Genomic DNA, 72,089 nt, shown 5'->3' on the forward strand with positions numbered 1-72,089 from the left:
AAATCAAAGAAGAAAGTGCTCATTTTCATTTAAATACTTGTCTATCACAGGCTAGGATGAAGCATTACACCTCAGTTAAACCCCCATTTACATTTTACTAGATCCCACAAGAAACCACTCTAACTGGACAATAACCCAAATGTCTGTCTTAGTTCAACAAGATCTTTCAACAAAAATGTTGTTAAAATGTTGTTTCATCACCAAGAAAACCATTCTTATCAATTGGAAAGCTAAAAAGGACCTGCATATTACTCATTACAAAAATGTATTACTCGATCACATCTGTCTAGATAGAGAGAATGTTTGCTTCCTCTAAAGAGGAAGAGGGTGGATGGCAATCGCGGGGCTGGGCTGGTGGCATCTTGGAACTACTACCGATCCTTGCTGGTCCAGTCATTTGCCACCGCCGTGGAGGGTGTGTTAGTTTGGATGTATGTGTGTCTTTGTCCTTGTCTCTTTTTGTACAGGTAGATGAATGAGTATGTGTTGGGGGGAATATATGGATATGTGTGTATATATTGGGGTGTGGGCACATTTGGGGGTGGGCCCATGTGCGCAGGAGTGTATATGGGTGTGGTCGGATGTGTGGAGGAATTTATGTTGGGATGAGTGTGCATGTGCGTGTAGGTGTATATGTGTGAGGGTCTACATGTGAGGGTGAGTTTGGGGGCGCGTGTGTGTATGGGGATGGGTGTGGGTGTGTGCATGGTAGGGGTGTATATAAGGGGTTGTGTTAGTGTATAGGGGTAAATGCATATATGAGTTTGAGTGTATGAGTGAGGATGGTTGGTTCTGGGTCGGGGGCTGGTAGGGCCCGGTCCGCTCCCGGCTGCTCCCCTGTGGTTACTGCTCCGCTCCAGAGGGGGGGCCCGGCCTGGTGCTCCGGCGTGGGGGCGGTTGGCCCGCTCCCCTAGGTGGTTGTGGTCCGGGGCGGCTCGGGGCTCCTTGGCGAGAGGGGGGCCCTGCCGGGTGGTGGGTGGTTTTCCGGGGCGCCTGGTGCTGGGGCTTTGCTACCAGCCCATGGCAGGGGGGGGGGGGCGGCATCCTGGGTCTTTCTCTGCCTACCTCTGGCCTCTGGGGGAATGTTGTCGCAGCTTTCTACCCTTGCTGGTAAGTACATTCCGTACATTTATCCTATGTTGCACTACTAGGTTACACATAAACACACACTCACACATACATCACGTCATTTGTGCTAAATGTCTTGGGTACACTTTCTGCTTTACTTTGCTGTGGTCATTCGAGCTGGTTGTGTTTTTTTATTTATTTATATATTTAATTTTTTTTTCCCTGCCCTTCTGTCTTTTCCCTTTTTATTCTTTCTCTCCCCCTCTTTTCTTGGTCCACCTAACCCCAATAATTATCACTTTGCATATTGTTATAATTGTAATTTGAACTGTACATAAAAACAAAGTTGTCCTCCAAAAATGGGGAGGTGGGCCATTTAATTTAAAAAAAAAAATGTCGTTAGATTTGTTCCAGCCCACAGACTAACACCAACGTGCTAACTCCACACCTTTCTCCATGCCTGATGTACTTCCTCTCTTCCATCAAAGGCATTTAACCCTGCATGTGACCTTGTTTTCCTTGTTTCCTTGTTTTTCTTCATTTGGTTAACCTTAGTTACTGTTCAAGAACTGCCCAGTAGTGAACTTGTTGCCCAGATGTGTCTCTACAGCGTCTCCCAGCCATCTCATGGATTATGCTATGAGCGGGATGGACAACTTGACTCATGGAATTGATCACCTCCCAGTGGATGCTACAGGGAACATGGACTGCATGGATAACCTTTTTGTGCTCTTCAGGACTGTGACATCAGCCCCAGTCTGAAGACCAAGGGGGGAATGTAGGTACCATGCTAAACCAGCAGGTGGCAGTACCACTGGCAAGACATGGAACAAGCTTGCTTTGACGGAAGTAAGGGTGTGTCTACAGTTCAGGTGTTTAAATACCCTGAACAGCCATTGTGGCTGCCGTCAGTGGCAGTCATGCAGTTTGTTATTTTCATGATTGAAGTGACAATAAATAAGTTAAGGTAAGGTAAAATCATTTGTTTATTAAATCTGATTGTAATATGTATTGTTTAAAATGCACGTTTAAAGGTTCTACAAATGTTTCCAGGGTGTAATTAATGTTTAATTAGTTGTTTGGGATAGAGCTATATTTTGGTCGCGCGCCGCTCTCTACACGACGGCGTTGATTTAAACAGTAACGGAAATAACCGTCCGGCAGATGTTTAAAGAAGATGTGGTTTTGTTTCAAGTTAACCCTTTCAAGTTAATGCGGCCAATGAGGTATGTAATTTGTATTTTAATATGTGTATGGGAAATAAGATGTTTATCTCTGAAGTATTGTTAAGTTTCAGTTAGTTATTTAGTCTCAAGGACTATTCCGAATTTACTGATGTTGTTTGTAAGCCAATCTACTGATTTGTGAATATTTGTGTTTTTGAATCATATTCTTATTGTCTATTCTCTATGAGAATCCCTTACTGTATGAAAATCTATTATTGTATGTTTGTACAGTTCTCACGGCATCGTTGGTTACACCTGTGTCCGAATTAAATGCCAGTAAATCAGGAACGCCTTGTGTCCGTTATTTCAACTTGGAGGGAGTTACAGCCATTCATCTCTCTCTCTCTGGTTTGACTGACACCGAGGTTAGACCTATTAAAGAGAGGCTCCGCCATTTCTCTCTCTCCGTTTTCTTTATTGAGAGCACGCAAACTTTGATACGACTAACAGCAAACAGCTGAGAGTCGTATTACTTAATTAACGAGCCCGAGTTATGGTGCAATCTAACCAGCAACTGATAAACATTACTGCAAAAACAGATTCACCAAACTACTTCAATCAAGCTTGATGACGCGGCCACACGGACTGAAACAAATGCGATCAATTCCCTGTTAAACCGTGAACGAGGCTCTCATTCCTGGACTTCATATCCAGAAGGACGATTCCCAGCACACTTGTAGTTTTCCCCATTCTCAGACACACCACATTAATTTTTAGTTATTAAGCCAGCGCCATTACCATTTGTTGTGACCACGTTGGAATAAACCAGCTGAGCTCATTAACATACAGTCGCGCTGCTCGCACACACACATTTACTCTCCTCCCCTTTTTACACACACACACACACACACACACACTAGATACCCAGTCCTCACTGTAAATATACTGATCCTTGTTGATGCTGTTTGTTTTAGAATACTTGATTTTAAATAAATGTATCATTTATTTTCACCAAATTGTCTGTGTTGATGTCATTCAAAAGTGGTTGTTGCCAAAACCTCCAAAGAATTCATAGTTAAATCCTTCAGATACCAAACCATTAATTACCTTTAGTTGATAACTAAATGTTATGGTTCTGGTATAATTAGAATATGAGACTGATTCTAAATTAATGAGACTGATTAATAATTAAGGTAAAACAAATGATATCTACTTTAAAGGATTAGTAGGTGAAACCCCTACACAGCCCTGGTCCTCGCCGTGCCATACACACAACACATAAGCACGGCGGAACTCTTCACACAAACACCACACAGACAAAAACTTATCACGAGACATGACCACGAACGAAGGAGAAAGTAAAGGAGACAGGCGGCTTCCGAAAGTGGCTGGTTATTCTGTGACGGGCAGAGTGATCGAAACAAAAGGAAGCGATCATGCCAAGTCTCGGGGAAAATGGAAGGTTTAATAGAAAAAATGCGCAAATCAAAACCCTTAACTTTGATCCAAATGAAGGATATAATAACCAGCGGTCAACTGGTACAAAGACAAGACATATATAGACTAACAAACGACCCTCAGGTGAGACGGATCGCGGGCTCCGCCCACCTGAGGGATGAACACAACACATCAAAAACAACGACAACTGCCGCTGTAGATGGAGGTGACCGGTAGGGGGCCGCCGTACCGTGACAACTGCATTCTTGCATCTAAATAAAAACAAATATAAAAACTTTTTCATTACACTTTCAATATTTCACTAAGGGGTTGTGTGGCAAAAACTGAGGCCCAATTTCAAACCTGGTTCTTTGGTAAACATGCTCTGACAATGGTCTTCCAGAAAACGTTTACCATCTAGAAGAACCAGGGTTGCGTGTGACTGGGCGTGGTTACTGCCCTCAGACATTTAAGTGTTTAGTGAAGTTCTTGCTATAAAATGGTTTCTTGTGAGTGTGATATGTGCACATCTGTTCTGGATCCATTGTGTGTATGACCATGCTTGTGTGTGTGTGTGTGTGTGTGTGTGAGAGAGAGAGAGAGAGAGAGAGAGAGAGAGAGAGAGAGGGAACAGTCCTTATAGCTCAAAAACTATATAATTAGGTCATTTTTGCCATAGTCAACAATTTTTCATTTAATCTTGTGTCTATTTTATTATCTGTAGGTCAGATAATGGTTTTAATGTGGGTTTTTGTTGTTTTGGTCTTTGGACACTACTGAAGATATTGCACCAGTCAGCTGCACTGCATGTGGTTGTATAGTTAGCTTCACATTTGTAAATACAATCGTACATTCTAATCTATTCTACATTCTCCTCTGTTTATACTGATTTCTTATTCCCATTTGTAGTCAATCACCATTGTCACGTTACGGATGCCCCCTGCTGGTTGACTTTGTCAAAACGTCCTGTTGTTGTGATACTTGTCCCTCAGGTGGGCATGACCCATTAGGGAACCCAACACCCGAGGGTCTTTTGTCTGGCTATAAATGTCTTGTCTTTGTCCTAGTTGTCTGATGGTTATTGTGTCTTTTATTTGGATTGTGTCACGGGTTTTGTGTTGGTGCACTTTATTCAATAAATCCTCCATTTTCCCTGAGACTGGCGTGATCTCTTCCTTCTTTGTTTGCACTTCCTTGTCACACACATTAGCTCCCCGTTATAGTTTACAATGCCTAGACAGAGTCCTAACAACTGATAAAAAATTGTGCAGTTAATAAAGATGGATTAAATTTTTGATACATTTAAAAAACACAGTGTGTGTTTTGAACCGTTTTGCAGCTCATAAAAGTGTTTTGTAGACACTTCACTGCTCAGTTGTTCAAAAAAGTTCAGAAAGATCAGATAATTTCATTGCAAACATCACACACACACACACACAAATTTATGCTCTATACTCTAGAAATGCGACACTTTTAACAGAACAGCCAAGCACATACACACACACACACACACGCACGCACACACACACACACACACACACACACACACACACACACACACACACACACACACACACACACACACATTTGTGCCTTCTCCTGAAATACAGACTTCATTTGTTATTTGTTTCAAGTTAACCCTTTCAAGTTAATGCGGCCAATGAGGTATGTAATTTGTATTTTAATATGTGTATGGGAAATAAGATGTTTATCTCTGAAGTATTGTTAAGTTCCAGTTAGTTATTTAGTCTCAAGGACTATTCCGAATTTACTGATGTTGTTTGTAAGCCAATCTACTGATTTGTGAATATTTATGTTTTTGAATCATATTCTTATTGTCTATTCTCTATGAGAATCCCTTACTGTATGAAAATCTATTATTGTATGTTTGTACAGTTCTCACGGCATCGTTGGTTACACCTGTGTCCGAATTAAATGCCAGTAAATCAGGAACGCCTTGTGTCCGTTATTTCAACTTGGAGGGAGTTACAGTGAGAACTCAGAGCTTGTTCGACGCGAGGTGATGAGCCTGCATCTGCTGTCATAAGAACTGCAAGCAACTTTACCGGAGTTTCATCGAACTCTAGCGTCAAACAGATAAGACTGTGCATACACCAGCAACTAGAGCAGTAGCAAGCGGAGTCCAAGAGCATCGCTTGGTTAAGCCAACGACAAGCAAAGCAAGACGTTTAAGCAAGTTAAATGTTAAGGTTTGGAGTAGCCTCGTGATCTGCATTAAGGGGACTCTATAAGTGCACAAGCAGTAAAGTGTTTGGTTGTTATGTACATATACTTAGCTCAAATAATCTGGATAACATAGTTTAAATGATGTTTACTTGGATTAACTTAATATAACCATTAATAACGCAATTTGTTATGTTCTAAAGAGAGGTGGTTTTTTAAAATTGTTGCAAGTTCACCTGTATTGTCAAAGGCAGTTAATCACATATGACACACATTGTTTAAACATAGCCAGTTTAAACTAAAGGTAGTTTTGGCTACAATAGCACTTCAGTTGCAAATCATATATTACACTCATTAAGGTCAGTGCATTTAACTAAAATAGTTATCAAAGCAATACCAAGAATGGCTGAGTATGAAGCTAAACAGGACCCAGACAGTAACAATGAAACTGCAGAGTTACAGCAGCAGTTTAAAGACAGTGATGACAAACTTTCAGACATTAACCCATTATGGGAGACTGAGATAGATAAGAAGACTCATGCTGCTGAAGAAGGACTAAGAAGAAGCCAGAGATCCAGAAGGCTGACAGAAAAGGGTCAAGAGCTCCAAGAGGTTAAGTCTAGAAGGCTTCAGCATCGCTTCACAGTTTCTTATACCAAATGGAAGGCTCTTGCTAAAGAAATTAAGAAATCATTCAAAAGACCTCTCTCCAACGAGATCTTACAAGATCTTATGAATGAGACTCGCTGCGCATCAACACATGTAAAACAAGCTTATGAAGACTTACGTCAGTACATTAGCCCTGATGGAGAAATCCGCCGCAGAGTAGACACTTGTGATGCTGTCTCAAGTCACATCTTGGAATATGGGTGGAATCGTTTGGAAGAGAATGAAAGGTGTGAAGATAAGGAACAAGCACACTGGATTGAGACTGAGTCAGTGTTCTCATCAGCTTCATCTAGGATGTCTTGTTTAAGCTCTAAAGGTCCAAGGTCTGAAACCAGATCAAGTATAAAGTCAAGACATTCCAGCCTGTCATCTCTAAAGAAGCAAGAAGCTGTAGCAGAGCTAGCTGCATCCATGGCCACTCTTAAGTTTTTACAAGAGATGGAGCATGAAAGAGAAGAGCTTGAGAATCTGGAAGCTGAGAACAGAGAGAGACTTGCACTACAAGAAGCGGAAAATGCTGCAAGACAAAATGCATTGGAAGAGAAGCGCAGGCAAATAGAGCGCTTAGAAACAGTTAAGAAGATAAATGCTGCAAAGGCACGTCTTCAAGCCTATGAACAAGATGTGAGCTCAGATGAAGAGGTATCAGAAATGCTCCACAATTGTGAGTTTAGGCGAGAGACACCTGTACCTAAACCAAGAAAACACCTAGTGCAACGCACGGCACCATCGCAGTATGTCACACATGTGCAGTCTGCTACTATGCCACAAGTAACTACAAGTGTGCAACCTGTTACTGGTAATCAGCAAGATGATAGCATTAAAGAACTTGCTAAAGAAATAGCAGAGTCCATCAGTGCAAGCCGTGTCCCAATACCAGAGCCTTGTGTATTCAGTGGAGACCCTCTAAGGTTTAAAGACTGGAAAATGTCCTTTCAGACTTTAATAGATAGGAAGAATATTCCAGTAAATGAGAAGGTCTACTATCTCCGCAAATATGTTGGTGGACCTGCAAAGAAAGCTATTGAGAGTTATTTCTTGTTAGGCACAGATGCAGCCTATCATGCAGCATGGGACATCCTGGATGAAAGATATGGAAGTTCCTTCGTGATTGCTAAGGCCTTCAGGGATAAGCTCATCTCATGGCCCAAAATTGGACCTAAAGAAAGTATAGAATTGAGAGAGTTCACAGATTTCCTTCGAGGTTGTCAATCAGCAATGTCTCAGATTACTGGTCTTGAAGTCTTGAATGACTGTAGTGAAAATCAAAGGATACTCACCAAGCTTCCTGATTGGCTAACAGCCCAATGGAACAGAAAGGTGGTTGATATCGAAGAAGCAACAGGTGCATTTCCTAGTTTCAGTCAGTTTGTTGAGTTTGTCACAAGGGAAGCTAAACTAGCTTGTAATCCGGTGACTTCTCTTCATGCTCTAAAGTCTGGTGATGATGAAAGAAGTAAGACACCAAAGACTCGAAGTGTTGGTGCTAAGACATTGGCAAGCATCACCGAAGAAAAGCCACATTCTAAAGGGTGCATTTATTGCGAGAAGTCAAATCATGACATTCACACATGTAGAAAGTTCATGGACAAATCGATTGCAGAAAGAGTCAAGTTTGTGCAAACCAACAAATTGTGTTTCGGTTGTTTGAAACCAGGACATCATTCGAAGAACTGTGATGGAAGGAGTGCCTGTAATTTATGTAAGGGAAGGCATCCAACATGTTTACATGAAGATCGCCCCAAAGAAGGCAAAAGGAAAGAACTATCAAATGAACAAACAGAGTCTCAACCAATTATTGAAGTGACATCTAACAGAGTGGTGCAAGACATAAGCAGTACCTATACATCTACAGTTGTTCCAGTATGGTTGTCCACAACAAGGCATCCAGAGAATGAAATTCTCACGTATGCACTCATTGACAGCCAAAGTGATACCACATTCATCATACAAGAAAAGGCAGAAACTCTGGATACTCAGAAGGAAGCTGTGCAGTTAAAGCTCTCCACATTGTCATCCAGAGGCACAATCATTCCAAGTCTGAAGTTAACTGGGCTGCAGGTCAGAGGGTTTTATTCATCTATGAAAATTGCTCTCCCAGTAACGTATTCAAGAGAATTTATTCCTGCCAATTTAAGTCACATTCCTACACCCAAGACAGCAAGGGCATGGCCTCACCTAGAGCACATTGCTGAAGAGATTGCTCCATTAATTGAATGTGATGTTGGGTTGCTCATAGGTTATAACTGTTCTCAAGCCCTGCTACCCAGAGAGGTTGTGGCAGGTAAAGATAATGAGCCATTCGCACAAAGAACAGATCTTGGCTGGAGTGTAGTTGGCTGCGTCAATTCCGGCGTTGACTATGGTGATGCTATTGGAAGCAGTCATAGGATTGTGGTGAGGCAAGTGTCACCAGATGTACAGGTGAGCACTGATCTAACAAGTGAAGTTCGATACATATGTCGAACACAAGTCAAGGAGTTAGTCACCTCATTAGATGTGCTAAAGGTGCTTGAATCGGACTTCAGCGAGAGAACAGTAGAGGATATTAACCTCTCTCAGGAAGATCTGCGTTTCATAGCGATAATGGAGGATGGAATTAGGATCAATGCTGACGGCCATTGTGAAATGCCTTTGCCATTTAAGGAAGACAGGCCATGTCCGCCAGACAATAGGAGATGTGTGAATCACCGACTTGAGTGCTTAAGAAAGAGATTTGAAAGGGACAGACATTATCGTAAGGATTACACCGCCTTCATGAATGAAACGATAATTCGCAGAGATGCTGAGAAGATGCAGTTAGAAGACATTGACAAGAGCCCTGCCTGGTATATCCCTCACCATGGGGTTTATCACCCACAGAACCCAGGTAAAATACGAGTCGTGTTCGACTGCTCAGCAAAATTTCAAGGAGTGTCATTGAATGACCATCTGCTTACAGGACCAGAGCTGACAAACACCTTGGTGGGCGTTCTCTGCAGATTTCGCAAGGAGCCAATAGCAATAATGTGTGATATTGAATGCATGTTCCATCAATTCCATGTAAGAGCAGAAGATCAAACCTATTTAAGATTCTTATGGTGGGAGAATGGTGACATTGAATCCCAACCATCAGTCTATCGAATGAGGGTGCACTTGTTTGGGGCAGCTTCATCACCTGGCTGTGCGAACTACGGCCTCAAATACATTGCTGCTCAAGGACGAGGACTCTTCAATGATGCGACAATCCACTTCATTGAAAGAAACTTTTATGTGGATGATGGCCTGACTAGTGTATCAACGGAAGATAAGGCCATACAGTTAATCAGTGAGGCAAGGCAGCTCTGCAGCACTGGCAAGCTGCACATTCACAAGTTTGTTTCTAACAGCCAAAATGTACTTGCATCAATTCCTAAAGAGGAATGCGCTGAAACAGTAAGAAGCCAAGACTTAGCCCTGGGTGAACCACAAATGGAGAGAGCACTAGGGGTTAAATGGTGTGTTGCTTCAGATCAGTTCGGGTTCAAGGTAGTAGTCAGTGAACACCCGTTCTCCAGGAGAGGAGTTTTATCAACGGTAGCCTCTATCTATGACCCACTCGGGTTCGTAGCACCTTACATTCTAGCTGGGAAACAGATACTTCAGCAAATGTGCAGAGAAAGGTTGGCATGGGATGATCCACTATCGGATGATCTTCGGTCACAATGGGAGTCCTGGCTCTTGGACTTACGGAGCTTAGCTGGGGTAAAGATTCAGCGATGTTATCTTCCATCGAACTGTGAAGAAGTACAAGGATACGAACTCCATCATTTTTCAGATGCAAGTGTCACAGGATATGGAGCATGTACATACCTGAGAGTGATCAGTACATCAAGACAAGTACACTGTTCTTTCGTGATGGGGAAGGCCAGAGTGGCCCCCACGAAAATCACCACAGTACCAAGACTTGAGTTGTCAGCAGCGGTTATTGCTGTCCGTACAAGTGACTTTCTAAGAAAGGAATTGGAACTAGATGCCCAGGAATTCTTTTGGACAGACTCAAAGGTAGTCCTGGGATATGTCAACAATGATGCCAGACGTTTTCATGTGTTTGTGGCAAACCGCATTCAACGCATCAAGGAAAGTAGCAAGTCTAGTCAATGGAAATACGTGACATCGGAAGAAAATCCTGCCGACCACGCGTCAAGGGGTCTCAAGGTGAAGCTTATTGCTTCCAACTGGTTTACTGGTCCAGACTTTCTCTGGCATGATGAGCCTCTCAGCGGAGATATCAATGTGGAAGACACTGTAGTTGAAGACTCAGAAGTTCGCAAGGCCTTTGCATTCAAGACCTTGACAACAGAAGGCTCACTTCTCAACCGCTTCCAAAGGTTTTCCAGTTGGTCAAAGTTAGTTAAAGCAATTGGCAGACTCAGACGACGGATCAAGGAGGTTAAGGGTTTTGCATCAAGAACCAATGAAGCTACTTGCCTCGAAGAGAGAAAGGATGCAGAACTGGCTATCATACGTATTGTTCAAAGGGCAGCTTTCTCTGAGGAAATTCAAGGTCTTCAATGTAAGAAGGAGATAGCAATCAAAGATAAGGCCAGCAGGCTACACAGATTAAATCCTTTCTTAGATGAGCAAGGCATCCTCAGAGTTGGAGGTCGACTGGAGCATGCTTTTTTGCATCCGCACATAAAGCATCCAACAATCTTGCCAAAGATCAGCCACATTTCGCAGCTACTGATCAAACATTATCATCAGCAAATACAACATCAAGGGCGTGGCATGACAATGAATGAGCTACGATCAAACGGCATCTGGATCCTCGGAAGCAGTCAGGCTGTGTCTTCTTACATCTACAGATGTTTGAAATGCAGAAAGTACAGAAGGTATACAGAAGAACAAAAAATGGCAGACTTACCCAGAGAACGCATGGAACCAACTCCTCCTTTCACATATTGTGGGATGGACTGTTTTGGTCCATTCTACATCAAGGAGGGGAGGAGAGAGCTGAAGCGCTATGGTCTGCTATTTACATGCTTGTGTTCTCGTGCTGTGCACATTGAACTGCTTGAAGATATGACAACCGATGCCTTTATTAATGCCCTTCGTGCTTTCATTGCCCTTCGTGGAAACGTTCGACAACTTCGGTCAGATCAGGGCACTAACTTTATAGGTGCGAGACGTGAATTTCTGGAAGCTGTCAAGGAAATGGATCAAGAAAGTTTAAAGCAACTAGGCTGCGAATTTGTTATGAACACTCCATCTGCCAGCCATATGGGTGGAGCCTGGGAAAGGCAAATCAGAACGATAAGGAGTGTACTGACATCCATTTTGGATCAGTCTTCCCGGAGACTTGATGGTTCATCCTTACGAACCTACCTTTATGAAGTCATGGCGATCATAAACAGCAGACCTTTAACTGCACACTTGCTCAATGATCCAGCTGGGCCACAGCCACTTACACCGAATCACATTTTGACGATGAAATCTTCAGTAATCTTGCCACCTCCTGGAGAGTTTGTAAGAGAAGACCTTTATCTTCGCAAAAGATGGCGTAAAGTACAACATTTAGCCAATGAATTCTGGTGTAGGTGGAAGAAGGAATACTTGTTAAATCTGCAACAAAGACAAAAATGGCATAAGACACGCAGAAATGCGCAGATCAACGACATAGTGATTATAAAAGACGACACTGCACCAAGGAATCAATGGAAACTGGCCAAGGTCACCAAGGTGTTCCCTGGTGAAGATGGTTGTGTGAGAAAGATTCAACTGTTGATCAGTGACTCTGCATTAGATGACCAAGGAAAGCGCCTCACCAAGCCAACATATCTAGAGAGGCCTATACACAAAACAGTTACCCTACTTGAAGCAGAGTAATGTAGACTTGCTGTCTCTCTGCCTTACTAGCAAAGGTTTGTTACTCTTGTATGAATCCTATACTTCAGGTTTAGTTAGAAATCACCAGTGATTTGGTGGGAGTGTGGCTGCCGTCAGTGGCAGTCATGCAGTTTGTTATTTTCATGATTGAAGTGACAATAAATAAGTTAAGGTAAGGTAAAATCATTTGTTTATTAAATCTGATTGTAATATGTATTGTTTAAAATGCACGTTTAAAGGTTCTACAAATGTTTCCAGGGTGTAATTAATGTTTAATTAGTTGTTTGGGATAGAGCTATATTTTGGTCGCGCGCCGCTCTCTACACGACGGCGTTGATTTAAACAGTAACGGAAATAACCGTCCGGCAGATGTTTAAAGAAGATGTGGTTTTGTTTCAAGTTAACCCTTTCAAGTTAATGCGGCCAATGAGGTATGTAATTTGTATTTTAATATGTGTATGGGAAATAAGATGTTTATCTCTGAAGTATTGTTAAGTTTCAGTTAGTTATTTAGTCTCAAGGACTATTCCGAATTTACTGATGTTGTTTGTAAGCCAATCTACTGATTTGTGAATATTTATGTTTTTGAATCATATTCTTATTGTCTATTCTCTATGAGAATCCCTTACTGTATGAAAATCTATTATTGTATGTTTGTACAGTTCTCACGGCATCGTTGGTTACACCTGTGTCCGAATTAAATGCCAGTAAATCAGGAACGCCTTGTGTCCGTTATTTCAACTTGGAGGGAGTTACAGCCATTCATCTCTCTCTCTCTGGTTTGACTGACACCGAGGTTAGACCTATTAAAGAGAGGCTCCGCCATTTCTCTCTCTCCGTTTTCTTTATTGAGAGCACGCAAACTTTGATACGACTAACAGCAAACAGCTGAGAGTCGTATTACTTAATTAACGAGCCCGAGTTATGGTGCAATCTAACCAGCAACTGATAAACATTACTGCAAAAACAGATTCACCAAACTACTTCAATCAAGCTTGATGACGCGGCCACACGGACTGAAACAAATGCGATCAATTCCCTGTTAAACCGTGAACGAGGCTCTCATTCCTGGACTTCATATCCAGAAGGACGATTCCCAGCACACTTGTAGTTTTCCCCATTCTCAGACACACCACATTAATTTTTAGTTATTAAGCCAGCGCCATTACCATTTGTTGTGACCACGTTGGAATAAACCAGCTGAGCTCATTAACATACAGTCGCGCTGCTCGCACACACACATTTACTCTCCTCCCCTTTTTACACACACACACACACACACACTAGATACCCAGTCCTCACTGTAAATATACTGATCCTTGTTGATGCTGTTTGTTTTAGAATACTTGATTTTAAATAAATGTATCATTTATTTTCACCAAATTGTCTGTGTTGATGTCATTCAAAAGTGGTTGTTGCCAAAACCTCCAAAGAATTCATAGTTAAATCCTTCAGATACCAAACCATTAATTACCTTTAGTTGATAACTAAATGTTATGGTTCTGGTATAATTAGAATATGAGACTGATTCTAAATTAATGAGACTGATTAATAATTAAGGTAAAACAAATGATATCTACTTTAAAGGATTAGTAGGTGAAACCCCTACACAGCCCTGGTCCTCGCCGTGCCATACACACAACACATAAGCACGGCGGAACTCTTCACACAAACACCACACAGACAAAAACTTATCACGAGACATGACCACGAACGAAGGAGAAAGTAAAGGAGACAGGCGGCTTCCGAAAGTGGCTAGTTATTCTGTGACGGGCAGAGTGATCGAAACAAAAGGAAGCGATCATGCCAAGTCTCGGGGAAAATGGAAGGTTTAATAGAAAAAATGCGCAAATCAAAACCCTTAACTTTGATCCAAATGAAGGATATAATAACCAGCGGTCAACTGGTACAAAGACAAGACATATATAGACTAACAAACGACCCTCAGGTGAGACGGATCGCGGGCTCCGCCCACCTGAGGGATGAACACAACACATCAAAAACAACGACAACTGCCGCTGTAGATGGAGGTGACCGGTAGGGGGCCGCCGTACCGTGACAACTGCATTCTTGCATCTAAATAAAAACAAATATAAAAACTTTTTCATTACACTTTCAATATTTCACTAAGGGGTTGTGTGGCAAAAACTGAGGCCCAATTTCAAACCTGGTTCTTTGGTAAACATGCTCTGACAATGGTCTTCCAGAAAACGTTTACCATCTAGAAGAACCAGGGTTGCGTGTGACTGGGCGTGGTTACTGCCCTCAGACATTTAAGTGTTTAGTGAAGTTCTTGCTATAAAATGGTTTCTTGTGAGTGTGATATGTGCACATCTGTTCTGGATCCATTGTGTGTATGACCATGCTTGTGTGTGTGTGTGTGTGTGTGTGAGAGAGAGAGAGAGAGAGAGAGAGAGGGAACAGTCCTTATAGCTCAAAAACTATATAATTAGGTCATTTTTGCCATATTTTTTGCCATAGTCAACAATTTTTCATTTAATCTTGTGTCTATTTTATTATCTGTAGGTCAGATAATGGTTTTAATGTGGGTTTTTGTTGTTTTGGTCTTTGGACACTACTGAAGATATTGCACCAGTCAGCTGCACTGCATGTGGTTGTATAGTTAGCTTCACATTTGTAAATACAATTGTACATTCTAATCTACTCTACATTCTCCTCTGTTTATACTGATTTCTTATTCCCATTTGTAGTCAATCACCATTGTCACGTTACGGAGGCCCCCTGCTGGTTGACTTTGTCAAAACGTCCTGTTGTTGTGATACTTGTCCCTCAGGTGGGCATGACCCATTAGGGAACCCAACACCCGATGGTCTTTTTGGCTATAAATGTCTTGTCTTTGTCCTAGTTGTCTGATGGTTATTGTGTCTTTTATTTGGATTGTGTCACGGGTTTTGTGTTGGTGCACTTTATTCAATAAATCCTCCATTTTCCCTGAGACTGGCGTGATCTCTTCCTTCTTTGTTTGCACTTCCTTGTCACACACATTAGCTCCCCGTTATAGTTTACAATGCCTAGACAGAGTCCTAACAACTGATAAAAAATTGTGCAGTTAATAAAGATGGATTAAATTTTTGATACATTTAAAAAACACAGTGTGTGTTTTGAACCGTTTTGCAGCTCATAAAAGTGTTTTGTAGACACTTCATTGCTCAGTTGTTCAAAAAAGTTCAGAAAGATCAGATAATTTCATTGCAAACATCACACACACACACACACACACACACACACACACACACACACACACACACACACACACACACACACAAATTTATGCTCTATACTCTAGAAATGCGACACTTTTAACAGAACAGCCAAGCACATACACACACACACACACACGCACGCACACACACACACACACACACACACACACACACACACACACACACACACACACACACACACACACACATTTGTGCCTTCTCCTGAAATACAGACTTCATTTGTTATTTACCCTCTACCTTGACTGGAATATAAATCACTGAGTAACTTTTATTATCTTTTAATAATATTAGATATTATTTATCTAATAATTGCATACTGCAAGTTCTGTTGGATGTGAAGGAGCACTGTTCTATGTTTTTATGAAATGAAGGACTTATTGGAGAAATATTTAACATCTCCTGATTTAAAGGTTCAGTCATTTGCACATTTGCATAATTAATTAAGGTCAGAAAACAGCATCCATGTATGAATGTCAATATTGTGTAGCACTCTTAGGGGGACACCTGAGATATTTGTTGATAATTTGTATGCTAGACATGTGTCCTCAGAAAGATCAGAAAACATTTTCCTATTCCACAACATATAATACTCCTATTTTCCTATTCCACAACCAGTATTAATTTAGTTGACGAATAATTTTCATCATAGTTTTCGTCAACGAACCTTTTTTCATGACAAAAATGAGACAATAACTAAATAAAAACTATACGAAGGGATAAAACGATGACGAAATTAATGGACATTTTCGTCAATGAATAAAAACAAGACAAAAATATTGGCCAGTGACAACATTCAATCAGACCTGATTTAGTTTAGTGAAAGGTAGGGATAAGTTAGGAAGAGATCCAACCGTAACTACTTTAGCGTACACGGAGAGGCGGGACAAACCGGGTAACCTTCCAATCAGAACTAACGTCTTCACATTGCACAGAACCCGGGAAGACCAGCCTGTGAACTGTGGTCACTCATGAAATTCAACTCGAAGTTAACTCAACAATGTCAGCAGGGAGAAAGATAAGAGGCGATATATGGACACATTTCTCCTTTGACTTGGAGAAAAAGCAGACGGTGTGTAAACCATGTGGGACAATGATGTCGGGAAAAATACGACAAATGAAACGACATCTGCAGGCTACGGCATTGCTGTTTTTACGGCACCTAGTTTTATATAGAATATAATATGTATTGTTCATAAATAACTCCATATGTTTTTAGGTAGAGCGGGCCTACTGGTCATCAATGTTTTGTTATTGTTATGCTCAATAACTATAAGTTCAGGTCAATATATTTTGTATATATTGCACATATACAACAATAATATTCTGTAACTGGTTAATAAATGTTTCATTTTGTGCAAGTGTATATAATGATTATTACACCATTTATATTTTAGTCAACTAAATTCTTTTGATAATTAGTCGACTAAATTCTAATGATAGTCGACTAAAACTAGACTAAGACTAAAAACAAATCAATGACTAAATTATGACTAAAACTAAATGACATTTTAGTCAAAAGACTAAGACTAAAACTAAATCAAAAATTGCTGTCAAAATTAACACTGTCCACAACGTGTAATACATGAATTACCATTACTCGTGACATATTGTATATGTGATGTACCGTCTGCACACACTTCATTACATGCAATATTCATCATAAATATCTTGATGCCTGTGTAGAATTTCTACTGACTCTCCCCAATGACTCGGCAGTGGTTGATTTATGAATACAGAAGCACTTTAGTACCATGTCAATACCATGTTAGTGTCTCTGTTGGGCTGAATAATGTCCAACACCTTAAATACAGTCTGGTCAGCAGTCCATCAGCTGTTGACTATCTATGTTGCAATCAAAAGGAGTGGGCGTGGCAAAAGATGGACAGGGCCAAGTTCAAGGTTTCTAATAAAGTGGGTGGAGCCTGTATAGACAGTACATGTTAAGGCTGAAACTATTCTCTATAATGTACAGTAATGTAATTATCTATTGATTCATTAATAATTAAGTTCTTTCATTAATTAAGAGTTAATTAAGTTCTTTGAATGTTGCCAGTGTGATACACCCAGAGATTTGTGAAGGATAAGAGTTGCACTTCTGAGTTTTAAAAAATGTGAACTGCTGTAACAAAATAAGGAAGCGGAGAGGGATCCTTGTGCAGCGCAGGTGTATAAGTACGCTGGGAAACTGGGCGTGGTAGGGAGAACAGGTGATGCTCGTTGGATGTCAGGTGGTATTCCTGACAACTGCTATTTGACTGAAGCTGTTTTACACATGCTATTGTTTTTTATTTTAAGTGACTATTAAGGTTCCTACTACCACAGAAGATTGATTTTTCTACAAATGAATAGATGAGTAATTACTTCAAGGTTTTATTGAACTTATCAGGATAAGTCAGTTAAAGTGATGTACAGTATGAACACAATGAGAGCAGCAGTAAAGCCATTTTAACCCTAACCTAAACCCTAGGAAAAATTTATAAAATAACAAAACATGTCTTCATGAGTATTATTCATGGGATTTAGCTTCCATAACTGAGAGAGAAGACTGCAACAAAACCCAGAACTCAAAACTAAGTTTAGAAAATGTGTCTAGAAAAGGTTTCTAGAACAACTTAATGTCTCTGCAGGTTTACACAGTTTTCAGCCTAAAGTTAGAAGTTTCGTTGTCATGCTTTGCATGAAAAAGTCCAACATAAAGTATAACTGTCCCCTCCACCCGTCTCATTACTATGGGAAACAGAGCTTTCAGCAGCTCTGCTCCCCAACTCTGGAATTCTCCGTCACCCGACATAAGGAGTATGAACTCACTCTCACAATTCAAGCCTACACTCAAAACCCACATTATAAGGTTGCATTGTATATATTTGTAAGGTGTCCTTGAGGGAGGCATCTATGAAATAAAATGTATTATTATTATTATTATTATTATTATTATGAACAGATACAAATAAAAAATTCAAACAATACACTGCACAATCACTAATGAACTGGTGTCTTAATGGTTTCAGAGAAATCTCACAAACGTGTACACTTCAGAAGCTATTTTGCATGTCTTTCCTCCATAACTAAATAAGCAAACTGCGAATGGATAATGGAAAGTTATTCAGTGTAAGCATTGTCTTCCACATAGTCATTGGCAAAGGTAATGATATTTGTTAAAGCCATCAGAAGCAAAACATCCATGTTTGTGTTGTTGGTAATCTGCTCATGGTAGTTCTGCACAGGGAAGATGTGGTTCAGTGGGACCCCCACTCTGTAACTGCACTCTTGCATCTAAGAAAAACAACAGAACATTATACAAATTTCACTATGATTTCACTATCAAACTTATTTCACGTCATGGTTCAGGAGGGGTCAGGTGGAGTATTGATGGATGTCAGAGTGAGTACAGCTGCTACAGCTCAAATGATGCCACAGCTCAAGAAGATTCAGTGATGTTCATGTTCACCTGTTAGTGGATATTATGAGCTACTGTGAGCTACGAGTAATAACACAAGAAATGGATGTTGGAAGCTGACATACTGTGGGAAGAGTATTTCTGTTCTACTCACCTTCTCTTTGATTTTCTTGCTGTGGTAAAGCTTGCTGAGGTCCCCTTGAACTATGGTACATGCTTTATCCACCATCGACATGACGATAACTTGTGGAATTCCTGTCGTACAGTATGGCATGCAAAGCTTTAGTGTGTCTTACACAGAGCTCCGTTCGCATCGTTAAAATATGAGAATATTCCCCGTTCTATAAATAAAACCCAAAGGGTAATAAGTCATAGAAGTCAAAACACTCAGTCAGCAACTAGTTGCTGCTTATACATAATTAAATGAAGACTCAATACTCATACTAACATATTTAGTATGAATACTTACATGTATTAACAGTAACAGTTAACGTGATCAATCAGCAGGTAGCTACAGTATATGTAGATTTGAGTGACTCACCCAAGTCCCGTGCTTTCTCACGAACAGTTTTCAGCTTCTTGATGATGTCTTCAGGGATGCGGGAGATGCTGTCTGCTGGGAGAACACTCACCAGACAGTGAACTTTGTCATTCAAGCTGGGGCTGATGTTGTAATATTCCTTATCCTTCTCTTTAGTGATTGGGCTAACAGGATTGAACTGAAAGCATGGGTAAAAAAACAAAAATTCAAAATATAGCTGGAAGTGGCGATTGCGGGTTCACACACGCATATGCATTTTGGCCTCAATAGGCAACAAGAGGCCCAAAAGGTCCTTTAGACCTACAAGTGAAATGAAGCTATTTCATTTTATGTTTCAAGTAAGCAATACATTTCGGTTAGGTCCAGTATTTAGCCAGTAGATAGAGCTAAATTACTACCATACTTATATAACAATAATGAAATAAAGACATTTTAGTGAATTAAATGTACCATAATAAATTTGTTAAGAAAGTTATTTATCTCATAGATCTGAATCATACTGTGATGCTGAAAACATGATGCAACACAGACACTTGCAGACTTCGAAAAAAGAAAGGGGCTGTGTTCGAAATAGCCTATTACATACTACTGGTGTACTGATCGATGTAACGTTGGAGCGGGAGTGGCGTGACGCAAACGCAAGTTTTAATGAAAGAAGACACGGACTAAACATGCAACAACACCAAAGCACACCAGAACACACGTAGCGGCAAACATGCAAACGACCAGAAGGCAAACAGAACTACCAAGGAACAGAACTAAACACGAGCTAAGAAGACTACACAACACTAAACTGAAACCAAGAATGCCTACAGGATGAACAAGACACAGAAAAGACAGAGATAAAGAGCAGGGAAACCACGGAGGGACTCACGTACAAACAATGACCGACACAGGGGTGAAACACCACAGGGATTATATACACAGAAACAAGACGGTGAGACGTTGTTCAGTGTGCACTAACAACGAGGGCGTGACAGACAAGGGGAGGAACAAATGGGAACGGGGAAGCTAGGCGGGACCAGGGAGGAGGGAGGGGCTGGACGTGACATAACCCCCCCACAAGGCGTGCAACCCTGGGGCACGCCAAACAGGGAGGGCCGGACAGACGCCAGAGACAGAGACACCACGACACAGAGGGAGACGAGCGGGCGAGGCCGGGGCAGGGACAACCGACACGGGGCAGGACGGACTCAACAAACCAGACACCAGACGTATGGGAGGACCGGGACAAGGAACGGGCGGGGACGTGGGAACGGGACCAGACGGGACTGGACAGGGAGCCGGCACAGGAGGCGGAACCAAGGGGGCAGGACAAGACGAGGCCAAGGGCACCGGACTGGACACCCGGGAAGACTGGGATGCAGATTTTTTTTCGGCGTGAGATATCGGAAGTGTGGCGTGTAAGCGTGTGAAGACAGTCAAATGCGTGTGTCTCAATGCGTGAGAGTTGGCAACCCTGTAAGTGGGCGGAGTTGAACAGAAAGACTGTCTTATTTATTTATTTAAAAAACATGCCTATTTCAAGAAAAAGTTTACAAATGCCAGTGTCATTTTCGATGTTCCGGTTAAAATACATGTCAATAAAGTGAGTATTGGCAGAACTGGTAGTCATTTTCATGTTATAGGGGCGGGGGATCAGCCTCTGCTGAAAGTAACTAAAAGTAATCTAACTTAGTTACTTTTAAAAGCAAGTAGTCAGTAACTTAACTGAGTTACTTTTTAAAGAAGTAGTCAGTAGTCAGTAGTCGGATTACTGTTTCAAAGTAACTATGGCAACACTGCCTGTTAGTGATGTGTCGTTCGCGAACGATCCGGCTCTATGAGCCGGCTCTTTGAAGTGAACGATTGGAACCGGCTCCACAACGGGAGCCTCTTCTTCGGTGCCTCGCTGTCTCTCCCTCTCCTTGAGCGTATTGCTCTGCTTCTGCCAGTGGTAGAGACCGGAGAGTTTATTTCCTCAGTCGGTGCCTAAGCTAAGTTTACTTGGCGCGTCGCGATCAGCGCGAGGGTCCGTGCGCCGAAAATGATGCAATCGCGGTGGCTCCGCCCCTGCGTGAGGACTGCCGTGCGAAGCGAGGTCGTGCACATCTTCAGCGCAATGAACAAAGTTATGTATATGCTGGGTTCATACACCTTTACAAGGTGGAATTCAAGCACTTGTACGTCACTTTTCAATATTGAAAAAGGCCATTTTCAATATTTCCCATCACCTTAAACTTAAACATATACTCAAAATTATTCAAAATAATTCGCTTTTTTATCACATCGATTCAGTCAGACAGCTATTTGTTGTGAAACAAAATACAGTTACATTTTCAAGTACTTTAGCCTACTTTAGCACTTTCAAACCTGGAACACAATGCAACATTAATTTTCGTCAGGTAAATGTTCATTCCCCTGTTTATGAGGGGTGTTTCTTTATACTACCACATATTGTTTCAGACAACACTGCAAAGAATGTCTCCACTGCCCGCATGTCAAGCGTGTGCTCCACACATCTGACCAATCACACGCAGCTTTCAGTTAATAATGTGGTGGGAAAACACTGAAAAAAAAGTTATCTCCACTTTTTTTGTGGAAACGGCAGGCAATTGGCCAAGCTGTATTGCATTCTATTTTGGTGCTATTTTGTGATAATTTAATAATTGGTTATTAAAAGTTTTATTTATAAAGCATTGTTATGCAGCATTTTTACTCATCACAAGTGCTTAACAATGTCAATAATTAAACAAAATGTTATAAAATTAGGTTTAAGCTATTAATTAATTAATAATGTAAAAAAAATATATGGGGAGCCATTTGGTGGCCGAAAAGAGCCGGCTCTCCACAGTAAGAAGAGTCATTAGAGCCACATCTCAAAATAGAGCTGAAAATCCCATCACTAGTCCCTGTACATGAGTCTGGTCCTTGGACCATACTGCACCTTTTTGATAAGTTTGGTGTATCTAGGCATTACGGCAGGGGCCACCAACGCTTAGCAGCAACCCCCCCCTCGCTCAACAACTATCGATCAACCCCATCCCCCCCCACAACTTTCGATCGATTGATGTGTATCAATCTGGTAGCCCTCCGCAACATCCTTGGTATCCAAGAAGTAGCTCCCAGTTTCAAAAAGGTTGGTGACCTCTGCATTGCGGTGTAGGCTGTCCAATGCGTTTCATATAAAAATTCCTAATAATTACAATAGGGTTCCCAACCCTAATTAGCTTGTAGATTTGATTAATAGCAACCAGGTTCTTTATAAAATTGTAACGCGAGGACGAATCAGAATGCTGAGGTGAGAGCGTGGTTTTACTTTTGTTTTTAATGAAAGGAACTAACATCAAACACTGATACGTATCGCCAGCAACAAAGATGTGAGACAAGCCGCACACTTAAATGCACGAATACAAACTAGACACAAGTGTAGTGCATCATATTAACAAGACAAGAAACAACAAGAAACAACAAAGACAAGTCTTTAATCTCTGCAGAGATATCTCCATGCACTAACCCTTTCTGGTTATCTCATTTCTCTTTTGGTAAATTTTTATTCAACAGTTAAGTCCTGTCCTTAGCTATGCATGTCAAGCTTGTCATTCTGTAATGTTCTAATACAGAGCTGGTTATTTTCATGATGATTTTGGTCATTTTTAACAGACTATTTTTGCATTGCATAAGTAAGCTGTGTAGCAGAAAATCTCCTTCTTCCACAAAGTACCAGTACTCTGTTTTCCATCCAGTATTAATAATGTACTTACAGTGTAGCCTTCCTTAATGTGACCCTGCAGTATACTGGTTATATCATCACTGTGGACTCCTTGTAAATTCTCTGCCTCCACGCCCATGATGTCATTGAAGACAAATGAATAGAAGGATCCTGGTAGATTTTTCTTAAACCTGTGTGTTTTGTACTGGAAACATTACGCAGAAGCATGTATCAATATTAAAGGCTCTAAATTCATAATATAATAATATTAATTATTATTATTATTAACAACAAAAACAACAACAACAACAACAATAATAATAGTAATATAAAATACTGGCACGTAGGGCTACGCCCCCTCTCCTAGCTGTCACTCCAGTTTCCCTTGTTCCCTCATGTCTGTGTTGTTCTTGCCCGTTGATCCCGCCCTGCTTGTCTGTTTCTATGGTTTCCCATTGTCTTCCATGCCCATGTCATCATTGTTATCACCTGGTCCTAGTTAAGTTCTGTGTATTTATAGTCCTTGTGTTCCCCTAGTCAGTGTCGGTTATTTTGTGCTTTCATGTTCGTTGTTTCCCCATGATCTCTGTGTGTTCCTGCCTGGTCCATGAGTCCTCCTAGTTGTGTTTAGTCATGTCTGTTCGTATTTCATGTCTGGATTGCCTGCCCAATATGACCCATACCTGTTGTCACGACTCTGATTATGGAATTCCATTTAATAAATCTCGCTCTCCTCAGCGTTTGTGTCCGCCTCCCTGTTCTGCCTCGCGCAGAACGTTACAAATACAAATACAGTCAGCCCAGACATTTTGGTGTCTTTTTTTAGTTTTGCATTTACTTCCTCCCTTACATCTCCCCTACCTAGCTGAACTGATGCTGTGAAGGTGCTCACACCAAATATTGTTTTTCTTTTCTTAAATGAGATAGTACTGATATGGTGAGTTAAGATATGCTGTGTGCTTCTTAAAGGGTCTCATGAGGTACTGATATGGTGATTTGTTTCCCTATCTAGGACTTTGTAATTACCCGTGCTAATATAGAGCATTATGAAAAAGAATACTTATAGGCTTTGACTAAATGAGAGTATTTGTGTAAACTGTGTATAGTTGTATATAACTGGTTTGTTTTGTATTCTCATGTTGGAGCTGTAGGGGAGGGTTGCTGTTTTTGTATATTGTTTATGTTGGTAGAGAGGTAGGAAGTATATTGTATTTTCTTTTACTTTCTTTGTGTAGGGAATTCAGTTGAAACACAAACTTCACACACTTCAACAAGTGATCCATAACCTCTTGTCTGGTTAATAGCTAATAGTCTGAGAATACGAATGTTCAGGAGACTGGTTATTACCTTGAGAGTAAAACTTGAATCACTTAGTGAACTTGCCAGGGCAGCAGCTGTGTTACAGCCTCGTAGGGCATTACTAATAGAGGTGATGAAGCTGGACTTCCCTGCTCCAACTGGGCCATGGACCAGAATCCTCAACTGAGTAACGTTGGCAGTTCTAAGCTGGAATTTCTGCAGTCTATCCAACATCTGGTCTTTGTTCCTTTCATTGCTATGTAGAAAGTACATCCAGGCATTAGTTACACTTTCTTTGCATGAATTATTTAATTATTGCAAATACTAGGCAGTGTTTTTGTAGTCACTGATCATACTTCCAAGTCACTGGCCTCCAAGGTTGATCAAATACTGTAAATGGTGCAAGAAAAGTATGAAAATCAAACATTGATCAATGAACGATGAAACTGAATTCAGAATATACTTCTGTGCTGCTTAGAATTTCTAAATATATTACAAAAGGCTGTCTAAAATGACCGTTATGTTGGTGTTATGTTCACATTATTCAACTAATTTCAAAGTCTTACCTGCTTATCTCAGGTACACTCTCATTTAAGTGTATTATGTACAGCCTCAGGTGTATGTTCTAGGTGCAGTTTATAAGTGGATCATATTTTTAAGAATTGAAATGTCAGATTTATTGAGAAACTGACCTAGAGGTGGAGGTGGTGGAGTTTGTTTAAAAAATAATTCCCACATGTCCATTACCTGCAGTACAAGGTACAGTTCAAATGATTAACGTGAAATGAAACATTTAAATACTCACATTTAAATTTAACTGTTGGGCTCGTATGTAACATTATCACCATGCTTATATTCTGTAATCTATCTATTATTGTGCAACAATATACAAAAATGTCAATATATAATACATTGTCATGGTATGGCCCCTGACTCCACCCCTCTGATGTCTCCTTTGTCACGGTACGGCGGGCCCCCTGCTGGTCGACTCCGTCCACAGCGGCAGTTGTCCTGTTGTTACGCTGTGTTCGTCCCTCAAGTGGGTGGGGCCGTTGATCCGCCTCACCTGAGGGTCGTTTGTTTGTCTATATATGTCTTGTCTTTGTACCAGTTGACCGCTGGTTATTATATCCTTGATTTGGATCTATGTCACGGGTTTTTGGTTTCCGCACTTTCTACATTAAAACCTCCTTTTTCCCTGAGACTTGGCGTGATCGCTTCCATTTTATTTCGCACTCCCTGTCCGTCACATCCCTGTTTGAATTTGTTCTTGTATGTTTTTTTTTTCCATGCGTGCTTTGTAGTGTGTGTGTGTTTCTGCAGTACCTCTCTCTAGTCTTATAGTGATGTGTAACACTTGTTGCTTGTTGTGATCTGTTTATGTGTGTCTTGTCTTTGTTCCTTGTCTGTTGTTATTTTGTCTCAGTGCAGTTACTTGTCTTTGTGTTTTTTAGCTCTATAATGCTATATGCCGGGAGTGGCCAACCTGTGGCTCGCGAGCCGCATGCGGCTCTTCGCCTGGTTTCATGCGGCTCCCCAGCCGGTCCGCGCTCTCACCTGCACAAACGGTCTGTGCTCTGCACCGGTTACCTCATCAACTCTGAGGGCGACACACTGTTACATCTTCATGGTGCGCGGTTTGTTTACAAGCTTAGCGAGCCGCTAATACTATTAAAACCAGCATAGTGGAAAGCACGCATCTTCACACGCTCACACGAGTTACTAATTCGCCAACTACTGGCGATCGATTGATCGCGATACAATACTTATTTTTTGTCCATTATACCCCCACCCCCTGTCAACAATCTATGCTCGCCAACCCCCCACCCCCGCGATCGATCGATCGATTGCGATATAATACTTATTTTTTGTCCATTACACCCCCCCCCCCCCCATTGCAACATTAAAATTCAAGAATTTTCAAGGATTTCAAGTACCCGTATGAACCCTGAAATTAGGACTGTCTGCTCCAAACTCTAAACTTTATCCTTTTTATCCTCAACCTGTCACGTTGAGGACCCCGGCCCCTCCCTTTTGGGCGTGTGTAAACGTTGTCCACGTGCTCTGTCTGCGTTTTCGGAACTCCGTGGTGATAGCTTTGTTGTGTGAATAATGTGTCTCACCTGTGAATCGTCTCGTAATCACATGGGGCTAATGTGGTCTGTCTATTTAATGTGCACTCGCGCAGTGTCCTGTGCTCGTCGTTGTCTACAGTCTACACGTTGCTGTGTTAGTGTATCTGTTCTCCGTGCGCTATTGCGCAATATCTGTTTATTAAAGTGACGTCTGTTGCTACAAAGAAGGATTCAGTGTCTCATCCTTCACGCCGCACCCACCGTCACAGAACGACGAGCCGACCAGAGACACCCGAACATGCCAGGCTACAAGCCAAACAGTGGTGGACAGTAACTAAGTAAATGTAATTCGTTACTGTACTTAAGTAACATTTCCATGTATCTGTACTTTACTCAAGTACTTTTATTTGGTAAGACTTTATACTTTTACTTCACTACATTTCAAAGCGAAAATTTTTCACTTCGCTACATTTACAGAAACATCTCGTTCCTTTTTCATTTTAAAATCAACGCTTAATAAAATACCGACAGGTCAAAGTGTACCGTGTCACAGACTATAACCAATCAGCGCTCAGTAAGAGATTAAGATTTGTACGCTAATTGGCTGTGGATCTGACATGGCTGCAACAGATGTCTTCCCCCAACACCCCTGGCCTTATTTAGCCCAATTGTTTGAATTCCTCGAAAAGAAAAATGATTCATATTCCTCCTCTGCATTCCGAAGAACACATCGCAGTCATCATTTATATACTCGCCATCAAACTTGAAAAAAACACATCGAGGTAAGTTCGCCATTAGATGAGTACTACCAACAGGGTGGTTTATATACCCCGGTTAATTATATCACATCGAAATACACTACATTAACAGATGCTTTTATCCAAAGCAGTGTGCTAGTACCCAAATTGCAATCTGTGGAGATGCTAAACGCCAGTTTAACACAGGAGACTCCCACATCAAACGTTAAAGCCGGGGACACATACACGCGAATTTGGTCAAGCGAAGCGAACTTCGAGGGAGGCGAAGGCAAGTAAATGTGAGCGAAGTGAAGCAAAATTATTAAAATTATTATTATCAGTGTTGGGGGGGGGGGCGGCATGTTTGTAAAATGTTGGCGCGGGGGGGGTTGGCGGCGGCGAGTGTAAATTGTTGCACACAAATTAAGTGTTATATCGCGATCGATCGATCGCCGGTGCATAGTATGGCGCCAGAGCGAACTAGTAACTCATTGAATCATAGATATGGATCAGAGGTAAATAAAATATATTTTTTTTCAGTGTGAGAAATCTGATGTATGGAGTGTGAAGAGAGTCTCTGGTGAAGACAGTCAGTGCGTGTGTCTCACGCTCATTGCGTGAGAGTTGGCAACCCTGATTATTTATTAATTATTATTAATTATTCGGCCAAGTTTAATATTATGAGTTCAGTTGGTAGGGCTGCACACAGTTCTAGTTGTAGGTCAGCAGGGGTTCAGTCCCTCAGTGGCATCTGGCAGCAGGAAGTGGCAGGTCCGCCGACCAGAAATGGCATGTACTGGCACCTGCCACTTAGCGAATGGCACCTGCCACTGTTTAGTGGCGCCTGCCACACAGCTACAGCGCATGCCGATCAAAACAGGTACATAGCAACACCTCCGATGACTCCAGCAGTCACTCCTAGAAGCGGCTACTCTGCTAAGCTAACTGCCTGCACGTAGCTCCACCATCAGTCTTCGTAACACTGTTTTCATTGCTTGTTTTGTTGGGAGAACGACTATGTTATGCTACGGTTTCCGAAATACTTGTTTGAATGAACGAAAACATGAACTACAGATGTATTTCAAGTCGTCATATCTATTGAATTAATTGTGATGTGTTATTCATGCTAAAACTAAACACTGTAAAGACCATTAGGCGTGTGTTCTTGTAACTTTTATTAATACTTTTCATTAGTGTGATGCCTCATCAGCGTATGCAATGGCACGTAGCTAAACGCCAGTGGCACGTGCCAATCGCCAGTGGCACCTGCCGCTCACACAACTCATTGTTGGCTCATAGTACATCAATAACAGCACGTAGCTTTTGTATGTAAACAATAGACTATGGTTACTGGCAAGTAAATATATAATGCAGTTTATTGATGTTTCTTTGTTATTAATACAGTAATACCAACAAAAACAACAACCTCACGATGCAGAAGGGAGGACACCCGTAGCGTGGCGACAATGAAACAATTAAACGTTTATTTAATAGCGCCGTGACTGGCGAGATATTTGATCAGAATAAGGACGTCAAGGCAATTCAACATTTAAACACGGATTTAAACACAACATTTAAACACAAAATTGAAGTGTATGCCCCATACGTTTCAATATCTTTTATGTGGGAAACAAATGGCTTGAGAACTGGGGTGCGGGTTCAGTGTGAGAACTCGGAGCGTTCGATTTCTGCATGGTCCTAGTACTTGATTCGGAACATTTGAAGCAGGAAGGTATGACACACAGGTCAAAATGAAACAACATTTGTACCTGGATTGAAGGATTCAAAGATTTATTGTCATATGCACAGTAAGGAGCAAGCTTCCCTGTACAATGAAATTCCTACTTTGCTGTCCGACCTGGATGTAATAATGTAAATAAATAAGAAATAAAAGGAATAAAAGAATTATGGAAATATATATATTTTTTTAAACCTGGTACTTTTCTCACTTTTTTCTCCTGAAGAGTATATACAAATGCTTTTCATAAACTAAAAAAAATCTGTTACATTTATGGTAAAATAGGCCTACTGGCAGCTGTGGTTGCCAGAACTTCACCGTAAAAAAATGCTGACAATATAAAAAACAATACGGTATCTTTTTGACAACCGTTTAGAACTGTTCTTTTTACGGAAAATGACTTTTTACAGTTTACAATAACACGCTGTAAAATTAACAACTTTTTAAATAAACCTATTTACGGTGAATCATTTGAAGAACAACTTTTACTGTAAACAATTACATCCCATCTCTATGATAAACGCATTACAATCATGATTATTGTACAGCATTTTATTGCAAAGTCCAATTTTATAATAAACTGCTGGCAGGCCGCCATCACCCGGGCCGCCCAGTTGTCGCATTTTAAGACAACAATACACTTTCATTTAAATTGCCTTTTAGCAACGTAATCACGCATGAATCCGTGATCTCGCAAAACAGACTCAATGCATTAAACATGGGGGCATGTCATTAGCACAGTAACGTTACACAAACACGGTAGGTAGACTCAGACAATGTACAACTACATAAACTAATACAGGGTGACAAACTAACAAAACACGTAATCAAACACATAATCAACAACAGCATGTCATAACACTTACACATAACGCGTATCAATAACGGAGCCGCTGGGGCTCATGGGAAGTAGCGCCGTCCCCCAGTGGGGGGTAAGCTTTCCAGACGCACCTAAAAGCCTTAAACTCTTCAGATTTCAACTTCCATTGTATAATTTGTATTTAACACAGTATCATACCTGAAAATGAGATAATAAATGAGAACACACAAACACGTTGTTTTCTCAGTGCTGTATTGCTAGTTGAATATGCCATGGCAATCGATTCAAGATAATAAGAGATCACATTAATCCTGTGTGGCAGGCGTCAGTGGCAAGTGCCATTAAAAGCTATGTGCTGTTATTGATGTACTATGAGCCAACAATGAGTTGTGTGAGCGGCAGGTGCCACTGGCGATTGGCACGTGCCACTGGCGTTTAGCTACGTGCCACTGGCGATTGGCACGTGCCACTCGCGTTTAGCTACGTGCCATTGCATACGCTGATGAGGCATCACACTAATGAAAAGATTAATAAAAGTTACAAGAACACACGCCTAATGGTCTTTACAGTGTTTAGTTTTAGCATGAATAACACATCACAATTAATTCAATAGATATGACGACTCGAATTACATCTGTAATTCATGTTTTCGTTCATTCAAACAATTTCGGAAACCGTAGCATAACATTCGGCTAGTCGTTCTCCCAACAAAACAAGCAATGAAAACAGTGTTACGAAGACCGATGGTGGAGCTACGTGCAGGCAGTTAGCTTAGCAGAGTAGCCGCTTCTATGAGTGACTGCTGGAGTCATCGGAGGTGTTGCTATGTGCCTGTTTTGATCGGCATGCGCTGTACCTGTGTGGCAGGTGCCATTCGCTAAGTGGCAGGTGCCATTCGCTAAGTGGCAGGTGCCAGTACATGCCATTTCCGGCCGGCAGACCTGCCACTTCCTGCTGCCAGATGCCACTGAGGGACTGAACCCGCTCTCTTGTAGGTGCTAGAGCTTCTAGCTTCCCTGTCCCGCCATGTGGTGGACAACTTATAACCTCAAGCTAGATCTGAAGTGGCCGGTTTGATTATTGTTCTGTTTGGTGGTGAATTATGTTTTCATATTAAACGGTGTGTCTACTTGTCTACCTTTCTAGTGTGAATTATTAATATGGATAAAATTTGGAAATGAATGTCATGAGGATAATATAGGCTAGTTTTGTGTATTTTGTCTTTGCTAGGCAAATGTAAGGCACGGTTTCCTGTGCACCTGTTGATCGAGTAGGCCTAGGGGTTTTGATGTGACGCTAAAAAAAAAGGTTTTTACTTTTAATACTTAAGTATTTTTGAAGGCAGATACTTTTGTACTTCTACTCAAGTAAAAAATTGAGGTGAATACTTTTACTTTTACTTGAGTAATATTCAATGCAACGTAACTGTACTTTTACTCAAGTACATAATTGGTGTACTTCGTCCACCACTGAAGCCAAAGCCCAAGAAGGGCAAGAAGCCCAGCAAGCGGCACCACCACGCGTCTTCCTCCTCCCCGCGCCGCAACTCCACGCCGACTCCGGAGCAGCTGAAGCGGGATCCCGAGTGCTCCTATCTGCTGTGTGCGGCTCGGGAGACCGCTATACCGGAGTTGGCTGAGGAGTACCGCAAGACAGCGGTGCGGGTGTGGCGGGAGAGACATCACTCGCCTTCCCGGGAGCTCTCGCCTGTAAGGGTCAGTGTCCCCGAGCTATATGGGGCAGAGGGCGAGCTGGAAGAGGACTCCTCCCCGCACCACGAAGCCACGCCAACGTCGGAGCAGCTGAAGCGGGATCCGCAGTGCGCCGACCTGCTGCGGATGGCTAGACAGGCGTCCAGCCCCGAGTGGGCGGTGGTGCTCCGCCAGGAGGCGGTTAAGGTCTGGTTGGCCAGACACCCGTCTCCTCCCCGCGCCTTCTCACCGCTGAGGGTGGGCTCGTGCGTCCTCGGAGCTACCGAGTCCACCCCAGAGAGCGAGTTCGGGGAGGAGGACTCCGACGAGGAGCAGGAAGGAGAGGGCTACCCCCCGTCGCCAGATGACGCGTCCATGGTGGACTACGGCGGAGAGGTAGAGGACTACCCTCCCTCTATATGCGACGCCTCCACCGTGGACTACGGTGGAGAGGAGGAGGAAGAGGAATACCCTCCGTCAGAGGACTCCGCCTCCACCGTGGACTACGGTAGGGAGGAGGCGGAGTCGGAGGAGGAATCGGAGGACGAGGATTACCTCCCTCCGCCCGTGTGCCCCTCTCGCACCGCAGAGAAGGGTGAGGAGGAGGAGGGCTCCTATACTACGGAGGAAGAAGAGAGCCCTCCCCCCTCAGAGAGGTCTGCGGAGACCGTAAGAGGGAAGCGGACGCCCTCTTCCGCTCGCTCCAGAGACAGTGCTATGGACTGCTCCCGGGGTGGCAGCCCGGAGCAGTCCATGGAGTGGAGCCGGGGAGAAGAGGAAGAGGAGGAAATGGAGACCGAAGGGGACCACTCACACGGCCCGTACGCTAGCCCCGGCGCTCCTGGCACGTCAGCCCGCCGCGCTGCCCCTGGCACGTCAGCCCGCCGCGCTGCTCCTGGCACGTCCGCCAGCCGCGCTGCTCCTGGCACGTCCGCCAGCCGCGCTGCTCCTAATGGAGGGATCGCAGCGAAGGCAGGAGGGAGACTGCCCAACGCAGCACCAGCAGCGCCGGATCTCTCTCCTCTACTCACGCTCCTCCTGGCGCCTGTTATGTGTTTGTCTGTGCCAGTGTTTGTCAGTCTTCCCGTGTGTATTCCTAACCCATTTTTCCCATTCGTTCCTCTATGTGTCAATGTGCCTGTGTGCGTGTTTGTGAATGTCCCGTGTAACGTGTCTAACGTCTTTTCCCCTATGTTCCCAGGGAGGGTGTTCTAGGCGGTCCGTGGCGGACGCTTCCCCGAGGGCAGTCACCTCCCAGACGCAGGACTGAGCGCGTCGGATCCGCCCATCGTCGTGGGTTCGGGGCACTCGATCCTGTTGGCACCCCGGGACGGGTAGTGCCCTTGGAGGGGGCGTCTGTCACGTTGAGGACCCCGGCCCCTCCCTTTTGGGCGTGTGTAAACATTGTCCACATGCTCTGTCTGCGTTTTCGGAACTCCGTGGTGATAGCTTTGTTGTGTGAATAATGTGTCTCACCTGTGAATCGTCTCGTAATCACATGGGGCTAATGTGGTCTGTCTATTTAATGTGCGATCGCGCAGTGTCCTGTGCTCGTCGTTGTCTACAGTCTACACGTTGCTGTGTTAGTGTTTCTGTTCTCTGTGCGCTATTGCGCAATATCTGTTTATTAAAGTGATGTCTGTTGCTACAAAGAAGGATTCAGTGTCTCGTCCTTCACGCCGCACCCACCGTCACACAACCGAACCCCTGGTGAAGGGGTTTGTAAGGATAAAACTGAATTGGCCTTTATTTGGAAGAAATTATGTACCAACTTAAATTAAACTTCCTTGTCCTCTTGGAAGTTTATTTGACAAACATGAAAAAAGTAAGGAGCACACAAATGTGGCACTTGCTAATGAACAAGCTAACTAAGAAGAAATGTCCAGTTGTTCACTTAGCAAATGGTGAGACAAGCTGAATGAAGAACAGTGGCAAGCTGTTTAATATTGTTCTCCTCACCTTCCATAAAGCTAAACATGTACGTCCCATGTCTTCATATTCTGAGGACCTTCCATTACTGAAGCTGCTAGAAGTAAATGTAGGAGGTGCTTATCATTCACGTGAATGGTGCTCACGGATCGTGCAGCGCATCGCTCACACCATCAGCATGGAGATACGAGCCAAGTTGCAGTTTACTGAATTTTGGGGGCTGTTTTTGATATATCTGAGGACATCACTAAAACTGAGCAGGGAAACATTTACATTGTGTTTTATTTTCTCTAGTTTTGTTTATTGCTCAGGAGTGTGTGTGTGTGTGTGTGTGTTTGTGTGTGTGTGTGTGTGTTATCACTCCTCATTTTTGTGCTCTGCATTTTTTACTAACTGGCACTTGGGTCCTCCCTTCTCTGTTTTTTACGTGGTGTGTACGTCTCTGTACTCACCACATTACAGGAGTATTCCCCTTTCTTTGATGAAGGGTCAGCAATCATGTCAGCCATTAACATTATGCACAAATGTTCAGAGCATCCTAGAGATTACTTTAAATGTTTTTCCAGGGAAGAAATGGACCAGGTCTCACAGGACAGGACCTTCAAATCCCTATTTTTGCACAACCTTTTGAGAACCCATGTCACACTTTTGACACGCCAAGGTGACCTGTCGATGCGTGAGATCAGAAAGACCACACAGACAGTTTGGGAGACTGTTGTGCAGCCCACTATGCCTGGAGGAGACTCCAAAGAGCTCCAAGATCCTCCCTATGCTTTCCCTGTAAATTCAGAAACTGTTCTTTCTGCAGGCACCTCTCACTACTCTCGTCACAGGGACAGAGCAAAGAGGTGTAAAGAGAGGTAGAACGGGGGACAGCTACAGTATAGTAAAGGATCAAGTAGTGGACCTCCACCCTGAGCCAGAGGGAAGGCATAACTGACATTATATGAAGTTACATGTAAACATTCAGCCTGTAAGCATGTAGCTATTTTTCCAGATCTCTGACCTTTTAAAAGGGAGATGTTCCTGGAATCATCTACGCTCACTTTCAATGCAATAGGTTCTCTACTAAGGGGTGTGTACCCGGTGTTACCTCCTAACTTCTATACTACTTTTTACCTCTCACACACATCTTTTACTCTCTTCTTCGCAACTAGCGTAGCAAAAGCTGTATACTTTTGGGACGCTGTAGATGTGCAAATGCGCATAGAACATAGTTAAGCAAATCTGCTACCACTGTGGTGCAGACCTGACAAAAAGGACTAGCATAGTTTGGATAACAATTCCTCAGGACCACTAGAAATGTTGGTTATCTTTGAATGTCAGCTCCTTGCGCTCAAGTGTACACTTAGCAATAGCAGCATTAGAAATGTATTTTGGGCTTTAAATATTTATATATTTGTCTATCACAGGATAGGATTTGAGACATTACACCTCAGTTAACCCCACGTGTATGTTTTACTAGATCCCACAAGGGACCACTCTAACTAGCCACTAACCGAAATGTCTTTTAGTCAAATAAGATATTTCCCTTTAAACATTGTTAGATTTGTTCCAGCTAAACAGGCTAACACCAACATGTGCTAACTTCCCCTGTCCTCATGCCTGATGCACTTCCTCTTTTCCATCAAAGGCATTTAACCCTGCATGCATGTGATCTTGTTTTCTTTGTATAAAGCCAAGTGAAATCTAAGGCATTAGTATCCTTTCATTGTTTTTCTTTTACTGTTTAAGAACTGCCCAGTAGTGAACTTGTTGCCCAGATGTTTCTCTACAGCATCCCCCAGCCATCTCATGGATTATGCTATGAGTGGGATGGACAACTTGCCTCATCATGGAATTGATCACCTCCCAGTGGATGCTACAGGGAACATGTACTGCATGGATAACCTTTTGTGCTCTTCAGGACTATGACATCAGTCTGAAGACCAAGGGGGGAATGTAGGTACCATGCTAAACCAGCAGGTGGCAGTACCACTGGTAACACATTGAACTGGCTTGCTTTGACGGAAGAAAGGATGTATCTAAAGTATGTGGTATCAAGGTGTTTCAATACCCTGATCGGCTCTCCAGCTCTCTGGTCTGATCTTCACTGAGGCTAGACCTATTTAAGGGTGGCTCCGCCATTTCAAATTCAAATGTGCCATATTTGTCAATTGTGATTTTTTCACCGCAATCGAAATTTGTCCTCCGCATTTAACTAAGTTTTCTGTTAAGACATTCTCAGTGTTTTTGTGTTTAACTTCATTTACATAATCTACATCAAGATTTGTTCATACCAAGTTCTTTTTGCTGCAGGGTTGCCATCTTTTGACGTTCGCTTGTAGTGAGATTTTAACCTGGAGCCGGGTGGCGAGTGTATTTTGTTGAGCGGGGGGGGGGGGGGGGGGTGGGGTTGTGGCGAACGAAAGTTGTTGAGCGGGGGGGGGGGGGGGGGGGGGGGGGGGGGGTTGGGGGGTGGCGAACGTAAAATGGACACAGATTCAGTGTTATATCGCCGGTGGATGGCGCCAGAGCTAGCGAACTAGTAACGTATTGAATCATATATGTGGATCTGAGGTAAATAAACTGGATATCGGAAGTGTGGCGTGAGAGCGTGTGAAAACGGTCAAATGCGTGTGTCTCACGCTCAATGCGTGAGAGTTGGCAACCCTGTTGCTGTGCGTGCAATCTCTGTCTGTCTGATAACTGATATAGTCTTCCCCTGGCTCAGACACACAAATTTTTAGTTATTTAGTCAGCGCCATTACCCTTTGTTCTGACCACGTTAGAATAAACCAGCTGAGCTCATTAACATATAGCCACGCTACTCTACTGTTTGAAGTCAGTGCCAATTTAGTTGCTTTGTTCTCCATAGGAGAACTGAGACTACAATTCCCGCCTCCTCAAACACGCACACCCGCACAAGCGCATGCACACACTTACACTCCTCCCCCTTCTACTCCTTCACACACTAGATGCCGAGTCTTCACTTGTGTTTTAGAATAGTTTGTTGTAATTAAATGTATTTATGTATTTCACCAAATTGTCTGTGTTGATATCATGACAACTATGTGACAACTATATAGTGAACTATTTCTGTAGTAGGGGGCGAACGCAGAGGAGTGATCTTGTGATCTGCCATGCTTAATTTCTTATGCAATCACGTGACAGCGAGTTGTCATCCTGGTCTCGGGATGAGATCGGTCTCAGAGTGGAGATGGCCTGAGAGGAGAGATTTATGGCCAGACTCTGTTGAACAGTTGTATCAAAATGTTCAGAGCCATGATACCAGGGCCCTGCATACCCAGAAAACCCAGGACCTTTAGACCATTTGGGTTGACTAGATTTGACATGGGGACTAACAATGAGTCTAGCAGGGGTCCATCAATTCATAGTGCTGGAAAAATCATTACCAAACAGGTATGCATCAGTCACACCTTTTCAGGTTCCATATGTACATTCCTCATGGTGGCCCTACCAGCCTCAAGAAAGGGATTTAGGCATGCCAATTTTGGCCATTGATGCTAAAAGCTACAATGGCAAAGGTCATAAGGCAAAGCAAGGCCTTGGACATGAATAGTCCATCATCATGTATCCACCATGTATGTTTGAACCTGTGTTTATTTGGAATCGGGTATCTGCACATTTTTAAATCTCAAATTCAATGGCTTTTAGGACCTTTTTAATACCTCTCACAAGGAAAAATAATACTATTACTGGGGATGCAGGTGTGTTCCACATCGTTGGGGGGGGGGGGGGGGATTGCTGACGTTGTTGAGGCCGTATACTCCAGCGCTAGGAATCTAGCACTAGGACCCTGGAGCGGTTATTTTCTGCATGGTCCTAGCGCTAGATTCGGCAAAGTTCACATCGCGCCAGAACAACTAATAATTTAATGCCTCCCCTCATAAAATTCCAGACATTTAAAGACATTTTTAGGCCTTGAATATGGAAAACTACATTTAAGACATTTTAAGACTTTTTAAGGACCCGCGGGTACCCTGTTTGGAATACTAGGTAATGACATTGATTCCTGTAGTTTAGTAGTAGTCTGGCTCAAGGGTATCTTGAATTCTGACCTATCTATGCAACTATCTAGGATACATTCTGTGAACAGATGCAAAGCACTTTGTAAGTTGCTCTGGATAAAAGCGTCTGCTAAAAGCCACATATGTAAATGTAAATGTCTCGTGTCTATGTTTAACTCTGTTTTGTTTTTGTGCTTTGTTTCCTCTTTGTGTGCTTTGTTTCCTCTTTCTGATCATTCTTTGATTTCATGGCCATCTTTGTTAACATCTATTTATTACTATGTTGTAATCAGCCTGTGTAATGTAACGTCGGCTCTGTGGTAGTGGCAGGATGACGTCACTACCCATGATCACCCGTGGCCCCCTAGGGATGTTCTTTGGTGTTTTAGTGTCATGTTTATCTTGTTTCGGGGTTTATGTAACTTTAATCATGTATGTTGTTAGATTAAGTTAAAACCCTATATTGTTTCATGTATGTGTGCACTGTTTGAGTTTCCTACCATGTTTGTGTGATGTGAACATTTTTATGCCATGCCCTCGTGTTACCTGTAAGTTTAGACCTGTTTTGATCACTCATTCTGATGAAATTGGTCATCGAGGTGATTAATTATACCTGTTTCTAAGTCAGCATGGAGCTGCCTATGACGCATTCCTCCCATGCAGCTGTATTTATAGCATGCATTTTCTTAGTGTTGTTACTAGTCTTTTGTTCTAACCCCATTATGTTCATGGAGCCTGTTCTTACTACTTCAGTAATTCTGAACATTGTTTAGCATTTTCATTGTTTCATTATTGTAGCCTGTTCCCTGTAGATTATTAGGTCATGTTAGTTCTGGTTTCCAGATGTTACAGCAGAATCTGTGACCATCCGATTCTTCGATCACAGACCACTGTTACACAGGCCACTGTTACACATGTTCTGCCTGTGTGTTATCGAGAATGGGCACAAAGAACAGCGTTTACACAAACAACTCCTAAATATATAACAGTTCAGGGGTGTGTTTCCGGTTAATGAACAATCTTAGAGATTTATGATTTTTAACACTAGAGCTCCTGAGAATTCAGGATTCTGAGGACATCACCCCTCCTTCTTCTCCTTCTTGCCAGCAATTAGCAAAGCCAAACATCCCCCTTTATTAAGTTAATTCACAGAGCAAGACTGAGGCAGCAGCCTCACCCAGAAAGTCTCTGATCACAGAGATCACAGATCACAGATCACAAACAAGCAGAAACACAAATGCTTCTATCAAATGCTTCTAACACAAATATAGATAGATAGATAGATAGATAGATAGATAGATAGATAGATAGATAGATAGATAGAGAGGTAGTATAAGCAGTGGCGTGCACACATAGACGTCAGGTGTTGCTAAAGCACCACCAACTGCTCTTTATTAACGAAAGTGCCCTTTTGAAACTTCGGTTTTAAAAAAATATATATATTAATATATATATTATTATTATTAACATTTTACTGAGGTCGGTTTGAATTGATCTTTTGAAAACCTGAGAGATTAAAAACAATGCCCTGAAATGAGCCACCACCTCGCACACACCCAACCTCTGTCTTCCTTTGTCACACCAGATGCGCTGCATCCATAGTTGCCAGGTTTGCGGTTTTCACGCCAAATTTGGCTAGTTTGAAAATCCATCCGCGGGTAAAAAATTCTGGGGTCGCTGGGTGGGGTTTTTTGGGCTACTTTTGAGTTGGGCCACCACGGAAGTTACAAGTCAACACAAAGAATCGATCGCGATATAATACTTAATTTGTCTCCATTTTAAACACTCGCCACTCCCCCCCGGCAACAATTTGTGCAGTAAAATGTCTCATACAGCACCAAACTACTAAGCATTTTTAGCCGACTGGTCACCTGATAAACTAGTCGCTCTAGCCCAAATCAATGATAGATAACGTGAGGATGACCACATACAAATAATTAAGGTAGAGTTTGCAAATCTATGTGTTAAGCTGAACGTTTTGTTAGGCAACATAAATTAACACATTCGTTTGTGAAAGAAGAAATGGGAAGTTACCCATTAACTGTGAAAAATGCCCATTTGTATTCGTGTAATGACAACACTCAGTAGCCTAACTCCTCGTAGTCTTTTTACTGTCTTAATTGTAGGCCTATATTGATTTACTAATTGTAAAATATATGCAACAAGGCCCGCAGACAGTGGAGGATAAACAGAAGTTAACTGAAGGACTTAACAATGACTGTATATAGTTAATATTGGATATGGCTTTTATCAGTTGGCGGTGTGATTTTTCCATTGAAAACTCACGTTTAGAGAATGTTACAAATAGAAGTCAAATTTCATTCAACATGTGCTTGTAATTTTTTTTATAATGAAGTGCGCTAAAAAGTGCCCCCCCCTTGCCCGAGCACTTGCCCCCCAAAATGTCTGTGCACGCCACTGAGTATAAGAAATGTACAAAGAGCAAGATTCAAGCCTGCTGTTTAGATCACAAACAAGCAGAGACACAAATGCTTCTATCAAATGCTTTTAACACAAATATAGATAGATAGATAGATAGATAGATAGATAGATAGATAGATAGATAGATAGATAGATAGATAGAGAGGTAGTATAAGAAATGTACAAAGAGCAAGATTCAAGCCTGCTGTTTAGATCACAAACAAGTAGAAACACAAATGCTTCTATCAAATGCTTCTAACACAAATATAGATAGATAGATAGATAGATAGATAGATAGATAGATAGATAGATAGACAGATAGATAGATAGATAGATAGATAGAGAGCACATGAATTTGTTTTCCTGTCTTTTCCTCTCCTTTTCCAGCCTGCTGTTTAGATCACAACATTTATCAGTGATGCAGTGATGCAACACGACCATGCTAATTTTCGCTAGCAATGATATGGGATTTCCTATATAACATTAGCCTCAAGCTAATTGCGCCATATAATTTCTTAGCTTTTCAAACGCGGAAACAGAAAGTGTTTGATTACAACAAATATTATATAGTATAGTATATGAAATATACAAAGAGCAAGATTCAAACAATTTTATTTATTTTTATTGTTTGACTGGACTCATTAGAGAAACTGTCGTCTCTACGTGCGATTGAATTGTAACTTTTGAAACACGAGTCTACAAATTTTCTGCCGTTTGTTGTAGTATCGGTAACATACAGTCTGCTTGTAACTTAAACTTTTTCGTGAAGTATCACGTTTGGTGTTTTGGTCATATGAGCTTGGGGGTGAGCCAGCTTGTGCTTTGGCAGGCGTATGAGCTGGGGGTGAGCTGCTTCCACCGCATTACCAAGACAATGGGCGTTAATCCCTTCACAGCAGGGGAGTGGGCTACATGGACCTCCAGTCCAGACCGCCAGTCTCCTTTACTTTCTCCTTCGTTCGTGGTCATGTCTCGTGGTGAGTGTTTGTCTACGTGCTGTGTGTTTGTCGTGTAAATATAAATAACGACGCGGATGTGAGCGAGTGTGTGAGTGTGCCGTTGTGTGTGTGTTTCGCTGGTGGTGTTCGTGTGTGTGTGTGGACGGGTCCACCGATGCGTGCTGCACGCTAGACTGCGTGAGACGCGAGAGTCTCTCGGCTCTTTCGCTTCGCTCACCAGATATCCCGTGGTGACGGGGGTGAGCGACTGCGAGCCGAGGAGACGCGTCCCTGTGGGCGTGACGCGTAGGCCGCTCTCTCTCTCCATGTATCCAATGATCCCATGGTGAACATGGTGAGAGAGAGAGAGAGCTGGAGTAGGCGCGTCACACTCTACAGAGCGCGCGCATCGGTGGGTCCTGTCCGTTTGTTTGTGTTTTCTGTCTTTGCGTGTTCGTTTTGTCCTAGCGTGTAGCATGATTTGTTTTATGTAATTCCTCGCTTGCACCCCTCTTTGCTGTGTGTGGGGAGGGGCCCATTTGAGGTCCCGTGCGAGGGCGTCTTAGGCGCGTATATGTTATATGTTGTGTTTGTGTATTTATTTTGTTATTCCCAGTTCGGAGACCTGTCCTGTTGGGAGGGACCCCTGAGCAGGTAGGAGCCCCTGTACCCCTTTAAGTAGGCAGAGGATGCCTGGGGTGTTAGCAGCAGGGTGTCTCCTCAGGCTAAGAAGGGGTCTCCTCCCCCCTGGGTAAAGGGGGTTTTAACAGGCAGGGTAAATGCGCTTTATGTTATGTGTCGTATGTGTGCGTGTGTTTGTTATGTGTTGCAGGCTGCTCCTGGTGGTGGACTGTGGCACTCCCGGACCTTGTGGGGTCTCCAGGAGGAGACCCTCCCCTTCCAGCTCGGGGTGACCAGTGTGTCCCTGTTGCGGATTGCCAGGGCCCTGGTCTCTGGCGCTTCTGGGTTGGGTGGAGGAGTCCACCTTGCGATGAGGGGCCCCGGGAGGGGTTCACTCCCCAGGAGGCTGGGGTGACCCCTAGCGAAAGGCAGGGGTCAGCTCTGAGTGAAGAGGTAGGTTAGGGAGGTGGTCAGTGGAAGCCGTGGCCGCACCCCAGTGTGGCAGCCTGCACACATCCACACCAGTGACGTGTGAGGAGCTATGTGCTCCCGGTCCGCACACAGCTGTGGGGCTCAAGCAGCCTAAGGCCGGTTAGGGCGTGAGGGCCCTGTGACCGACCGGGGCGTGGTTTCCATCTTGTTGACGGCCCAGTCTGTCCAGGGTCCCGCCCAGGAGGCGAGCTAACCTGTCTGTCTTTTTATGTTTTCAGCTCCAGGACTGCAGGGAACGGGTCCCTGCCTTGTCTGCGTCTAGTGACAAGGAGCAGATGTGTGTGTTGTGTTTTAGCTCCAGGACTGCAGGGAACGGGTCCCTGCCTTGTCTGCGTCTAGTGACAAGGAGCAGATGTGTGTGTTGTGTTTTAGCTCCAGGACTGCAGGGAACGGGTCCCTGCCTTGTCTGCGTCTAGTGACAAGGAGCAGATGTGTGTGTTGTGTTTTAGCTCCAGGACTGCAGGGAACGGGTCCCTGCCTTGTCTGCGTCTAGTGACGAGAAGCAGATGTGTGTGTTGTGTTTTAGCTCCAGGACGGCAGGGAACGGGTCCCTGTCTTGTCCCCACCCTCCCGCCCCTTTGTTGTGTTTTGTGTGCTGCCGCTGTAAGCCGCACATCCGGAGGGGAGTGCGGCTTTGGTGGGGGGGTCTGTCACGTTGTGGGGGGGCCCCCTGCCGGTCGCCCCCCTGCCGGTCGCCCCCGTTTACAGCGGCAGCTGTCCTGTTTTGGTCACGTAATGTTCGTCCCTCAGGTGGGCGGGACCCGTGATCCGTCTCACCTGAGGGTCATTTGTTCGTCTATATATGTCAATACTGATTTGAGGACATCAGTATTGTGTGCATGTTTTATGTTTCAAAATTTGACCAACGCACTTATCAACAATTTTGTGAAAGCAATGAACAACATTAAATAATCTTATAGTGAGTTAGTGAAAAAAGAACAGAATGTAACAAAATGATTACACACACTTTTGCTCAGTAATGAGTACCTCACAGTTCTGTCAATGTCTCCAAATTGTTATTCAATAGCTCTACTGTATTTGTCCACCCTGATTTTACATATGCACACATCATTTACATTATTGAGAATCTGAAAGTAAATACCACACAGAGTATTCTAAACGTTTGTAAAATTTAAATTTCACTTGAAATAAAAAAAAACCGTGAAACTGGTACCAAAATTAATTTCCTTCTAGTGAGTGAAAGTTTACTTACTTTCTGTATCAAGCAAAATCAATCTTCCCTGCAGTGTTACTGCTGCTGTAGGTTCGTACTCAAGTTCTGCACGGATGTATGACAATGACAGTGAAGTAACACTGGATTTCAGCTTCTAAGACTGACTGTAATGATAGGCTTTACAGGTATGAATTACACCCCAGACGGGCCCCCGGGTGTTTAATATACTCAGATTGGGATGGGGCGGGACTAACTACAGATCTGTCTAGAACAAGGAGAGTATATAAATGCAGGTATGAAAATCCTTATGAAGATGGATACATGTCAAGAAATGTAGTTTCTTGTAAGAAGTGTATATGCAATTTGAAACAATAAACTTGCTTTGTTTTGAAGTCAGTCTCAACCTATTTTTTAATGGGTTATATTTGTTGTTTTGGCCTTGGTTGTGCAGGAAGTTGAGACCCTGCTACAAATATTGTAAAACCACATTTTACTGACATTATATGACAGTAGCTTTTACCTCATTGTTTTGATTGATAAACTCGTTTAATCCTGAAACAAAACTTGAGTGTTGCATAAGTAGCCTATGTAACAAAGAAAACACATTAACTTTTTTACTTTCACTTTTAAGAATAGGTAGGCACATGTGACATCCTGACGTCAATAGGAATAGCCCAAAATACCAAGAATACTCCCAACAAAGGTATTCTAGAACATTGAGAAGGTTTCTCTTTGCTACTGTAGCCTTTCATTTACTCAGTGGGAGCTTGGACCCAGACATCTGTAATGTTGCTTTGTGACAATGGCTGTTACCTCATTCAGTCTCTCACCTACTGACACACCCCACACACCTGCAGCTTATTTTGTCTCACTGATGTCCCTCAGCATTTAAACCCACAGGTGCAGTCTTCCAGGACTGCATACTGAGCCTTGCTACGTGACATGCGGTTGCCTGGACTGTTGCGTTTACATGCGTTGAATAGAGAGACAGAAAAAGAGAGAGAGACAGAAAGAGAGACAGAGACACTGCGCAATTTCTACACTGCTTCAACTTAGTTTGAGTGCTTTGTGTCTGTGTTTGTTTGCACACTAAGAGGCTGTAATTCAGTGTGCAAATCTGTTCTCGTCTTGACTATGAGTAAAAACATTCCACTGTCGTTACAGTGACAACATAAAATACAGATTTGATGTAGTTTTAAAATACAGTTTAGGTTGGTTCGTTGGGTTCAATGATACTTGATTTCCAAAATTTAGAAAAAGGATGGGCAGGTAAAATTTTGGACGTGATGAGACAAGACAATAATTTACTGAGAACGAAAGCAAACGAGGCGTTTAAACACTCAAACACAAAGGAGCAGCACAAAATGACAAAGCTATGACAGCTGTCCTTGACACACGTGCATATCGAGCTTGGTATAAAGTTGTGACAGAGCAGTGTAAACAGCAGTGTAAGGGAATTGTGATTTACTGTCTGTGACCCTCAGTTAGAACACTATGACATTCAGTTCACTCCCTTATCTGTGTCCGATCCTCAGTTAAAACCGCTCTCTGTCTCTCTTTCTACCTGTCTCTCTCTCTCTGTATTTTTCCACTACCCCTAGATCCAGTCTACTATGCCTGTTCTCCTGATAAGGAGAACACCAATCATACATATGTTTTATTATTCTTACCCAATTGTGTTGACACATCTTCTTTATTCTGTATTTAACTACATGTATTATCATTAAACTTTGGGAATGCTTTCTTGACACCCGTGTTGTTAATCTGTTCTACCGCCGCTAGTTGCGGAACACTGAGGGCTGAACACATTTATAATCCTGATGAACCCTGATGGTTTTGATCTACGTCGAAAGGACGTCATTATTTCTTAGCCAATAGATTACAGTCATTTTTAAATGGATCAAATACAACTTAATAGACAGTCCATGGTTGGATCTAGAACAAGCATTCTGTAGGAAAATAAAACTCTCAGACCTACCTTACATTATCATTATCATGACTGTTTTAAAAGCCTTGGTATAAATAATAAGAAATAAGAAATTACTACATTTCACATCATGGCATGATGAGGGAATAAAAAAATGTAGAACATGTTATTAAAGATGAAAACTTTGTCACATTTCAGGAACATATATCAGAATATGGAATAAAAACAGTAGATTTTTTTGAATATCAACAATTGAAATTCATCATTCAAGAGAGATTTAACCACAATCAACTGAATTTGGAAATATCAACATGGGTAACTGAATTTTTAAATCTATGTACTCCTAAATTATTATCAAAACTGTATAAATTATTGTAAAAATTTGATGACTCAACCTCCCTTCTGATAGCCAAATGGGAACGAGACCTTTCTATCAATCCAGATCAAAACTTTTGGACAGATGTATGTACAAATATCTTCTAAATAAGTTAAAGCCCCAACTTACAACTTATCCAATACAAAGTCCTTCATAGAACACACTATTAGGGATTTGGCCCCATACGATTGTTAAACTTGTAAATCCTGTAAAGCTGTTTTGTGACAACATGTGTTGTGAAAAGCGCTATACAAATAAATTTGATTTGATTTGACTATACAGGAGAAAGGATGTTCCAAATGGGCCTAGCACAGTCAAACATATGCACCCACTGTACAGGCAATGTAATTGATAACTATATGCATGCTATATGGGATTGCAGACCTTTTCAGGAATTCTGGCAGAATATGTGTAGACTTGTCCACGTGGTTTAAAAGCTGCATCCCAACTTCCCCCAGACTGTGCATCTTGGGAGACGTCAGTGAATTGGCTATGGAGGCAAACACATCACACATAGTTCTCACTGCCCTATGCATCGCCAAGAAAACCATCCTCAATAATTGCAAAGGGGGGAGCTGCCTCTTGGCTCTGAGGTGTGGGGCCGGGGGTGCGGGGGGAGCAGGTGCTGGCCCTTAGCGGGGTGGCTGGTGTTGTGGTTTTCATCTTAATCCCTTCAGTTTGTTTACATTACATAATTCATATATATTTTGACTAGTCATAAAGTATTAATCAAATCTCTAATATTAATCACTATATGTTTTGCTTACATTATATTATTGATCAAGTTGTTTGTTAGTAAGAATGTCGGTGTAAGCGCTTGTGTGCCACTTCCAATACTCCATGCGTATGCAGTAGGCTAAAATGGGATGTGTGTAAGAGAAGGCTCACTGTGACCTTATGTGGTAAGGCCAGGTAGTAAGACCTCGCTTCCAGAATAGAGACAGCTGTAGGTTGAACAATGGAATGTGCAGTTCCTATGTTTAGGAAGGAAAGCATATATAATGGTGAAGAGAGCAGACAGCTTCAGAGCTGCACATGGGGTGACATGATTAGGTAATGTGAGCTCTCCAGAGATCTCTGTATTAATTAATAGGCCTATGTGTATTTTTTAATAAAAGGCTAAAGACAAGACTGGTAATGTTTTCTTTTGCAATCAACGAACACGCTGCGCTAAGGTAAGAAGGTTAAGCGCAACACTGGCCTCCCCTGCGGGGCTGGGTGGTGGGACCCAGGGCCGGTGCCTGCGACCGTCTGACCCCGTGCTGGGACCCTGCCCATGCGGGGGTGACCTGTGCCGCTGGGTTCGGTGGGTCTGCCTGCCTTGTGTCGGAGTATCGGGTCTGGGTGCCTGGGTGGTGGGGGTGGGGTGGTGGCTGTTGGGGGGAATCTGGGGTGGGCTTGGGGCACTGGGTTTCAGATTCAGACCAGCTTATCTTCTATCCTGTTGATGTCTGTTGTCATTTGATTGTTGTACGATTGGAATGGTGGGTGTACTCGCCCCCCGAGGACATCAGTATGGTGGCCCCGCCCCCCGAGGACATCAGTATGGCGGCCCCGCCCCCCGAAGGACGTCGGCTTGGCGGCCCCGCCCCCCGAGGATGTCTCCTCACCTCAGCGGCCTCTTCCCACGACCCGGAGGGGGTCATCCACGCCTCCTGTTCCCGCGACCCGGAAGGGGTTGTCGCCGGTACCTGTTCTCACGAAGGGGTCGTTGCCGGTTCCTGTTCCCACGACCCGGAAGGGGTCGTTGCCGGTTCCTGTCTCCGCGACCCGAAAGGGGTCATCGCCGGTTCCTGTTCCCACTGCCCGTCAGCCGGCCCCGCCTGTTCTTGTTCCTGCTGCCCGTTTGCCGGCCGCGCCTATTCCTGTTCCCGCTGCCCGTCTGCCGGCCGCTCCCATGTCCTGTCCCTGGTTTTGTGTTGGTTCCTGTCCCCGTGGTTGTGTCTGTTCAAGTCCATGTACCTGTTCCTTTGTCTGTTTCCTGTGGTGTCGTCTCTGTTCCGGTCCCCATGTCTGTTCCCCAGATTATTACCCATCTTATTCCTGTCCCCGTGTCTGTTGTTCTTGGTATGTTCGCCTCTGTGTTTGCCTCTGCCCTGTCCCCTGGCCCCACTCCCGTGTCTGTTCCCAGTCCTGTCCTGTCCGACCCTGCTCCTGTGCCTCGCCCTGGCTCTGCCCAGTCTCCCCGTGTCCCGTGTCATGCCATGTCCCAGCCTAGCTCCTGGCCTGTCTCCAGTTTTCTTGTCTCTGCCCTGCCTCTGTCCCCACGTCCTGTTTTGCCCAGGCCTGTCCCTCTGGTCTGTCTTGTGTCCGGTGTCCCTCGCAGTGTGCCGTGGTTCCCTGTCTTGTCCTAGTCTGGTTCCCTGTCCTGTCTGCCCTTGCGTGCCCCGGAGTGGCACGCTTTGAGGGGGGGTTCTGTCACTCCAGGTTTCCTTGTTCCCTCGTGTCTGTGTTGTTCCGTGCTCCTGGATCCCGCCCTGCTCGTCTGTCTCTATAGTTTCCCCTTGTCTGCCATGCACGTGTCGTCATTGTTATCACCTGTGTCTTGTTAGTTCCATATATATAGTCCCTGTATTACCCACAGTCTGGTTATCGGTTGTTTTGTGCATTCTTGTTTCTACGCCTTGTTGTTTCACCTGCGATCTCCTTGTGTTCCTGCCTGGTCCATGAGTCCTCCCTGTTCGTGTTATTCGTTATTCGTGTTATTGCCCTCCCCTTATGTCCAGTGCCTGTTTTATTGACCATGTCTTTGGAATTCCATTTAATAAATCTCGCTCTCCTCATCGTTTGTGTCCGCCTCCCTGCTCTGCGCTACGCAGAACGTTACACATTGAGGGCTTTTGAGGGGACGGTGTGGACAATCACTGATCAGTGGCCCAGGGCTTTGCTCACATTTGTCCCAACACCTGTCCCCTCAATTTTAACTGTACCATAGTATAACTCAGTACCATACATTCATATACATCAACACCTACACACAACACAGCACTGGGGGTGGAGGGGTGGGAAGGCCTTCCTTGCTGTCTGGAGTCTCCCTCTCCCACCCACTGGGGCGGGCATGCGGGGGTCACTGGGAAGTGCGGTCAGGGACTCCACTGATCCTGTAGGGGCCGCAGGCGGGTAGGATTCCCTGGTCTTTCTCTGCCTGCCTCTGGCCTCTGGGGGAATGTTGTCACAACTTTCTACTCTTGCTAGTAAGTGCATTCTGTACATTTATCCTATGTTGCACTTACATAAACACACACACACACACACATACATCACAGTCATTTGTGCTGTATGTCTTAGGTACACTTTCTGCTTGTAACGCATAACGCGTTGCTGAGCGAGGAGGCGGACACAAACGCTGAGGAGAGCGAAACTTATTAAGGGGAATTCCAGAATCGTGGTCGTAATGTCAGGCAAGGTTCATATCATAAGGGCAGGTAAACAGGCATACTGACTAGGAATTAGAACAAAACAGGGCAGGGACAAACGTAAAAGGAGGTACTCACAGGGCAACGGGATGAACACTAGAACGAATACACAAATTAATATAGAACAATAGAATGCACAAGCTCATAAGAGAACAAAATCCACAAAATACCCAACAGGGGACAAGGGAAACACAGAACAAAAATACACAGAATTAACAAGACACAGGTGGAAACACTGACAACACGGGCATGGCAGACAGGGGGAAAACCATAGAAACAGACAACAAGGCGGGATCAATGAGCAGGGAACAACACAGACACGAGGAACAGGAAAACCGGAGTGACAGCTAGGAGAGGGGGGCGTAGCCCTACATGACACTACTCCTCTTTCAGGAGCAGCAATTGGTGAATTGCAGTGGTCATTTGAGCTGGTCTTTTTTTTTGCCCTTCTGTCTTTTCCCTTTTTATTTTGTCTCCCCTGTATGATCTACCTAACCCCAATATTATTGTTATCACTACTGTACTGTATTATACAGAATTGTTATCATTTGATCCGTACATAAAAACAAAGTTGTCCTCCAATGATAGGGGGGGTGAGGGCCAGCCACAATATATATATATATATTATTATTATTATTTCATAATTCCTCCACTGATATACTCCACTATCAACTTCTTCAGTTCCAACCAGTGAGTGATCCTTTCTTTTACTTGCTTCTCCATGTCTTGATAAATCTAACTGCAATTGTTACTGTTACTGTAGGTTCTTACTCCAGTACTGCGAGGCTATGTGAGTGCGATGGTGAAGTAACACTGGAGATGAACCATAAACAGTGAGGTAACAGTGGGCACGATTTGTTTTCACTTTAAATAACATAGAAAGAGACCAGTGCAGTAATTTTTACTCTCAATACACAACAAGCAACGAACAAATTGTGGTTCACAGTCATGCATTTAACTTTTTTATACACTGCTGTTCCTTTGGAATGACAGTTATCCGTTGAAATGTACACTTCAGTCCAAAGCCCTATAAACGTCTCCTGTCAGTGCAATGAACTCATTGGTATTCAGTGAGCAATGTGTCGCCCTACTTTGCTTTGACCTTTTGTTGTAGGTTGGAACGTGCTGTTCTGCCATTTTGCAAATGGACATGGACAATTGTCTGTTGTTTTTTACATTATCAATTGTTTATGTCATGTTTATCAAAATGTGGTGTCTGTTGAATTGGCTTACCCTCCAAAACATTTAGTCTTTATGTCAGGGGTCACCAACACAGCGATTATTTACACCTGACAACATGGCAGAAAAAAGAAAGAAAACATCATTTTCACAGTGAATGGGAGTAAGAGTTCTTTTTTACTACTGTAAAAGGTTCCTGCGTGTGTCTCATTTGTGGTGGCGACGTCAAAGCGGCACAATGTGGAGAGACATTACAGGACGTGTCACACAAGCTACCATGTTAACTACCCACCGGGCAGCGCACTACATGAGGAAAAGGCCCGCGAGTAAAGGGCAGCTTTGTGCAAACAACAAGAGGTCTTTTTTCACGAGGCCGGTGAGAAACTCCCAAAAAGCAACCAAAGCCTCATAGAGAGAAGGCAGGAGACAGCACCCATCAAAGTGACAGGTTGACCTCTAGTTGACCCCCCCCCCCCCCCCCCCCCCCCCCAACCGTGTGACGTCATCACATCAATCAATGTCAAGGCGATCAAAGTGTATTAAGCAATGCTTTGATACTTTGCTTGATAAGGTTAATTAAAACTTTATTTTGATCTTCTTGATCTTCTCTCCGGAGCTGTATAACCCTAGTCACCTGCGACACACACACACACACAAACAAGCGCACACACACACACACACAAACCCCTAGTCACACAGAACAGCGCTAAAGACAGGAGGGTCTCAGACAGACACACACACACATACTGATTCGCTCGCACATGACTTTGACTCGCTCTGTAGGAAACTCCAGTCCACTACCCGCGACACACACACACACACACACACACACACCTCTGTTCACACAGAACAGCGCATGCGCACACAAATATGCTTACTTTGAATAACTTCAAAGTAGCGCGTACTTCAAACAATTAACAAACTCTGATGAACCAATGAAGAATCATTCTCAACCGACCAATCCGGGGGCATGTCTAGCACGCGAGCATTTAAAGAGAGAGAGTGGAAACGAGAAGGGAAACGTTTTCTTGAAGGCTCAACATGCAGTCGAAGGTGGTATGCGATTGTCGGTACACTCCTAAAAAACATCTCGCGTGGAAAAAAAGAATCGACGCGATGGCGCAAGGTGACACTCAACGCTACTGTCCTCTGAAGGACAACAAGGGTAATGGAGGGTACTTTTTGACGAGAACACCTGCACGGTTTCCTTCTTCACGATCCCGAAAGCGATTTACCTTGATTTTTGTAACGCCGCCGAGAAAGTGGAATAAAACCTGTACGACTAGAAAGAGTTCCGAAGATGGCACACAGGGTTTGAGTACCCTTACCAAAAAAAAGTATACTTAAAGGTTATTTTTTTAAGTAAACTTAAGTATATTTCCCAAGTATACTTTATGTAGTAAGTATACTAATATCAATGTACTAATGGTATACTGGTAAGTTTACTAATTCAATACTTCTTGGGACTAAATTGGCCCACTTTTTAGTTTATAAAAGTATACTTTTAAGTATACTTTAGGTGAGAGAGTAGTAAACTTTGAGTGCACAACTAGTTTATATCCAAGTTTTATTTTGTACTACAACTATACTAAAAGTAAAGTTACAGGTATACTGTTAGTTTACTAGTTATATACTTTTATTCTAGTTTTTAGTTTATGAAAGTACACTGTTAAGTATAAGTGTTAAGTAAATATAAGTGTAAGAATTGTAAACTTTGAGTACACAACTAGTTTACATTTAGGTTTTATTTTGTACTGTTAATATACTAAAAGTAAGCTTATTTGTATACTGCTAGTTTACTAAGAGTATTCTTAAAAGTGTACTTTCATACACTTAAAAGTGGGATATAAGTATATAACTAGTAAACTAACAGTATACAAATAAGCTTACTTTTTGTGACGCCGGGGGCGTCGGGACAGAGGCAGCCGGAGACGGGGGTTGAACAGAAGGATGTTTATTATACATGGCAACCAAACCTTAGCGCACACACTGCAAGTGATGCAAGGTGAAGCTCGTAGCGCACACTGGTAAAGCTCTTAACGCACGCACTGCAAGTGATGCAAAGTAAAGCTCGTAGCGCGCACGCAGGTAGGGAATGCAGTGACGGACTCGCTGTGACCAGAGACTCTCATGTAGCGGCAATGTGCAGCACTGGACCAGACGACCTGCGTGCTTAAGAAGAGCAAAGTAAATAAGAAACAGGTGTTCAGTATTCTGGTGATTGTGATGGTGGGAGTGGTTGGGTGCGCGGGGGTGTGTGCTGGGATCGGCTGCTGGCCGGGATGCGCGCCCTCTGGTGACGACCCAGCCCCCTCACCGTGACACTTTTGAACTTAACATAATAATTATAGTTTACTACTTATATGTTTTAAGTATACAATTATTTCAATTTAGTTTACGTTTTTTACACTTTAAATATACCTTTAACTGTACTTTAAGTAGACTTACCAGTGGATTACATACACTGTGCACATCAAAGCCCTGCAAATTGTGCATGTACCAAACATTGTTGAGGTACTTGCTACATCTAGCAGGCCATTGTGTAAAGATTCACAAATAAATGTACAGTGTACTTTTACACATGAGGTGAGGAAGACTGGAAATGTCAGTGCTATATGGCCAGACATGATAACAATGAAATGTGTTGTTGTTGAAACAGTTGACAAATTGTACATTACACCTTTGCCAAATCGCCATGAACGGGACTAAAAGAGCAGTCATGAGTTTAATCAAAAATTGAGTGTTGTAGCCACTGTATTACTTTAAGATACTTAGTGCTGTTTGGCTTAATGTTTTGTGATGAACTTACAAAAATATGTTTTATATATGTGTGTGGATGTGTATAATGTTATGCATTATAATATGAATCAAGCTTGTTAAAATTCTCTCAAACCTTGGAAAACTACTGTCAATAGAATTAGCCAATTGTTTATCTGTTTCTGTACTGGTTAATAACTGTGTACATAAAGATCTGATTCACTTCCGCCCATGTACTATTTACTCTAAGCTATTCCACCCCAAACTACAAGTCAAGTATACTTCTGTATAAGGCAAGAATACTTAATTATACTTTTCTTAAGTATATATTGATCAAAGGTTTAAGTACAAGTAAAGGCCACATATACTTAAACTATTCTGTATACTTGTCAGTATAAGTCAAGTATACTTAAGTATAACTGTGTTAAGTACATCACTGATAAGTGCATAAAGAGTAAACGAAAAGCATACTTGTTTATTTTTAGTTTAAAAGAAGTATACTAATAGCACACTTGAATAAACTTCTTTTTCGTAAGGGTACCTTGTGGAGAGAGGAGATATACTTTTAAGGAGCATGAATGAAAAGGTCACAGAAGCCGGTACCACGTATGCTTGCTGAGGGAGTAGTAGACCTCTGTTTGTCGGTGACTCACTCGCGTAAACGTGGGGCTCCCGGCGAGGACGTTGGGAAAGATGTTGAGGTGAAGTTCGGGCGTCTCAACTGGTACCACATGCTAAAGTATTTTGCCATGGTCGATAATCTGTTCAAGACGATGGTGAAAAACATGGGCATTGAAACTATTAAGAGGAATCTGTACGGCGTGTTTAAGGAGTGCAGAGAAAGCATCGTGCCTCTGCCGCAAATCATCAAGGAACCCTACGAAGAAGACTCCTCCTACTCTTCATCTTCCGATATAAATGAGCTCAACGTCACACCGTCAACGTCACAGCTTACGATCTCGCCGATGAAAGCGAGAATTTATCTGCTTTAAAAAAAACTGATGTGCGTAGTATGGGAATCTAGCGGCCTATGGAGTTCTCTGATCTCCGAAGCCGATAATACTAGTTATGGTAAATGTTCCCCTGTTTTTGAGGGGTGTTTCTTTATACTACCACATATCGTTTCGGACAACACTGCAAACACGGATGTAATTTGGGAGGGGGGGGGGGGGGGGGGGGAGACATGTCCCCTGCACTTTTTCAAAAGCCAGTTTTGGTAAACCCCGCGTCCCAGTTCTCAAGCCATTTGTGTCCCCCCCACCTGTGAAATCAAAATTCGTCAATGACTGCAAAGAACGTGACACGGCTAGTATAAACCCCTCTGCCATTCGTGCGAGGTGTGCGAAGTCACACGCTACGGTCACTCGCGACAGTATAATCCATAATAAATAATCCAGCCTTGACGCGGCTCAGGGATTACATCACACGCAGCCCCGTGTGGCCATTAGGGTTATTTAAACAAATTTAAACATGGGTCTGTGGCGGGAGCTGAGTGCAGAGCGTTGAGGAGCGATTTTGATTGAAGGATCGTGCTCTCTGTCTGAGATTTTTTATTATTAATTTTTTTTGCTGATGCTGGTCCAACGTGGAGTGTGCCAGTGATTATGTCTCTGCGTGCCAACGGTGGCACGTGTGCCATAGGTTGCCGACCCCTGCCATAAAGCATTCTATTCTCAAATGTTTGTTTATAAAACTATGAAACATTGTATGCTCAAATGTAATCTCATATGCCAAATTCTGTTTATAAAACTATGAAGCAATGTATTCTCATATGCCAAAGGTTTGTTTATAAAACTATGAAGCAATGTATTCTCAAATGTAATCTCATACGCCAAAAGTTTGATAATAAAACCATGAAACAATGTGTAAGGGGAAGGGTGGCTCTTTAGATGTTATCAGGAGATATTGACTGAGCGCCCTTGATCTATGGTTCTTTTCAAGGAGGAGGATAACAAAAAAAATTTTGACGACCAGTTAGTAAAGGTGGAAAAACATTGCCGGCGTTTATTTCAATAAGAACAAGTGAGAAAACGATTGTCTGTTTCAATAGGAAAGTAAAAAAAAAACATCAGAGCTCTGAATAAAATGAAACGAAATAAATGAAGACCATCAATGTTCATCTACCCGGGTAGTTTGGTTTTATGTGTCCCATGTGCGGGTGTGCTCAGGGAAATCTCCTTATCTGGAGCCTTTTGATGCAGACAGGGCAGGTAGGTGAGTGGCAAGATGCTCCTCTTCTCTCTACTGTCCGTGCGCGCACTCAGGGAAGTTCCGTAAGAAAATCGATCTCTAAAAAAAAAACCAACCTGCATAGCAGGATTACATTACTATAAATATTCTTCTTAATCACTCTTATCAGATCTGAAACATACTCTACGATATCTTAACTCAAAGTGCAGTGTTTCAAAAGTAATAGTCGATTCAGTTCATAACTGCACAAAATGAAATTCAGTCGTTAGCTTAGTAGCTCAATAACATGGATTCTAACGGCATTCACGAACATAGGCAGCTCATTAGTTCAGTTCAACTCCAGTTGGGTTTTTTTTACTTACGGTCGAAACACATCAAAGTTGCTCAAAATTTGCTTGCACAACGAAATCATACAACTACATGAACTTAATACATCTTCATAAAATAAGTCTTACATGTTCAGTTCGTATATTTTATTTTTCCAAAATACCATGAATCAAACTAATGTTTGCTAATCTCGCGCCTAGCGCGGGAAGAAAAATAAAATAAAATACAACTCACCGGAGTAAAGGAGAAGTAAAAACACAGTAATAATGCTGTCCAGGTCTTTCTTTTTTTTTTCTTCTGACCCATGAAATTAAAACATTAAATGAAGTTAACACATTAAAGCAACTTTGAACACTCTTCAATGTAAATGTTCCTTTCAGGTTTTGGACCTCACTCCGTTCCTATAGCAACCTATACACTATACGCTCTTCATTTATGAATCTCCCTTCCTAACAGTGTAATTACTGCCCCTAGTGGATGGGAACTGAATTTAAAGTGCATAGATAACTACACATAGGAAATATAGTGGAAACTGTCAACTGTGGTTAACCAGAAAGTTTGAGTGGGTTACATCTGTATTTGTTGCATCATTGTAATCGAGTCAACATGACCGAACGTTTGCTGAAAAAGATTTACTATATCCCCTCAAACCCCGGGTCTTACGGAGGGGTAGCGGGTCTGCAAAGGAGCGTTGCGGAGAAGACGGGTAAAAAGGCAGATGCCAAAAAAATCTAAACCTGGTTAGTGGCGGAGGATGCGTACACACTACACAAACCGGTCTCTGGGAAATTTAAAAGAAACACAGTAGTCGTGAAACACATTGACGAACAATGGCAAGCCGACCTGGTAGACATGTCCGGCTTATCGGAGCATAACGACGACGCAAAGTTAATGATAACCTGTATAGATATACTATCCAAATATGCGTGGGTGTGCGTCCTAAAAACATTTCAGGTTGTGTGATCAGACGTGTTAGGTCTGTTGGGCCTCTGACATTTTTCCCCAGAGAGAATTTAGAGCTAGTTTAGCCACAGATCTCTTGGCGGGGTTATGCATTATTTTCCCCCCATCCAGAGGAATTCCTTCGCGTTCCTCGTACCCTCTCACGTATTCCTTCTCATCCGCCGCACATTTAACCCAGGAGGGGTACCTGCTGCTCTCCTGTTTAGTTTTCAAAAACATTCTAATGTAATCCGCAAACAGGATGTTGGAGCGTTGGGGGAAATGCCAGACTTCAAAGATTTTCTGCACCACGTAGCCTTTTTCGACGGCTTTGATCACTGCACCAAGTACCCATCAGGGCTTTCGTCATCGCTATGCTCACACTCCGACAGCCGATGTAGCACGCACGTTTACTCTGTAGGGCAGAACAGGTGCCCACAAACCTCTGGGAGGCAGAACTTTGACTCTGACTATACCGAGATATTGATCTATCGGCAGGAAGTCCTTGAATACGATGACGGGGTGTCCGAGGGGGTAGGTCTTTGTTTTGTTGACAAACGGGTAGAGAGATGTGAAGTCGTAGTAATTGATCCTCTCCCCGGGTTGAGCCGTGTAGTTCAAATTTAATTAACGCGTTGGTCCTACCCCCAAACAAAGCGTCGCGGGGGTTTAGCCTTTCTGGAAAGTCAAAAGATTTCAGAAAGCTTTTCACATCCTCGTCGGTCTTTTTCATCTCGCTCCACTCGTGTTCCCATATCACGGTCACGCGTAGATTGTAAGTGTGCTTCAAGTGTTGAATTCTCGTCTTCGTTCTCTCGAGTAGACTCCCGTATGTTGCGCCTCGGGTCAGAGAGTGATGCTTGTGCGAAGCGAAGCATTTATCACAGCCGTGACAAAATACCCGCACGCCTTTGTGCTCGCTGTATCCGTCCACGGCGTATTTGCCGAATTTCACCTCCCCGCCATTCAGAGCGTGCTGAATGTTTATCTTCCGCTTTTGCGCCACATACTCCAACCATTGGATAGAAGAAGACGAAAAAGATTTCTGCCCGCTGACGTAATGATCCAATGGAGGAATGGCCAGCATGTGTGGAGAAAGAAACTTTGTTCTAAAGATTTTCATGCACACGCTGGCTATGGTGATGCAGCTGAAGCGGTCGACTTTCGTGCTTTCCAGGATCTCTTCCCTGAATATCAGACAGGCTCGCCGCAAAATCTTCACGTCGTTCTTACAGTACTTGGCCATCTCTTCCTTGAATAGGAAGATTTCTCCTTTGACCCCGTCGTACCATCGGAAGAACTCCTCGCGTTCTTTTAGCATCATGCCGTCTGCACCGTAGAATTCGGGAGCGGGGTAAGCCCCTACATAGTCCTGATGTTCCGGGATGTTCCAATAGTGAGGAAAGTATCCTTTAGCGTCTGACTCGAACCCCATAGCTTTAGGCATAGCAGAGAGTTTCATAGGCATGAAACAGAGGCTGTCGATAAACCTCTGGTTAAACTCTGGGTCGGTAAAACACAGAATCTTGCTGCCTTGGTCTACAATGTCAGGAGCTACTCCTTCTTTCACCAGGTAGTTAAGCATTAGATAGGATTTTTATCCTCTAGCGTTGTGTGCTATGAAAATATAGTTGCTGTACGCAGCATTGCAGAATTTCGCAAAGAATTTTTTGATGCAGTCTTTCCCGGACCACGTCCACGTTTCTCCTTCAAACCCCATGAAACATAAAAAATTTGCAATGTGCACACCCCTCGTTTGATGGCATTCCAGATCGTAGAAGATGAGTTTGTCACTCCGCTTTTCTTTCTCTAGAGGTTTGATAAAACACTGGTGATTAAACAGTTTATCCAACTTTTCCCCTCAGAGATGGCAGCTTGGAACGGCGCATTTATGCTGCTTCTGCTCCATGAATGATGTTTTAACCATCGTGTTACATTGTGTGCAATAGAACGCTCTTTCGCATAATGTGTACGTAATGTTTTCATTATTCTTTTTCGGCTCCTTGTGTTTGTCATAACAGTACTGAGATCTGCACAGTCTTAGACAGTCAGGGCATTGCGTAGGCTTCTTCTGCTTGTGTTTGTGACATTCAGAATCGTTACAGACGCCGCACGCATATTTACAACTATGACTCCTGGGGTCCTTGTAAGTAGCGTAGCAGTAATTGCAGATGTAAGTCGCTCCTAGAAGTCCTTTTATGTTCTTTACGCCGTAGTAGTGATTGTAGTGTAAAAATAAGAACAATGTGCGATCATTGGGGATTTCAGAGGTTTGAAAAAATGAATATCCTTTTTTGGAGGCGGTGCGATGCAACACAACAACTTTACACCTCATCGTGGGGACTTAATCCCGCATCTCTCTGTAACTGCTCCGTTATCCTGCGTATCTCAAAATGACTCCTCCCGGGATTCAGGAGCTGGGTGACTGACGCACAGCGCATAACACAAATTGTTACCCTCATTTTGAAAATCATATAAAGGTCTGAGTTTTTTCCTTGCAACTTCGGAATGGAGGAGGCCTGATAATTTTCTCCTGTTCCCACCCCCTCCCCTCGGAGCGTGCACGAATTGAATCACCAAATCAACGGCGTCGCTAATCAAGAATTCAAGGTTGCTCTGCATAGCTTTCTCGAGAGGCGATAGAAACGACTCTAGCGCCACTCCCTCAGGGGTCACTTCAATAGGTTCTGACATGTTTAGATTAGGGCCGTGAAAAATCATGACATCATTTGGTTCTACGGCATCGCGAGCAACCTCTACCATCTCATCTATAATCCCCAAAACGTGTCTGTAAAAATCTGCGAAACTGTTGATGTCCTCTAATGAGGAAAAATTTACTCTCCTTCTGTGTTATTGAAATTTCTTTTCTCTCTTTTTTATTCTAATGTTTGGATCCGTAGATGCTCCACACCCTACTTGTTTGGCATCAATATTGATTATGGGAGAATATTCTGGTCTCTCCTCATGAATTTCATTCGGTGCGTTATTTTGATTATGGTTATCAGAGGTTTGATTATTTAATTCTCTAAGACATTGCTCGAGTTCTTGTAATAAGTTGTTTTGTTCAGGTTGTGCAATCTCGGGTCTGGCTTCGGGGGTCTGGCTAATATATTCGATAGGTATTGCTAAACTTTCATTCAGAGATTGCACAGCTTGTAAAACGTGAGGGTTCACAGTATCTTGTAGTCTCTCAATTATTTCTTTAAGATATTGCTCTAGTTCTTGGAAACATTCGTATTGTTGAGGTTGTGTAAATACATTTACTTTGGGGCTCTGAGCATTGTATTCGATAGGTAATGCCAAACTTTCATTCAGAGATTGCACGGCTTGTAAAACGTGAGGGTTCACAGTATCATGTAGTCTCTCAGTTATTTCTCTAAGACGTTGCTCTAGTTCATGGAAACATTCGTATTGTTGTTCTGGTTGTGTAAATACATTTACTTTGGGGCTATGAGCAATGTATTCGATAGGTAATGCCAAACTTTCATTCAGAGATTGCACGGCTTGTAACACGTGAGGGTTCATCGTATCTTCATGCAGGCTCTCGTTTATTTCTGTAAGACAATGAATGAACTTGTGTAAATCATAATTGCTTTATTAGACACGTTGGTTATATAACATGTCGTTGTGATTCATGAAAGGGTCTCTCTGAAAATAATAACAGCTTTGATCATCAACGAATTAGCGGAGCTTAACACGGCATACGCTGCCAAAATCATTTGGCTCCGCATACGGTGGATACGAGCGACTGTCAGACGTTCTGCGGTTACAACCGCATCTCTGGCCCTTTGATTTAGATCAGCCATCATGAGGTCCTCCTCCTCCCTGTATCGATTCGGCTCATGTTCCTGAAGTTGACCCACTCCGTCTTCCTGATTTGATGTTGCGCTGGTGGCTAAAACACATATGAGAAAACAGTCTTACTATCGAATTGTGAAATCATTTCATTACATGTTTCGTAAAACATTTACAAAAACTTACGTGAAGGAGGAGGTCCTCTGGGCGGTGAAGCATGTTCCCCACTGTCGAAACGCAACGAACTTGCTTCAGACAGCGTTGCCAAGCGTTTATTACAGGCGGCGCATCAAATGCTGGAGAGGCCTCTCAGTCGTTCATCGCTTGTTTAATGATGTAATCATTTTTGAAAACACAAGTTTGAATAATTTAGTCAAATGAGAATAATAATAATTATAATACATCAGTTGTGAAATATAGTATAAATGTTTAAATATTGAAATTTTTACATTTAAGGTTAAGCAACGTTTTAAGCAATACATTCATTAAAAAAGCTAAAGTCTTACCTCCTGATTGAGATGCGTTCATATCTTGTAAATGTCGGCTTGCTCGGATGGGGTCCTGGTCACAGAGTGAAACACCTAACTTCTTCTACTAGAAGCCCCTTTTTGTAAATTTTCTCGGGCATGGGAAAGATGTATTTGTTATATTATGTGTGTGTGTGTGTGTGTGTGTGTGTATGCAGGTGTAAGGGGGACCGGGAATATGCTCTGTAATCAGTGAAAGGGAGTTAATTCAGTTGTGGAGAAAGATGCCAAGGCCAGACAGAGATTGTGTGTCTGAGACGCCGAGGACCCTCAGGAAATGAGGTTTAGAGATTTGACACATTTTAGTGCAGAGATACCGCTTTAATTCAGTATGCGCGCGTATGTGTGTCTGAGACGTTGAAGCCTCTCTCTCAGGAAAGGAGCGTATGGACAATCGCATACCACCGTAATTTAACTCTGTTAGCACAGACCATACTGCTGAGCTCAGATTATAGTGCTAGGATGCCTATTCACACTAATACTGAACAAGATGCAATGTAATCTCTTGCAAGACCAATATGTCTGAGACACAGTATATAATCCAATTATTTAAATATAGATTACAGCATAATCTGCATTTAAAACTAATAACTAAATAACTGATGCACTCATGTCATTCTGAATAATTTTGAATTATGTTTTCCTCGCCCCTTGTCGGTTATTCGTTCTATTGTGATTTGTTTGATTATGGAGAAATCTCACTCTCCTCAGCGTTTGTGTCCGCTTCATCGCTCCGCAGTGCGTGCTGCGTTACAAAAATAATAAAATAGACTTTACTGTTAAAGCCCCAACATGGCCCCAGGGTTCTTGTCCTTTAACTCCTACGCACTTGCTATCTTTTCTGTTAATATCTTACCTGCTGCAATGACTTCTGTGCAAGAGTCTGAAAGACGTGTTTGCTGGTGTCTAATGCAGGAATCTTTCTGCCACAGACTAAACATTGACCGAGTGAATCTACCTTCATAACTTATGGGCTATGGAGAGTAATGATGTTTTTTGTTTGTTCTGACCTGGATAATATATGCAGTGTTTTTTATCCTCTAACTGTTGACAGTGTGTAACGGTGTGGTCACTGTATTAAGATGCTTTTATCTACCTGGTGACCTAAAGTTGTTACTAGGGGTGTATTCAACTAAGGATTTTCATAGTCGAATCTAATTCGTCAGCTTTTCCCTTTAGTCGACTAATAGTCGAATCGGGTTTATTTTTATTTTTTTATTTAGAGCACCTTAAACGGGATCCCATTCTCATTCAGGACTTTTTTCCTCTTCAAAGTAAAAACCTAAAACACTCAGATAAATGAATAAACATGGTAGGTTGGCTTTATTCAGCTTTATTTATTTAATTTTTTTTTATTATTAAACATTAGAGAACATTAACCGTCAGTGCGCATTGTGCATATCAAACTGTCAGACAGGCACTGTGCAAAATGTCAGAAACATTTTAAATAAAATATGCCTGCCTGAAAATATAAAAAAATTGCCACACAACAGCAAAAAAATACAAGGAAAGGTTCAAGTAACGGGGTTTAAAAGCAAACAACAACAAAAAATGTTTATAGGTCTACTTGCTGAGACGCACCACGACGAGACGACATGACACGACAGAAACGACAAATGGTTTTTTTCGAAGCTTGGCTTCTTGTTCCTGGGCCTCGCGACAATCACGGAGCAGCAGCTGGATGTGCTCCTCATGCTGCTTGTGCATCCGCACATCCTGTGCCTGCATCTCCAGAAGATGTGCGCCGATACCCAGGTCCGTCTGGGTCCTTTTTCGCTTGCCTTGACAAAAAAAGAGGGTAATGGGAGTTGATTAGTAAAACTGAAATGCACTCGGTACTCATGCTACTCCGGTGCTTCACATGTTTTTTGTGTTCCTCACCTGTACTGGGCCGCCGGACAGGCGTTTGTGATCCAGCCGGTGTAGAGACCGCTGGTTCCGTGTATGACACGGATGATGCGGGGGAGGCGAGAGGTTCCAAAGAGGCACTCGCCTCGTCAGTGGAAGGGGAATCTTGAACGTAAAAAATAACAAATATTAAACACAAGCATTCCCGTGAAAGCAACAACAATATAGCGTAACTGCACAAAATGTGTAGCACGTCATCGCTGCTCATGCTTTGTTTATGGCTACAGCTAACTAGCAACTAGCAAGGCTAAGAGCTAGCTATTGTACAGTAGTGACTGTGGTGGTAACATTAACTACAAACACAGCTCTAAATTCCTGCGTTTACAATAGTTGCGTTCATATTACGTTCATATTACATCTTTTACGAGCCTAGTAAAACTGTGAAATCACAATACACTCACCATTCTCCGTGGCCTCCAGCACCGACATTGCCGTGTCCAGCACGTTTTCTCTTCCGTTACTGGCAGGCCAGTGACCGTATATGGCATCCATTTGCTGGAACCATTTCCAGTCTTTGCGGTTTGCTCCGCTGCGTCCGTTATGGTCCTTCACCGCCCGGTAATCGCTTTTAAGCTTTTTTAGCTTGGACCGACCGGCACTGCTGAATGGACCGCTGGTAGCCATGACTGGCCATTAGCGCGGAAACCTTGCTAAAAACCTTTACATTTCTAGTGGCCCCGTCCAGTTCGCCCTGGATTTTTTGATCGCTGATTATTAACAGAAAGGTTTGTACTTCAGCGTTTGACCAGGGAACAGACTTCTCTCCTTGGGTTTTAAAAATGGCTGAGGAGTCGATAGCAGAGGAGTCGCTCTCCTGTGACGCAACCTGTGACGAGACTCCCTGGCCAATCAATGTCATGCTGTTCCTCCACGTCACAGAACTGTACCGCTTTGCAGGGTACCCGCGGGTCCTTAAGAAGTCTTAAAATGTCTTAAATGTAGTTTTCCGTATTCAAGGCCTAAAATGTCTTAAAATGTCTGGAATTTTATGAGGGGAGGCATTAGATTATTAGTTGTTCTGGCGCGATGTGAACTTTGCTGAATCTAGCGCTAGGACCATGCAGAAAATAACCGCTCCAGGGTCCTAGTGCTAGATTCCTAGCGCTGGAATATACGGCCTCAACAACGTCAACAATTTTCGTTCGCCACCCCCCCCCCCGCCCCCCCCCAGTCAACGATGTGGAACACACCTGCATCCCCAGTAATAGTATTATTTTTCCTTGTGAGAGGTATTAAAAAGGTCTTAAGTCATTGAATTGGAGATTTAAAAATGTGCAGATACCCTCCCGCTTTGGAACGGTTAGAACCTCGAGCGAGTAGGTACGAAAAAAGTACCTGAAGGTACCGGCAAACTGGTACCTGGTACTAATGGAAACACTCACAAACCGTTGCAAATTGAACCGTACTGCGCCAAGCAGGCCCTAGTGGAAATGCGCCATAAGTTATAAGGTGCCCCACAACAATCAGATCTTTTTGAGCTGTGTTAGTAACACTGTTGGTCAAGCCAAGTTTTCCTCTTCTTCCAATTATTGTGACACCCTCTAACTCAGGAGTGGCCAACCTGCGGCTCTTCGCCTGGTTTCATGCGGCTCCCCAGCCGATTCACTCTCACCTGCACTAACGGTCTGTGCCGTGGCCCGGTTACCTCATCAGCTGAGGGCGACACACTGCTACATCTTCGTGCTGCGCGGTTTGTTTACAAGCCTAGCGAGCCGCTAATATTTAAAACCGGGGTAGTGGAAAACGGGAGACTAGCGGTATGAAGTATCTGTGATATTAAGATTGTGATTTGAGTCTCGTTGGTGAGACGCGGTTCTTCTGTCACACGGTTGGAATAAACCACATACGAGGTGCAGCAAAGGCACCGCAGACGACTAAGGGAGCTTCAAAACTACAGATACTGTTCTCTTCTTCCTAAAGGTGAGCGCAGGTCAGTGGCGTTGTAACGAGTGTTGATAACGGAGTTTATCCACTTTTTACCTAGAAAACAACAGTTGTGTACATAACAGAGCTCGTAGTGTGCTCCAAACGTGACAAAGTCCTGAAGCATATCACGCCATATGTTTATATCTAAGTTTGTGCTTGTTTTTTTACTTAATACTTAATTTGTGTCCATTTTACATCCCCCCTCCCCGCTAATAATTTACACTCGCCACCCCCCCTCTTGGTCCCTTGTGGCTCTTGGTCTCTGACGGGTTGGCCACCTCTGCTCTAACTGAACATATTATGCTAGTCATTTTGTGTTTGTTGTCATTTTGCTTGTAATCGGTATCAGCGTATCTGTAGCACCGGAAGTTCTAACACACAGTCAACCAAGATGGCCCTGCCCAGCGTTGTCATGGAAAATAGCGTGAATAGTCGACTATAGTTGAATCAGTGACTATTGCAGGTCACCCCTAGTTGTTACAGGGTGGTTTGAAGGAGTCATGCCTCCGGTCCATTAGGAATTGTACATAATCACAGCATAATTCATTAAAGCAAACCAGTAAACATGTATCTTTATCTTCATTTTCAGTTAATATTCTTATGTTTTAATATTTCATTACTGAAACACAAACATCTCAAACACTGGAGAACAGAAAGGAAATAATTAAAAGTGAAACACAGTACTATATTCTTATAACTGCATATAAGTTGCATTTTTGTGTAATGCAGTCCTTTGGCATTCCACAACAATTTACATGATCATATACTATGTTCGTTATAGCAAGTTCAGGAATTGCACTTTTATAGTATGTAAGTAAATTTTTATTTATATAGCACATTTAAAACCAAAGTGCTGTACAGAGTTTACATGTTGTTACCGCATTTGTCCACTTCATTCAGTACATAAAACATAACATTAAAAAAGACATTAAAAATATTCAAGAAAAAAATAATCATCATCTAAAGTGCTCCAACTGTCTAGCTAGTGCCGAATGCTAGTTTATAAAAGTGTGTTTTTAATCTTGATTTAAAAGTGTTTACATTGTTGGCAAGTCTGATGTGCATAGAGAGATCATTTCAGAGTTTGGCGGCAGCCACTGAGAAAGTATGATCCAAAAGTTTCTGAGATTTGGACCTTAATGATCTAGAATGCTTATGCACAGAGAGCATGTTATTAATATATGTGGGAGCTTGACCATTTAGAGCTTTAAAAACCATCAATGACTGCACAGTTACGACATTTTAAGTGTTTTTTGAGAAATCCTGATTTTAGTAAGCAGTTTATAATGTTAAAAATGGATTATGAGCTGTTGCTTAACCTTTAATGACTTCTGATACTCCACTGTCCATGTGCGCACTGCTGAACGAAGTATCATGTGCTTCTTCTATTACTTACTGAGCAACAACACACAATAACAATGTTTAATCATGTTTCATTTATCACATACCTACTAGCAAAGCTAATGATATTTGTTATTGCTATCAGAAGCAAAACATCCATGTTTGTGTTGTTGGTAATCTGCTCATGGTAGTTCTGCACAGGGAAGACGCAGTTCACTGGGACCCCCACTCTGTAACTGCACTCTTGCATCTAAGAAAAAACAAAGATAAGTTTTTCATTACACTTTCTATATTTCACTAATGGGTTGTGTGGCAAAAGCTGAGGGCCAGTTTCAAACCTGGTTCTTTGAACCACGTTTGGTTCTAGAAAACGTTTACCATCTAGAAGACCCAGGTTTGCATGTGACTGGGTGTGGTTGTTGCCCTCAGACATTTAACTGGGAAGTTCTTGCTCGTGTGTGTGTGTGTGTGTGTGTGTGTGTGTGTGTGTGTGTGTGTGTGTGTGTGTGTGTGTGTGTTAATCAAAAAATTTTCCCTGAGACTGGCGCAATCACTTCCTTCTTTTTTTCTCACCATTACAAACATTAGCTCCCCATTATAGTTTACAATGCCTAGACAGACTCCTAACAACTGATTAAAAAAATTGTGCAGTTAATAAAGATACATTACATTTTTTCATACATTTAAAAACACAATATGTGTTTTGAACTGTTTTGCAGCTCATAAAAGTGATTTGTAGATCTTCACTGCTGAGTTGTTCAGAAAGGTTCATCAGGATCAGAAATGTCCAGATTTGGAAATCACATGTTTTGCTATCCAGGATAATCAGATAATTTACAGCACATTTGTGTCAGTTTTTCAAAACAACACTAGATTGGATCCCAAATACAATATAACAGAATCCAGACTACCACTGATATAAATTGGTGTCATGCCAGGCTGGTAGTGAAAGCAGTCAAAACAGCTAAACAGTCCAAAGCCAAAAACCTGGATGACAAGAGTTGATCCAGTTTTACATTTTTTTTTCTTTTGAACAATCCATTTTCAACATTTATCATAATATAACATAAGAAATTAGATCAGATTACATCTGACCAACTGGGCCTGTCAGTAATGTTTGTGATATTAGCCTGTCAGTAATGTTTGTGAGAAAGGTGAGCTCTACATGGGAAGGGAGGTGGCAATGGTTAACATTGGGGGAAGATGTCACTGATGTATTCACCTTCTCTTTGACCTTCCTACTGGTGTAGACCTTCTGAAGATCCGTTTTAACCAGTGGACAAGCTTTATCCACCATGGTCATGACTATGACTCGGGGAATATCTGTTGAATAACATGGAAGCCCTTAAGATCAGTTGTAATTTTAAAAGTTATGACAAAAGGCGCAGAATACATCAGTGAAGTATTAAGATTATCTTCAGGGAAGTAGTATGATTTCTTACTTAGTCTAAATCACAGTAGAAATGGCCAGTCAGCAGTTAGCTACAGAGTTGAGTTACTCACCCAAGTCCTGTGCTTTCTCATGAACAGTTTTCATCTTCTGAATGATTTTTCAGAGATGCAGCAGATACTGTCTGCTGGAAGAACACTCACCAGACAGTGAATTTTATGTTTCAACTTGGGGAAGTGTTTGTAGGATGGGTCACATTTAGCCACTGGATAATCAGTTTTAAACTGTTGATCAAAAAGGTGAAATACCCAATATGTTGGGTGCTGGTGTACAAAATAAAGAGCATCAATGAGCAAACTGAGCACAGCATTTAAACATTCTCTAATGATATTGAACATGAAATGTAGAAATCAAAACAAAAGATCCTAGATAAAGTTCAGACTCAGAAAATTATCATCAATACCAAAACACACAGTGTAAGCATTGCAACACTGATCAGTGTAGATCTGTATTTTCTTGTAGTATATTGCAACATGCAGCGATCATGAGGTGAACACTGAGAAGAGCAAGATTCATTGAGGGCAAATCCACAATCATAGTCATTTAGACACTCCAGGGTCATAGCACAGATATGCACTGAACAAGAACAAAAATTCATATCCAAATAAGTATTTGGAATCCTGCAGAGTATTGTTTGTTTTCCTCTATTGTGGTATTATGTCTCCACCCATCAGGTGGGTGATAATCATTAGTGGTTTCACCACCCAAGGGTCTTTTGTTTGTGTCTATTTATGTTGTGTCCTTGTACCGGCTTGTTGCTAGATATAAGGCTTTTTGTTTAACCATCACAGCTTTATTTTAAATTTTTGGAGCACCTTTTATATATATGTATATATGTCACGCTACAGCTCCAGACCCCTCCCTTCGCGCGTGTAGGTGTAGTCTGTGTCTAAATATGTACTTTCCGTGGGTGCAGTTGTGAGGGCTCACACATCTCGTTAGTCTAATGTGTTACACGCTTTGCTTGTTAGGCGTTATGTATATATTGTGTGTGAGTCTTGTCCTGTGCTCGTCTTTGTGAGTCCTTCTCGTGAGTACTACGTTGTGTGTTGCCTGTTCATTACGTGCTACTTCGGTATCCATTACTTGTTAAATATATCAATATATATATATCGCTTCCTTGCCCCCCCCCCCCCCCCCCCCCGCTCCAATTTTATTTGTTGATAGTGGCACACCCATTGACTAGACATGTTAAAGTTGGCACTCCATGTCTCAAAGGATGCCGACCCCTGTTATAGAATATAGTGATCTAACTTTTATGTTGGCTTGTAGTTCCATATCAAAATCTAAATATATTTTAAGTTTTATATGTAAGTTTTATACTCCATCCTTTGATATTAATAAGAAAGGGTTATCTGATCAACTGGTCTGTGTGAGCGTAGGTTAGCATGTGTCATGCTTTTGTAGGGACAAATGAAATTAGCCACCACACCACATTGCAATACTACTGGGTTCTGGAAATGTGCTTATAGGAGCCCATTACAAGTAGCGTTGCAAATCCCCCAACATCAGATCCTGAATCCCCTGAGAGGGAAAACTCCCAGTCTGTCTGTGTTGATGTGAAGAGGTACTACTGTATTGGATTCGTTAGAGTGGTTCTTTTGTATACTCTTTAGCATCACCTAGTGGTGATTGCAGATAACTTTATTGAACAGGAAGTAGTGTCAAGAATGCCTTTGGTTTTCTGTGGACTCTTAGCGTGACCAGCTCTGCAATCCTTTTAATCCTTTGCCTTAAAGCCCACGAAACGGCTTCGTCTGTAAGTTTTACTTTGTTTACACTGATATTAACATGTTTATGTTAATATTTGAGTTGAGTACAGCTTTTGGAAATAGTCAGTTTGCTGATGATTCATATAGGTGTATTGGTGTTTAGTTGTAAAAGCATTGATTACTTAGTATTTACTCAGATACTTACCAGTTTGTATTTTGCGTCCTTTTTTGCAGTTTTACAAATTACATATTTTCCTGCATTAAATCCTGCCGAATTCAACAACATGTCTGTTCCTTGGAGGATGCATGGCTGGAGAATATAATGTTAAGCTAGCTGTATAGCTAAAAATACTTTGCCTGCAACAACCTTTAGTGAGGACAGCATAGTAAAAAGACGACCACTCGCTGTGGAACTTAAGAAGGATTTTAACGTAGACAAGCTTCAGTGCACTTTATCTCCATGGAAACCACAGTCAAGTCAGTAGAGATTCCAGCCGAAGACAAAGTAAAAAGCTCACAAGATGGTGGTGACATAGGTTCAGTCCTCTCTGACAATCGCTCCAGATAATCACGCTCTGTACGCTCATCAACAAGCTCTAGAGTCAGCTTGGAAGCAGCAAGAGCCCATGCTAAAGCAGAGGCAGCCAAAACCAGGCTGGCCTTCACAGAAAAGGAGAGCGAACTCAAAATTGAGAAAGCCAAGCTGGAAGCCAGAATTGATTACATCAATCTTCAGCGAGAAGCTGAAGCTGCCCATGCAGAAGCTATAGTGCAGTGCTATAGCATGGATAGCACTGCACTATACTGGAGTGCAGTGCCACATAGCATGGATATAATTATCAACAGTGTTCTGATTACAGTGTGTACAGTTTGGTGAGTTTGTGAATCCCATTTTATACATTTTGTATGTGGTATAGTGTACTCGGTGGATAACTTTATACTGGATTAGTTGTAAATTAGTATTTGTGATAATGCTATAGTTATTATTACATATCTGTATCCAAAAGTTGGTATTAAAAGTTGATGATAAATCTTCTTCCCATTGCTTATACGGTAGGCTCATGTTAAGATTTAATTGAGATATAATTTTATATATTTTGGATAATGTTTTATTTGCTGTATTAATGTTAAGAAGTTCTGAGATTGGTGTAGGGAGGGCTAGAGTAGTTGGATTGATTTTTGAACTGATGAGTGATCTTAACTGGTGATATTGTAAGAACTGAGTTCTTTCGATTCCATAATTCTGGGTTATTTGTGGTAGTGACATCAATGTGGTATTGTTATACAGATGTTTTAGGTGTGTGATTCCCTTATTAGCCCATGATAGATAATTTAATGTTTTTTTATTAATTGTAAAGTCCGGGTTATTCCAGATGGGTGAGTGGATGGTTGGTGTTAGTGCTGAGTTTGTTAGTTTGTGAAAATTCCACCAGGCTGTCAGAGTTGTGGCCACAGTTGTATTTATAAAAACATGGGTGATGTTTAATTGTTTGGCTGATAAATGGTAAATTGGATATTTGTATATCTTTACATAGTGCTTGTTCTAAATCAGTCCATGATCTATCTGTACTATTAGGTTTTATCCATTTTAATATATATTGTAATTGATTTGCCAGGTAATAATTGTGGAAATTTGGTGCCTCTAGACCGCCATATGATTTTGAATTCTGTAACGTTGTGAGTTTGATTCTAGCTGGTTTATTCTTCCAATAATAATCAGTTATTGTGGTATTTAAAGTCTGAAACCAAGTGAGTGGGGGCTGAATGGGAATCATTGCAAATAAATAATTGATTTTTGGTAATATTGTCATTTTAATCGTAGCAATTCTGCCAGCAAGTGAAAGAGGAAGTGTAGTCCAGCGGTGAAGATCGTCACTTATTGTTTTAGTTAATGGATTGTAGTTAAGCTTGAACAATTCTGACAGCTGGGGAGATATCTTTATACCCAGATATGTGATGTAATTACTACATATTGGGATAGGTAATGTTTTCAGTTCATTATCACATTTATTTATATTTATTGGGAGAATTGCAGATTTTGACCAGTTAATTGAGTACTCTGATATTATTGAATAGGTTTCAATTGTTTGAATTGTTTTTGTTATTGAGATATGTGGTTTTTGTAGAAATAGTAAGATGTCGTCTGCATATAGACTGATTTTATGTTCCATGTTAGGTGTTTGGATTCCTTTAATGTTTGTGTTTTGTCGTATTGCTGCTGCTAGTGGTTCTATGAAGATAGAGAATAGATAAGGAGAGAGTGAGCATCCTTGTCTGGTCCCCCGGTGTAATGTGAAAGGTTGTGATATTACCCCGTTGGTGTTGACTATAGCCTTAGGTGCAGTGTATAAGATCTGTATCCAGTTAATGAATGATTCTCCAAATCCGATTTTATACAGTGTGGTAAATAAGAATTTCCAGTTTACTCTGTCAAAGGCTTTTTCTGCATCTAGCGTTATAATTGCTGTTGGTATGTTTTGGTGTGAGGTGTAATCTATTATGTTCACTAATCTGTGCATATTTGTGGATGAGTGTCGACCTTTGAGAAAACCCGTTTGATCAGGATGTATTAAATTATGAATTACTGTTTCTACTCTGTTGGCTAGCGCCTTGCTGATTATTTTTGTGTCTGTATTCATTAATGATAATGGTCTGTAGCTAGATGGTTGGGTAGGGTCTTTGTTTGGTTTAAGGTGAAGGGAGATGGTTGCAGTATTCATGTTTGTTGGGAGTTTTGCATTTTGTTTGATTTCTGTTATTGTTCTGTAAAAGAGTTGTGATAATGTAGTGGTGCCTCGGCACCACTACGGGTGCTGCAGCCACGCCGCGTCATGGGTTGCGTCATCACGCTGCTTGGGCATCCTACGTAGGGCTGGACTTTAAATTCAGGCAAGAGTACCCATATATGTAATGCTGCAGCCCGGAGCCCCGGTGGGCGTGGGTAAAGGGCGGAGCATGTGTCAATCATTTTCGAATGCAGCCAATCAGATACTACACTTTTGTTGTCAGTCAATTTTTATTAAGCCAATTATCAGCCAGAGTTAGCTGTCAATCATTTTTTACTGCAGCCAATCATCTTAACAGATCTGCCAAAAGAAGGCGGAAACTGCACGGAGAAGCTCTTTA

The 72,089-nt window shown here is 42.3% G+C and overlaps 1 protein-coding gene and 1 long non-coding RNA gene across 2 annotated transcripts; both read right to left on the reverse strand.

Annotated features, from left to right (window-relative positions):
* Positions 1-18,029: 18,029 nt before the first annotated feature.
* On the reverse strand, positions 18,030-23,384 carry LOC143484619 (interferon-induced protein 44-like). The gene is made up of 4 exons (XM_076983433.1): positions 23,298-23,384; positions 19,555-19,732; positions 19,168-19,268; positions 18,030-18,889 (listed from the first exon to the last, which is right to left on the reverse strand). Exons 1-4 carry the CDS (start codon positions 23,382-23,384, stop codon positions 18,716-18,718), a joined length of 540 nt encoding a protein of 179 aa, XP_076839548.1. The 3' UTR covers positions 18,030-18,715.
* A 1,511-nt stretch (positions 23,385-24,895) lies between these two features.
* On the reverse strand, positions 24,896-43,359 carry LOC143484473 (uncharacterized). The gene is made up of 3 exons (XR_013122646.1): positions 43,230-43,359; positions 25,237-25,291; positions 24,896-24,934 (listed from the first exon to the last, which is right to left on the reverse strand). It is a non-coding gene; the product is annotated as an uncharacterized LOC143484473 (long non-coding RNA).
* Between the last annotated feature and the right edge of the window lie 28,730 nt (positions 43,360-72,089).

The sequence above is a fragment of the Brachyhypopomus gauderio genome, chromosome 20 (genome assembly GCF_052324685.1).
Source record: "Brachyhypopomus gauderio isolate BG-103 chromosome 20, BGAUD_0.2, whole genome shotgun sequence".
In the NCBI taxonomy this organism is placed as follows: domain Eukaryota; kingdom Metazoa; phylum Chordata; class Actinopteri; order Gymnotiformes; family Hypopomidae; genus Brachyhypopomus; species Brachyhypopomus gauderio.

What these genes read in the sequence shown, in the direction of transcription:
- LOC143484619 (XM_076983433.1), bottom strand. Translation starts at nt 23,384, where the DNA reads ATGGGCGTGGAGGCAGAGAATTTACAAGGAGTCCACAGTGATGATATA. An exon ending in ACATTAAGGAAGGCTACACT is followed by an intron (nt 19,733 to 23,297) that starts GTAAGTACATTA and finishes CCATGCTTTCAG; the next exon opens with TTCAATCCTGTTAGCCCAAT. An exon ending in GCAAGAAAATCAAAGAGAAG is followed by an intron (nt 18,890 to 19,167) that starts GTGAGTAGAACA and finishes TGTTTTTCTTAG; the next exon opens with ATGCAAGAGTGCAGTTACAG.